We start from the raw sequence: 72089 nt of genomic DNA on the forward strand, positions 1-72089 counted from the left end.
GTGCAAACAGCATATGGACTGAAGCTGGTGTGGAGGCTCGGGGTGGACAAACACCTTACTAACACATTGTAAAGATCCATTACTGTGACGGCTGAGATGGATTGTGTGTTTTATGTGGCACTTACACAGCTGGTGGAGGAAGACAAATGCACTGTGAGTACACACACATACATAAAGTACATAAAGGAGAGAGACTACTTTGTTTTTATCTGATGTTGAATCGTCTCCGATCCAAAAAGGTGCAGGTATTGCAGTGTGCTTTTATGCTTCAGACCTCTCATCACCAGCAAAAAGTTGGAAAAGGAAGTTATTGACGTGTGAACTAGACCCATCTGAGGCGTTTAAGTTTCTTTTTCTCTGTCTGCCACTGTTCCTTCATCTCTCCTGTAGTCTTTGATTGATTGGACGGCTGTGTGTTGTGGTGTGATTAGCCAGCTCTAATTAGGATCCATGCTTTCTTGTAAACACAGGGGATTAGCTGCAGACAAACACACCTATCAAACAATTAATAAACTAATCAGCTAAAGAACACTGCTACCTTTTGCTCCCATTAACGCTGCTTAGCAACTATCAACTAATTCTTTTTCAGTCCTTTCCTTTTTTGACACAGTTTAGTCTTTTTTTGAAAGCCAATTTTTTTTCCTTTTTTTCTTGTTCCAAAAAAAAAAACAAAAAAAAACAACAAAAAAAACAAAAAACAAATGCTCTCGCTTTTCTGCTCCCACTCAGCTTCCTTTAGTGAATTGGTCTCACGTGAAACCAAAGGTTGATTCCATTTGTCCATCTCTTTTTATTTATTTCATTTTATTCTAGTTTCTTTTTCAATTTGGTTATTCTGACATGCCATGATTCATTCACTGCTCAAAAAACATGAAGTGCACTATAGGCGCACAATGCAGACGGGGATGAGTTCGGATCAGAGGAACAACAACAAAAAGATTTTATTTGTGTAAAAGTGGTCGGCTGGAGTATTAGCAGTAAAATGTGCTTAGCTATGGAAATTAAAGTTTTATTCTGAAAAACATTAAAGAGTAAATAATTAATGCACTATGAAAGCACTTTAAAGTTCTAAACTGGTCCAACAGTGCTTCATATTTCCACATTGTGTAAAACTGTAGTTTCCTACATGAAAGTTATTACAGCAAACTCATCATTGAGTACCAAATATATGAAACTAGCATCCCTAACTACATTCCAAATTCATTTTGATGGTACACCGACATCGTGCCCAGATCACCTGTTCTTGCACTTTTTAACACTGGAATTACTTTACGGCACCACATCACACACGTTGTTAAAGGCTCAGACCCTTCAGCTAAAAGAAGAAGCAGGCGGCTCGGTACTTTCGGTGTGACTCAACACGGCAGAAATGGCAAACAGATGCAAGGAGGTCGTTTCAGAGGGAGTGAGGATGAGCTGAAGAGAAACCAGAGTAAATATCGAAGAGATAAAAGATGCTTTCTCTTTGTGATTAAGTCACACATTACATCGGACAAGATTGTTACAGAAACCTCTGGTTCCATGGTTTCACTATTGCCCTGTGTTTATCTTCGATGTCACTCTTAATAAACATCAAATTTGAGGAATATGTAATATTACTCTAAATGTCTGTAAAATGTCTTCTGACGCTTTCTTGCAGAATCAGCTGCAGCAACCTTTCCCCTATTCTGCACCTGTCATTCAGGGATGTGCTGATATCAACCTTTCTACGCTCACATTAACGTAGTGACAAGTATCTGATGAATATTGTGACATCACTTGTTAGCAGAGCACATTACAGACTGTCATACCTCTGTTGCGCTACACAAAGCGCAGTACTTTGTGCAACTTTGTAAAAACAACAAAACTGCAGGAAAATAAGCTCCAGGTTGTGGTTTTATATGTGAACTGTGATTGATCCTAAATGTTTTCACATCCAACAACATCAACAAATGCATGTTGAAACGTGTATTTATTGAAATCTTGGCTTGGACATTCTCAACCACCTTCAAAGCGATACAGTCCAGCTTCTACACCTCTACTGATCTTTACTTCAGTTCCTGTACTTCATATATGAAACCAAAATGCCAGCACACAGCAAATTGTGTGTTGAGATTGGCATGTCTGGGCTACTGTACCTTGACTGCTTCTTCTGTCGGTGTGGTGAATTGAGTCTGTGCTGCAGCTGTCAACTGCTGTAATGCAGCTGATAAGCGTGGCTCTTAAGAGCTAAAGCAGAGAGTGACAGCCAGAAATATAAGAATTATTAATATGACTGCTTATATGAGCTCTGATGGGAGGCATCTAACAAAACTGCAAGTACAGAGTTTGGATGTTGATTTTATATAACACAGTGACTCATTTCAGTGAGACTTGTCAAACGAGTCTGCATCATAGTTATGTAAAAGTTTAAGAAAACTATTTTTATTAAACATTTTACCTTCTCGGGTTAGTTACTATTTAACAGACGGTGGATTTGATTAACTGAGCTCACTGAGATTTTTTGTCAGGGTCGAAAAGTTGTGCTTCACCTAATGGAAAGCAACCGAGAACAATATTACTTGATTAAAAAACATGAACCTATGACTTGAATTTTTCATGCTTTCAGGCTCATTAAACCCTCTCTAAGCCGTTAGTATAATTAAACTAAAATGCAATTCCAGATAAATACAAAGACATTTTTTATTAGTTAGAAGCTCAAAGGATAAATTTGCAGTTTACAGATATTTTTGCCATTCTCACAATGACTGGATGCAGTTAGGCTTGTGAACAGGGGCCAGAACTGCAGGGGCCAATCGGATTCAGCATGTTTCTCAATGTACATAAAGTGCATTCAACCCCAAAATCTGCCCCCCAAAGAAACACACTACACACATATATTAACAACACATCTAAGCAATTCAGCAAACAGTACTTTTTCCTCATTCAAACTACACACAGCATCCCTGTAGCACCATTTATCAACCAGCCCCCACCCCAGGAGCATTCTCCTACAGAACTCGGAGACTAAACATATCCTCGCTCTAACCAGAGCTTTATAAATCTCCACCCTGCTTTCACATTCTTCTTCTTCCTCCTTCTCAGAAACAGCGCTTTTACCCATTCCAAGAAGAGAATGAACAATTCCCCTGTTTCTTCAGTGTGTCTTGTAAGAAACATTCTGAAATAATAGCGCAGCAAAAAGGAGAAAGACAGTAGTAGTGGGGGTTCTCAACCAATTTTGTGCATTTTAAGGTTTTGACAGGATTGACCTGCATGATGCACTGTCCGTACTTTACAAATCACTGCAGCACACAGTTCAGGTTGCTTCAGTCTTAGTCTATCGCAGATTTAATCGTGTCCCTAAAAGAGAAGCTACAGTATGTGCAGAACAGCAGAAAGCCCAACTCATCAAAACTTTTTTCATGTATAATATTGCAGCTTTTTCCAATTTGAATTTACATATTTATACTACTCCTACATTTACCTAAATAATCATAGTTCACATCAAATATTGAAATAACCATGATTTAAGTCATTTGACCTGACTTGAACCCCCCCAAAAAATGAGCCAAACTGAACTAAATGCAGAAATTGAAAATTTATTGTGGTAATTGTAGAAAACAGCATCGGCCACTTTTGCCTAATTAGTTCTGGTGAAGTTGGAAACTCAAATTCCTTGTATTAAACAGTCTCTTAAGGAATCTGCGGGCGGTGTTACAGACACCACAGACATGTTTTTATGCAGATTATAGATGATTACCTGTGATAAAGTCATAGTATTAAAAATAAAACCAAAAAAAGCCTCGGCTGTTAATCCCAAACAATGCAATGCAGCAGTTTGTCTCTTAACTGCTTTTGTTTAGTGGATTTCTGAGTGTTTGAGTTCAAAGCTGCAGCAGAAAAGAAGAAAAAAAAAACAGTAGCAAAGCTTCTGAGAATTCATCAGTGGGTTTACTTTCTGCACGGGCAGCGTGGAGAGAGAAGAAAACTAAAAATATACCTGTAATGTTCTTAAAGCAGCACAACACCCTCCTTCACATGTTCAGTCAGGACAGAGAGGCAGAAAAAAAGTTTGGCCATGAATTTCAAATGACTCCAACTCTTAAAAAAAGATTTTTTTTTTAATAAATTCACATTATAACATAAATAAAGATGCCTAATTAAAACAATGAGAAAAGAAAAACTTTATTGATCTCACGGGAGGAAATGTAGCAGTAAAAGGAAAAGACCAAAGAAGTGAGAAGGAAAATGGTGATTAGATGAAGCATCTACAAATACATTAAAGATAGAAAGCACCAAAAATATGAACATTTAGAAAACTAACGTTCCGGGTGTTTAATTATTAGTCCCATCAGGATTTCGGGCCTTTTTGTGAGTATTGGCCTAAAATGAGGCAGCTATTCTAAAATCCTTGAGATACGTACATGTTGCACGGATGCAAAGAATTCACAGAGAATTTGTTGAATTAATTTTGCAAATACAAGTCGTCAAACTGCAACCCAAAAAGAAAAGCTCTGAAGACATCCTGTGGTAACTGGACCCAAGGCTGTAAGTGGGTAGGTGGGGCCTCCGTAGATTGGACTCCCATAATGCACCGGGGTTCCATCTATTCTCCAAGTAAACAACAGACATACTCAGCTGTTGTTGTGAAGAAGTGTGATTAGTTAGATTTGGCCACCTTCTTCCATTGATCCATGGTTCAGTTCCGACACTTATGGGCCCATTTGAAAAGAAGCAAAAACATATTTTACAGTGTTTTTATGTTTTAAATGATTTTTTTCACACACACAGCAGGAATTGCGATCACTAGTTACAGTGTAGTGCAGTTACAGTTACAGTACTATGTCGCAGATTCAACTGATGGTAAGATCGATTTTAAAGAGTTTAGTCTGACTTTTTGTAAGATGATCAGGAAGTCTGTGTGCAGCGTGGTGTCTAAAGGCTGTTTTACCACATGTGTACTTTCAGCTTGAATGGACAGTTTTTAATAGTCAGATTTGATTTTTTTTAATTATTTAGAATTAGCTTTGAAGTTCTACTTTCTCTTTCTTTCCTTTTACAAAATCTGTTGAGTACATGCTGACTTTAAACCAAAAGGGGTCAGGTAAATTGTTTTTTCCATTCTTAAAAGAATACTAAGCAAAGGTGTTTTGTTCTGGGATGTATTTTCTGTTTTCCTTTGTGCTACAACTTTTATATAAAGCGTGACCCAGCTACAGTGAGTCTATAGAAATACATTTTTTCTGCACTCCAGCTGAGACCAGACAGCACAGAAGAGCTGTAATTCCACATGGACTTGTCCTTTGTTGAGCCTCTGTGTGATTATGTCTTTTAGCTCAAAGTGAATGAAGGTCTGCATCCAGCCAGAGAAGGATTTCATCCATTCCAACCTCTTTTTCTAAATGAACAAACAGTGCTCTCGTCTTCTGAGCTGCAGCCACATCCTGTACAGTCTCACAGCTATGTTTTCCATGGCAACAGTGTCCAACCGGGTACTCATGGGAAAGCAGCGAAAGCAGAAGAGAGGGGAAGGGAGGGGAAAAAAAGTAAGTTTCTCCTTGGAAGAGCAAACCTGGCTGAGACTTTGACTGGCATCACATGGGCAGAGCTGCTGACTGAGAACTTCAGCTTTCTCTACAGTGTGCTGCCCTGCAGCACACTGATGTTCCCATGACAACAGCATCCTCCAGTTCACCCAGGGTCTGCTCGCTTTGCCCCTCGCTAATTCACAAACGGTAATAATCAATACAGATGTTCCAACTCTGCCACCAGAGCTCAGAGGCTGAAAGAGCATTTTGTGAGATATTAATGCACTGCAGAAACACAAAATGCACAAAAATATAAGTGAGAAATGGTTTTATTTTTCCAGAGTGTACTATTGAAACCAACAGTCGGATTTGCACATATAGTGAGTCAATGTAGCTGCTAATTAAAGGAGCCATATTTTAGTTGTACTTTAACTCTTGTTATGTTGGGCATCTATATTGAGCACAGCCATTTTCAAAATGCGACCTGAACGTATGGACGCAAGCACATTCTGTGTGGACTGGAGCTAAAACGAGCTGTTTCAGACAGTGGGTCAGAGGAAAGGCTGCATAAAAGCTCGGTGCAAGAAAAAGAAGCGGTTTTGGGAGATTGTAACTCATCCCAGAATATTCTAACAATATAAACCCAGAATTTTAGGCCCATTGATGACTACACTGGATGTAATGTGATTACTTTTATGAGTTCCACCTGTGTCACAGACATGGAACAATTACAATTTTAGAGCTTTTATTATTAAACACCTCTCCACTGAGAAAAAGGTTTTCTCTGAATGTTAACTTGATTTAGATTTTTAGGCACCTTCAGCTGTGTCAGGTTGCATCATTTGAAAAAGGTACAAACTGACATAAAAGAGCTAAGCTTTGGTAGGTAGAATAGACATAATCATAATCATAATTGCTACAAATGTGTGCTAGCATTTATATTTACTACGTTTGATGCATACAGAATTTGACAAATAATGATAATAATAACCACAATAATATAACCACTATTCCAAAAAGATTGTGTAAAATGTCAATAAAAAACAGGATGCAATGATTTGCTGATCTCATCAATAAACTGAGATTTGTTCCTATTTGTATTAGCTCATTTTGACATTGATGGCAACACATCTCGAAAGAGAGAGAGGAAGAAGAGGAGAGACAACAAAAGGCTGGAAAAGTAATTGCTGCAAATCAAAAACAAATTAAGGAGCATTTGACAACTAATTAGGTTAATTGTCAATAGGTCAGTGACATGACTGGGTATAAAAGGAGCATTTCAGAGAGACAGAACCTCTCGAAAGTAAACATGGGCAGAGGTTCACCAATCTGTAATTGTGGAACAATTCTGTAATTGTAATTGAATCTGAATCTGTAATTGTGGAAAAATTACAGATTCAGATTACAGATCAGAAAAATGTTCTTTAAAATAAAATTGCTTAAAAGATCCAACTAGCTACAGTGAATAGTATCATCAGAAGATTAAGAGAATCAGGAGGAATCTCCTGATAAGGCATAAGGGACAAGGCTGAAGTTCCAAACTGGATGACTGGGATCTTCTGGCCCTCAGGAGGCTCTGCATTAAAACAGCTCATTTTGAATCTGAAGTGTTCCTGAGCCCATGCAGTGATGTCCAGTGGAGAATCAGGCCTAATATTTTTCATGAAATGGTAAAATGTGTCTGTTGTTTATGTTCTACTTGGAATAAAAATGTTGATGAGATTTGCAAATCATTGCATTCAGTTTTTATTTAGGTTTTACAAATCGTTCCAACTTTTTTGGAATTGGGGTTGTATGTTGATAATGCTGGACAGCTGCACAGAGATGAAGGACCTACTAGGGGGGTTTCCGTGTCTTGTCCAAGGACATTTTGGCATTTAAACAGGAGGAAGTGGGAATCCAACCACCAACTCAGAGGGCAGGTCAGATAAATGTGCTTCCCGACATCTGACGCTGATTAGAGAACATAGAAAGTAAAAGTTTGGTAGAAAAAATACAAAAAGAAGATTTCTGGATTTATTCTAAATGACATAATCTATCAGAAATCCATCCATTGTGTTTTCCCCCTATATTTTACTACAGTAACTCATTTATTAGTTTTAAATGACTTCGTAAATATACAGAAAAACGGGGAAGAGAGGAGAATTTAAAGAAAGTGGAAAAAAATGTGAACATATTTGAACCAAGTTGAAATTTGTTGGAAAGCTGAAGAATTAAGCAAATATAAAGTCGTGTAAAATGTTGAGTCTGTGAGATAATCTGCACCTTGAGCAGATTATCCACTTGAAGCTGAATGATTTGAGCCACTACAAACACGGAAGCCAATTATAGTCCAAGAAGCAAATGTGGAAATTTAAAAATAAATGTAAAAAAATAAAGAAGAGAGAGAAAATTAGACTGGTTTACTTGTTGAAATGAGTCACTGATGCTACATTCCCACTTCTCTAAGTTTGTGAAACTTGTCATGTAGCAAAATCAGGCCTGCTGTTTGGAATCCAATTAAAATTTAATTTCTTAACATGCAGTGATTAAAAATGAAAAATCCCACAGCAAAGATTTCACCCTACAGTGAAAGTAAACTGACTGGCAGACTGCAGGACTTTGTTTTGTATTTTTTTTACATACTTATGTCGACGCTTTCTGATGAATAAAATACACTTCCCACCGTGGAGCTGTTGAATTGCTGCATGTTTCTGGACCCGTACGCCCTCGTCATGGATGAAGCCGAGTGTGCAGTGTTACGTGCAGATGTTTGTTTTAGCTCAGTTCCTTCTTGCCTAATTGAAAGCCGCAGATGGAGGGATCGAGGACAGATGAAAATGAAAGCGTCTCAGAGCTGTCCAAATGGCGGCCACACAATTACCCTTCATTTTGTTGTTTGTGTTGGGCTCCAGTTTGATTAACACAGTAAAGAGAGTGACATGTGTGGTGCAGGGGAGTAGGCCCACAGAGCTCTCAGTGTGTGATGGATCAGTTCTACATGTGCTTCACACTGACGATTATTATTGGGCTGTTTTCAGGTAGAGGTTCAGGGAGGATGCTGGCAAACAATTTGATATTTTGTGTTCAGAACCCTGTTTGATTTCCTCAGTGGTTTCATCATTACTGCTCATCCCCAAAATATCATTACACACACACACAGATTTTTTTTTTTATTATTAGTGAGTCAGTTTAATGGCCCCAGCATGAACACAGACCACAGCGACACCTCTGTCTCTGTTCATAGAATGTGAAAGATGCTCATATCCATCTTTAGACACTGATGTAAATCATAGGTTGTTACTGAATTACTATGGATTAGGTTTGGTTTTCTATCACTCACCTTTGTCAGTGCAACAGTTGATAGAAAAGGATTATGGGAAACCTAAAAATCACGTTTCTATATAAGTAAACTGGAAATGCGGTTTTTGTAGTAAACGTAATTATTATGTTCCAGTACCACCAGCCACCAGCAGGTGGTCCTGGAGGGCGGTGGGTGCATAATGCACAGGACTGTCAATTTTCCTCTAATACATCAGCACTTCGATCTTCCTCAGACCCTAACCAGCTCCTGCACCTGCTTAGCCACAACCATAAAATGCTGTAACAACACCGTAGTCAAACAAACTGAACATTATACTGCAGGATCGAATATTACAGCAGAAACCAAAACGGGACATGTTGCTGCAAGATCGGATATTTAAAAATATGTTGTCTGGTAACGTTTCATTGATATGTTCACTATCAAAGTATTTTCAACTCACCATTTACGTTACATAGCAACATATTATGCTCCAGAATGATCACAAACAAACATACAACTTGTCAACAAATTTAGGAAACAGTTAGAGAAATCGTCCAATGTTATATGTCATTTCTGATTAGCTATAGCAAGACATGACAAAACTTTATCCATAAAATTGGGTGCAAATTTTTGCATCACCTTATGTTGAAAAAGCTAAAAGTTTGCATCATCCTACACACAATAACACGTACGATGAGCTACTAAAATGCTCCTTTGTCATCAGAGGTAACAAAATAAATAATAAGTGGATTTAATTTGAAACTTTGCACCCTCCTTGATAAATGAATAAAAAATATAACTTTAAATGTTTTCTGATGAAAAAACATTTGTACTAGCTAATTGTCTGACAATACTTATATTATATTATACTGTTTGCACGACAAAACATGAGCATTGTTCATGACATATTCACAGGGGCGGATCTAGAAATGTTTTTCTGGGGTGGCACATTTGGAAAATGATGGGAATTTTTAAAGATAATCAGATCACCTAAAATAAACTGTATTAATAATAATGTGTTTAGATGTTTGTGTAAGAATTGTCAGCAATGTAACTTGTGTATTTTATGTAACAAACCATAATAAACAGATGGGGAGGAGTAAAACTGGATTCTTTGCAATGATAACTTGCCTGGTTACAACTGTTACAAAAGTCCAATGTAAGAAATACAATAAAAAAACTTCAACGCATTTAATAATCAACTCTATTCATATTTACTTATTCAAATGATTGTGAATTATTTCAGTACATAACTGCATCTTCTCAGGCTGTGGAGCTGATTGACAAATCCTAAAGATCCTCTCCTGCCGAACATCATTAAGACATTTAAAATTACTCTGCTTCCAAAAACGAACCGTGTTTCATGAGGTTTTGTCCAACTGAATTAAAAAAAATAAACACAATGTCTTTTAATATGTAAATATGTTTATGTGCATTTCATTCTACTTTCAAACCCTGAAGAAAAATGTCCCTCACTTACTTCACTCTCTCAATCTCAATCATCAAGCTCTGCTGTTCCTCTTCTCGGTGCTTGAGCTGTTAATGTCCGTTAACAGGTTCCACTGAACCATGAAATGCCGTTAATGCTTCTAGCAGTTGTTCAGCCATCGTACCTTTGATGCCACTATTAGTACTCGCTATTACTAAGTCTGGACGGTTCAGCTTTGTGTTCAGCCAAATCACAGCATTAAACCACAATAAGGTAGTAATTTGGCCTTGATTAGTTTAAAGTTAAATCAAAAATGGCAATAAATGGGTAGAACTGTACTCAAATCCTTTTCTTGTCCATTGGTAATGTGTGTTCAAGTCAACTTTTTTAAGCTGATAAACCAAAAGACACCACTCTTTAACCTCCTTGAACATGGATTGACCCAGAGAGTGGAAATCTATAAAATACTTCAACTTTCGGTGACATTTTTGGATTATCATCCATGGGCTGTTGAAACAAAGTCAGTGCCCTGAATGTAAATTTAAACAAAAACTGCAAACGGCTGTAAATCTTTTTATAGCAGACTATGTGTGGATGCTTTGAAGCCAGTAGGATTTCTGCATCAGCATGACTGAGATGCTGCTGCTTTAATCTTCCACGTTCATTGTGTGTGTGTGTGTGTTTTTTTTTTTAATCCCAGCCCTGTTGTTTGCTACTGCATTAACCTATTTTGCTCACAAGAATCATCACAGCTCCACAGCTTATTTTTCACGCTGCTCCCTCTCTATCAATAAGTCAATCTCTGTAAAATGATCATTCAAATGCAGTATATATTTCACGTGCTCAAATAAAACCTATTTGCCGCTCGACACAGAGTTCTTATCTGAAGGGTTAAATTGGAGCATCGGTTCACTTGATGATCCGTTTTTGGCTGAGCAGACAGATGAATTATTTCCATTCTCCATTCTTTACAGTAGCTGCTTTTCTTCTGCTCGTTGGATGTTGCCTGCAGCTCAGAGGTTCTTGGCAGCATCTCTCCTGTGTGTTTGTTTTCAGTGCCGAGACCAGTGTGTCTGCCAAAGAAGTGGACTTCTTTAAAACAAAAAAGGGGAGAGGGGATGGGGGGAGGTCTTTAAACTCTTTATAGGCTGTGATGAGCTGATTAACACTCAGGGAATCTGAGATGTCACTTGTGATGATGACCTCTGCTCCGCGCCTGGCTTTTGTGACCCATTGTAAGACAGCCTGGAAAGTTTTTATAGCCAATAAAATCTACAGTCACCAGCCACATTTCCCAGAAAATCCCTGTCCCCAGATGTTGTTTACTAAAGAGTTCGCTAAACCTCTGACTTTTCCTTTGGCACAGTAATCAAAATTCTCTTTTTGCCACGTTTGGTTTTTTCATTCGAAAATCTTAAAATTAATTTCTACTTTTAAAATCTCCCACCAGTTTGCCACAGAAAAGATTAAGGACATTAACAAATGGCTGTACAAACTAATGCACATGCACACACCTAGAAAGATTCATTCTTTGTGGCATGAACGACTCTTTTCTCTCGCACACTCATCCAGTTTCTTGTGTAGAGAAACACATGACACTGCAATTCTGCATTCCTAAATACTCTAAAGTGGAGAGGATGCAAATCTCCCAGAATGCACAGGGGAAAGCTACTTTCATGTGAGGTCAGTAAACACAGTCTAGAGTGGAGGGAATTACAGTTATCTGTCAAATGCAGATCCTTTGATGGAGGGTCTAAGTGCTCCTCCGATCTGAACGGGAAGGAAGGAGACTTTTAAGCAGGAATGCAGATGAGAGCAGCTTAGCAGTCAAGTGCCACAAAGATAAAACGCAGCCTGCTCATTGGTCAGATTTGAGTAAATGGAGCCAGTCACCATTTGCCCTTCTCAGTCACACCGTGCGTCGGAGTTATGCCAACTCACACGTTTAGCTTTTAATGTGCACGTTTTGCACTAAAGTTGTCTTTTACTCTGTCTGTGTCCGGACAGACAAACAAACTTTCCTCGCCCTGCTTGAACCTCTGTCCTCGTGGCTTCGCAGATGCACAGCGTGATGTCCATTTCAGGAAGTCTGGCAACAGCTCTCGGTCACTTGAAGCACACGTATGGCCCTCAGAGAGAGTCACTGTGCGGATACCTGTGCAGTGGCTCCACTATGAGAGGCTCTTCAGTGTGTGTGTGTGTGTCTGCGGGGGAAAGTGAGTGCATAGCCGCACTCATGATGCTCATCATCGCAGCTGCCATTACTGTGTGTCAGCTCTAAATATCTTCATAAGTTCTGAATATAGCAGAGTTGTTGGCAGACTCACTTATCGTGTTCATGTACTGTATCTAATTCAACAGTTTTTGGCTCAAAGTCACAAAGGCTGCAGATATAGGTTTTTCTTTGCCTCTACTTGATTTAAGTGTGAGGTACCTAATTTTTTTTACTGCAGACATTGTACCGCAGGTTGTGCCCCCTTGTGGTTGCTTTGTGTTAGTTGCACATTTGTGATTCTTTTTCTCAGTCTGAAAAATTGGCTCTTCAAATAGACTGAGAACATTTTATGGTGCTTGTGTTTGCAGACCTGCCAAGAGTGCAACAAATGTAGAAACAGAATGTTATAAAATAAAAAATCAAAAATCAAGTGAGACTGAGGTTTACACAAAATTCAACTGAAGACAAAGATTTTAAGCTCAAACAACTACTATTACCCAGGTTGTTCAATAAACTCCCTTCAGGCGTTGCCACGGTGGAACCTCGGATTCCGTTCCTCACGCAAGCCTCCCATTTTTTTTTTTTGTCCAGGCTTGAGATCGGCACCGGGGTTGCCCTTGCTGGGTGGGCGGGGCCACACTTGGTGGGGTGGGATTTGAGCCAACGGCCGTCTGCATCCCAACCCAATGTTCTACCACTGAGCCACCAGGCCCCCGACTTGTTCAGTAAACTAAGATATCTACATTAAACAAATGGCTTATACAAGTAATACTTTAAAATAACATTTAAATATGTTTAATTTTAGACTTGATGTAGACTTTTCCACTAATGTTTTAAAGCATTTTACACAGCTGCCATTCTCCCAGTGACAGCTGGGATCAGCTTAATAAGGTTAAGCCAAACAAATGATTATTAAAGATGGCTCAATAGATGAATTGATTGATGCCTATACTGCAGCGTAGCCGGTCATCATCAAACATCATCATTCTTCATTCCTCGTATGCAGCAGTTTTTCACAGCAAGGAGACAAGATTTGATTTCCAAGAGGCTGAAAGCAGTGTTAGGATCATCTTATAAACCTACAATACAGGAAACGGAGTGTGTGAGTTTACCTACGTACCTTATGTCTGCAAAGAGATCAATTGATGTGGAAAGTTGGAAAGCAGGGTTTGATTCTAGATCATGCTTTTTATATCTGGACTACAGTGTATTTGTTAAGTTCAGTTGAGACCAAACTTGAAATCAGGCGTTTTCTGACGCATTTTACAGACCAAACATTCAGGTAACAAGCGTTTGATTTTCGACTTAGGGTTTACTGTCACATTCGCCAGTTGAAACAACAGCTGTCACTGTCCGCTGTAGCTAATTAACATTGATTTCATAAGAACTGAATGAACCTCTGCCAAAGCTCAATTAATCCGAATCGATGAAGTGTAGTTTTTAAAGTGAATATTTTAGCAAATGTGGAACTTGAGTGGACTGAGCACTGGATGTAGTGGCTTTCGAACTTTTAAAACCTGGGGGAGAGAAACAGAAATTATACCCATAGAAGCTATGAAAAGCTGTATCACATACGCTGTGAGGGATGACACATCTCATAGAAGTGGATATGGACACGATTGCAGGTAAATATTAATGGGGCTTTGCAAACAACCCAAACACAATCAAGCCCCTGAGGCAATTTTGCCATAGTGCCCAGTGCTGTAATACAGTATATTTGAAATGTTTAAAAATAAACCATGACATTTGAAAAGATAAAAAATGAAGTGCACAGCCACTTTCATGAGCATTTCTGTGAGATGTGTCTGGTACTGTCTTCGGTGTTGTGAGAGGAGAGTCCTGCATGCAGCAACAAACTACCACCTTCTTTCTGCCAAATATGAATTACAGAAACCGCATATGGTTTGTCACTTCACAGCTCACCACTGAGTCTAAAGGTTTATCTAAAGCTTTAAATACTGCATTTCAAAGAGGATGTGAGCTGGTCGTCACCACGTTTTCTCATGTCATCAATGTCAAACTCCAGCCAGTCACACACAGGACTGTGTGTACTTATGGTCCATACAGAGCTCAGGAAGAGAAACCTTGCTGTGGGCAGCTCCATCTGCTCAGAATGGTCCACAAAAGCTCTCAAATTACAGACATTAGTCACTCTGAATGAATTAAAACCTAAAATCAGAGCGTTTTAAAGCCTGAAATGCGTATGTAAAACTGTTAGTAATATTCCATTTTTCAGCAAATACACCAATTATTAGGTTTTGCGTTTTACCTTGTTTTGTCTATGAGTTTGCTCTGTGTGAATTGATTCTGTGTCGGTTTGTAGAACATGAACTGTGCGGCCATTTCAGCCAAGCCCCCCAGGATCCTGGACAGAAAGTCATATCAGGTCAGCACAGTGTTGGAGTAGTTAGTGCTGCTGTCTCACATCTAAAAGGTCTCTAGTTTGAATCCACTAGCTAATTTTGGCCTTTTGGTGTTAGGTTTGCATGTTCCCCTCGTGCTTCTGTGGCGAAAAATCTCTGGTTTCCTCCCACAGTCCAAAGACATGGTGTCAGAAGTGGGACGGTCTGGACCCAGAGGGATGAACAGTAGGTGTGAGCATCAGTAACAGCTGATTCCTGCTTTCGAGTTCAGAAGTACGGTGGCGAAATAACAAAGGAGAAACATGCGCAGACCAGAACAAGGTAAGAGAGCTCTATTAAACTCAGTACTTGGTCCGGTGGGTGACAAGATGTTGTCATTGTAGTTGAACCGTTGTGTTGATTGTCGATTAATGATGTACGCAATGAATCTGAGTCGCACGAGAAAAGACAGCACCAGAGAACAGGCTACTAGAGAATACTACTGGGTACTAGAAGAGAAGTAAATACTTGGCCTGGGCACATTTTACTAACTGAACTGTCACCATCATGTGTAGAAATTTTATAAAGACGGTTTTAATCAATTACCCAAATTGGAGTTTTACATTTATCACAATTAAAAGATAAATGTGAAGCAGAAACCGAGAGCACAAAGCGACGCCAAAAGAAATAAAGTGTTCCATGCTGACGGGAGATTGGTGATTAGAAGGCAGAACATGGATGGAGACAAAAGGCCTAAACAGACCATTATAGTATATAGACCAAAACACTGTCCTTCTGTCTTGTCTGAGATTCATAAGGTGAATCCAGGTCTGGACTCTGCTTCTCCACTCCCTCCCCCACCATAGCAGAGCCAAGCATCACAGCAGCAGTGAACGTGGAGAAGACCCAATCCAGTACTCCTCCATCTGAGAACAGGAACAGCAAAGTAGTGGTGGTACCAGAAGCTTAACTGCACTAAAAAGAAATGTCTGCAGTCACGATTAACTGAAGGGATTGTGGCAAAGTTCAAGAAAGGGGACGTTGCAAGAGAGGAAGACGTCAATGTGTCCCAGAAGCCCATTTACAATGTGATGAGAGGGGGCAAGGGGCAAGGGGCAAGGGGCTGCTCTGTAGATAAGGACTGACTGGGTGGGAGACTGGATCAGGTGACCGACACCGACAAACACAGGAACAGAATCCAGGTGGGACCTCTTAATTTTACAATGTACTGTGATTCTAAGTATAAGTATTTTTTTATTAAGTCGCTCAGCTCCACTAAAGTGCAGATACTTGTTGATAATACTCGTGTTAAACAGCTTACAGACTTTTCATGCGCTCACAGGGCACATGCAGAAACTTTTAGGCATCGTCAATCACTGGAAAGCACATGTACATATGGGCCAGAAGGACAAAATGAAAGACAGTGGTATGTATAAAATGGTAAATTGGACAAAGACAGCCTGTGTTGCCTTTGTCTAATTCTCCTCTACACCGGGAAAACTATTTACGGCTTTGCGCCCGAGTGTCCTTGGGCAAGACACTGAACCCCAAGTTGCTGGGTCAGGTGAGCACCTTGCGATGTCGGTCATCAGTGTGTGGGTGTGTGTGTCAATGGGTGAATGAGAAGCAACATTGTCAAGTGCTTTCGATAAAAGCCGTGTATAAGCACCTGTATGTATGTTCTGTCAGGCTGATTTGCATTGCGTCGTTCCATATTTGGTTTGTGTGAATAAAAAGGCCCCCGAAACCTGTAAAACCTTGTCAATCTGATTTGCCCACGCTGAGGGAAAACTGCTCTGCTGGGATTCAGTTTGACAGGAAAAAAAACCTGCTATTTATCACAGAGATTAAGTATAAGTGAGAATAAGCAATTAAAACATCTGGGTCAGGGCTTTCTGTGTGCTTACATTAAGACAAAGGAGAACCATTCAGAAGAAGAAGAAGAAGAAGAAGAAGAAGAAGAAGAAGAAGAAGAAGAAGAAGAAGAAGAAGAAGAAGAAGAAGAAGAAGAAGAAGAAGAAGAAGAAGAAGAAGAAGAAGAAGAAGAAGACCAGATTGTCTACGTTTCTACGGTAACACCGTTTGCCTCATGAAAAATGACTTCAGGTAAAAATGTTGAGTATTTTGCTGCCACGGAATCCAGCTGCGAAACCCCCATTTCCAGAAAAGTTGGGACATTTTGTAGAATATAAATATTTGCAACGTGTTTTTAAAAAAGTTAGGACACCAAAAGACAGGAAGTTTTGTGTAATGCTAAAGATAGAACAACTAGTAGAACAACACTACTGGTCTAACTAGCATTAGCATCATGATTATAAATGGGCTTATACAGAGCACCCCAGAGAAATTGCAAAGAAATTTGGAATTCCATCATCATCATCATCATTTCATAAAAAGAGTCAGAGGACAAATCTACTGCATGCACACAAAGGCCAAAAACTAATCATAAGTGGCTGGGATCTTCAGCCAGGACTAGACAGACAGGATTCTGTGGTGGAAATCACTTCATGGGGTCAGAAACACCTTTCAGATGGACTGAGTTGAGGTGGAAAGCTGTCGCACACAGACTTGGCAGGAACATCTGCCAAATATCATGTTTATTGGCCCCGGTTTTAACCGAGCTGAATGGCTGACTAAGTGTGTTTTCATGGAGAACCTCTTTTTGGGGACTGGTCCCAGTTGGGAATATTTGTGTTTGTTTTTTGTATATGACTAATCTAGTAATAATTGGCCAAGTTTTTTTGCTATAAAAAGTAATTATTTCAGGAGACATTGTGCTTAAATCAGTTTAAAATAAATTCCTGTTGGGAGATGATGAGCACAGAAACAGAATTGGATTCAAAACACAAAAAAACAATGGAAAACATGTTCCAAGCTCACAAATATTTGAAGTTTGGAGACAATAAGATTTGAAATTATGTGTTCAGGTATTTTCACAGTTGCATAGCCAGGTCCTTGCAGTCTAGGCACAATTAAGAAAAAAGGTGCACAAACCTCCATAGCAGGTTCATAGACCATCTCTGTCATCTGCTGTAAAATGGCCGTAGTGACACCTGCTGAATGAAGCATGAAAACATTATAATCTGATTTCATATATCCTCCTGCGCCGGGCAGTTGCACAATGTAGACTCCAGCAACATAAACTTAGCTTTTACTAACAACAGACGACAGGTGAAAAACTTCATATAAGCTGCAACACAATTGTTTACCACTTTGTAATTTGAGGTGTAGAACAGATGTGTTTTTGACTGGATCTTCACCTGAGCATTATCACAATCACAGACTTCTTAAGCTAAAGCAGCTTCTCCTGCCGTTGTGTCATGGATGTTACTGCGACAAGAAGCGCTGGCTCTGGTTTTGTGTGCTCAGTAGTTGTGAGACACAGCGTTTCCAGCAGCTGCTGTGTCCACGGTGGATTAGTTCACAATAAACAAGAAGGATCATAAATGACTAATTTGTCGTGTGACTGCTACTTATCCAAAAAAAACTTTAGCAGCCTTTGTTCTGATCCTGTGGTTTGGTTTGGGATGTGTTCGTTTACTGATGGAAAAGATACTACCAGCTTCTCTAACAAGACAGACGTCAGTGGTAGAAATCAATGTCCACCGAAGACTGAGAGCAGTGAGGAGCTGGATTGTTTCTGTCAGCTGCAGCGAGGAGCCAGACTGTGCCAGAGCAGGAAAACAGAGACATCGTGTCATTTCTGACTGTCATGGTAGAGTCACGTATAGACATGCTAATTTTATTCTCAGGATGCTTATGTTGCACTGGTATCACCAACAGTCACATTATATTCTGAAATAAAAACAGATGCAGTGGTGATGCATTTCATATTGTTAAGCTTTTTAATGCAGTTGAATAGAGGTTTACTTTTTTTTCCAGAAACAGATTAGGGCCTCCTATTGGCTATTTATTAGGCCTCTCCTAGTTACTGTTGGCAGGAGATGATGTGTAAAATGTAAATAAAAACAGAATGCAATAATTTCTTCTAGGTTGGACTACTGTAATTCCCTACTTTCAGGATGCCCCAGTAACTCCCCAAAGAGCCTGCAATTAATCCAAAATGCTGCAGCAAGAGTGCTGACTGGAACTAGCAAGAGAGATCATATTTCACCTTCACTAGCTTCTCTCCATTGGCTTCCAATTAAATCTAGAATAGAATTTAAAACCCTGCTTCTTACATATAAAGCTCTGAATGGTCAGGCTCCATCATATATAGAAGATTTCATAGCACCATATCATCCCAGTAGACCACTTCCATCTCAGAATGCAGGCCTACTTGAAGTTCCAAGACTTTCCAAAGCTAGAATGGGAGGCAGAGCCTTTAGCTATCAAGCTCCTCTCCTGGGGAACCAGCTCCCAGTTTAACCTGCCCGATGTTTTGTTGTTGCTCTTCTCTTTTCTCTCTCACCCCAACTGGTCAAGGCAGGTGGCCGTCCACCCTTAGCCTGGTTCTGCTGGAGGTTACTTCCTTTAAAGGGAGTTTTCCCCTCTCCACTGTTGCCTAGTGTTCGTTCAAGGGGGAATTGTTGGATTTTCCTCTCTACGTCTTTATAGTCTTGACTTTATTCTGTAAAGTGACTTTGCTGGAAATTGGCGCTGTATGAATAAAGTTGAATTTAATTTATTTGAACCCCAGTCTCCTGGTGAACAGTCCTGCTATCTTGCTGTTCTGTCCACCATCATGGCTACTCCCCCCCCCCTCATTGTTGTAGTGCCATTGAAATTGAACTTCCCCAATTCATAAAAAGCACAAAATAGAGTAACAATAAAAATAAATTAAATTCAATTACGTAACAAGACCTTTTCGAATGTCACCCAAAATAGTATTTTTTACTAGTTTGTGTTTACCTGATGCCACAACCCATTATCACAATTGGCGCAAGGCGAATCCAAGAGAGGAGACTGTGAGAGGGACTGAACTAATAAACACATTTATTGGTTAAAAAAAAATAAAACAGAAATTACTCCTAACAGGAGGGTACAAAAGGAAAACATGACTAGGAGACCTCAGACCAAAAGTGGCCAGAAAACAGAGTCCAATGCACAGGAGTTAGGATTGCTAGGATCAGCTAACTCATGAGTTCAGGACATTGGCTGGCAGATAGATACTGAGGATCTGGCAGGGAACTGTGGGGAAGGCTGGACTTAAATAGTGAGAGGAACAGGTGCAAACAATGAGGGATAATGAACGGTAAATCTACAGAACGGTACTAGGAGCAGGAAGTGGGGGAAAAGGGGCTACAAAATAAAAGTCCAAAGGGAGGAAGTGGAGTGTCGGATCATGACACCCATTCTCCCAAAAATGACTTTCCTATGTCACTCACCGGATGGGTCGTGTTCGGTAAAGCGTTCTGTGGCACCTTATTAACACAAACCGAGATAGTTTTGTTAGGGCGTACAAAATGTGTGCGAGTAGGTTTAGGTCAGAAAAGCTCTTTGGTTAATGTTACATAAAGACTGTGGTTTGGTTTAACAGTAAATGTTATGCTGGACTACATTGTTCACCGAACCTTGACCAAGTCCAATCAATCATGAAACCATATAAAAGCTTCAAGATTAGGTCCATTAGGTACATCCTCACATAAAGTGCACCTCCTTACAGGGTCTCAGGGATATCTCCTTAGCTGATCCGGTGCTTGTTCAGCTATACAGATTTTAAAATTATGGACTGACAGAGGAAAACACCCCAAACCAGCAGCTTGTACGACTCCTTCATTCTTGGCTGTGTTTTCTGCTTCGACTCATGCCCACTTCTTTCCTCCTCTGTTTTAATGCATGCAGCTCTTCAATGAAGCATTGTTTTTGTAGCACAGATTTGCTTCTTTTTTTCAGTTCATCTATAGTTATTAAATATTTTTCCAACCCATTCTTGAATTTTTTTAACAAGCTGACACTCAGAGCTTTCCAGTCAGAGAGAAACAGATGCCAGCCTCCCACAAGCTGAGATCTGGTAAACAAACCAACCTGACACCAGCGACAAAAAACTTCTCATTAAACAATGCAACTTTATCAGCCGCCCACGGCTAATATGAAAATATTCAGAACTGTGATGAGAGGGGATGGGGTGAAGAACAACGAGGTACTGGGGTGAGCCAACCAAACGGGAGAAAACAATAGACACAAAGCTGTGGACAGTCCACTTAAAGTTAAATAGGATTTACCTGCAGTTTACAGCTTAGGACTAATGCACACGTGTTTGTATTTGAAGCACAAGAGGAGTCAAAGTTCAGGCGCTAATATATCTGGGACCTGAGAACAGGTTTGTTGTTGTTGTTTGGACACTGCTGAACACACAATCTGGGCTTCAAGAGGGTCTTTGTGAGTATTTTTAGCATTCTGTGCCGCAAAGTGGGCACATAAGAGTCATGTAATAAACCAGCTATATTTCCAGTTCAAGTCACCTAAGTAATAAAAAAGAAATCAAAATGGTCTGGAGAATTATTTTTCCCGTACAACACAATATAATTGCAACTAGATGACATTTTAATTAGGATAATGTGACGACTGAGAGTCAGGGTTGTAAAAAAAAAAAAGCATTATTCTCGATATTTGTTAAGTCTTGACTCAGTTTTTCCAAACTTGTCTATTCTCTGGACAGTTTGGTCTCTTGACTTTTCAGAAATTTGATTTAACACAAGCAATCATGATTTGTAGTTTTTTTCCATGTTTTATTGGTTTAATGATGGACATTTGCAGTACAGGTGTATTCATTTTCCAATTTACTGCTTCAGACCTCAGTTTTGTTTTGTCTTTTATCTAAACGCTATTGGGTGGTGAGCAAAACACAGGTGACCTACACTCTGCACACCGTGAGTTTTGGGTACGGATAAGGTAGAAAAGTGCTATATGGGGTCGTTCATATAACCTTTCACATTGTAGCTTTCTAAACACAATGCAACAGATTTCTGGATTTCTCCGTTTTTACATTATGGAAGAAGAACCTACCTAAAGACTGAGAATTCATGTCAGATCTGCTGGAATGGATGACATTCAATTTCACAGGGGGTCATAACCTTATGCATCATCGGTGTATTACTGTGAGTAATATTAACAAGTGCCATTGTTAAGTATTTCTGCTTTACTTGAGTATTTCCATGTTTTTTCTACTTATGCTATAACTTCAACACATTTCACTGAAAAATATTGTATTTTTACTCCCTTTATTCATTTGCTTTTTTCACATCAGATTAATTGAACACAATACAGTATAATCTTTATTGATCCACAGTGTACAATTCATACTTTAAACAGGCGTATTTGTAGTAATTGGGATAATAATATTAGCAAACAGTGGTGCCAGTGGCAACATTGAAGGGATGACACGATAAAAGATATTATTTCATCAGAAATATATTCATAGTTTTGAAATGAGCGTTTCTGTGCAAGGAATACTTGTGTACTTCTACTTAAGTAAAACTGGACTTTTACTTGCATATTAAAAAATAATTTGAACAATTCTTTAACCAGTGGTTCCTGACAGTTTGGCTTCCATACACTTTGAATTCATCCTTAGGTCTGAACAGTGGTAAGAAGTAAAACTTTACATAAGTCATAATGAAGGTTACAAGTCACCACTTATTTGACACATAACATTTTAGAAAGATGTTGTACGGTAATAAAATGCCGCCGTTCTTTCAAGGTGATGACCTGCCTGAGGTTTTGGCAGAGCAGAGCACTTCCAGCAACACTTTCTCTGTGCAGCACTTGCATGTGAACTTAGCCTTTGTTAGCAGCTAGCAAAGTTAGTCATTTCCTTCTTCCGAGAGATAGTTTCCACATTCAGTATTAAACTCTGAACATGCATTCATTTTACCCTAATCTTCATTTTCCAGTCTTCCATTTGTTTTGCAGAATTTAAATTATCTCAGAATTTGGCCAAAATCTGAAGACAGATGGAATTTAGGCGAGAAGAAAAATGAAAGAGATAAAAAGATTAGGAATGAAGGAGCTGTTCCAGCTATTGTTCTAAAGTTATTATTAAAGTTTTACAGAAACAATGAATTACTGAGAGTTGAAGACGTTCCACCTGTTTATTATTTCATTTTATTTTTGTGAATTAATACCACATGCCAAGCATCGCCATTTAGATCCCAGCCGCCCCTGGCAGCCATGTTTTACCCGTCCCAGCATTAGGTTCATGCTCAAACAAAAGTGAAACGAATCGTATTGTTGTGAATCGAACAGGCGAGGACACAGCATCTGCTGACAGATCTGCCCTCACGGCTTTGTGGCCTAGAAAGCTTTATCCAGCACTGAGAGCTGATGCTGGACACCCATATGGTCCAAGCTTTATCTGCTTCCACACTTGCCTCTGTGCTAATAATCCTCCTGCACTTAACACCGTGAGCTTATGGATTACACGAGGGAGGCCGGACCCTTCCAGGACTCAGAGGGTTTAAAGTTCAAGTTCTGCCATCCTTTTCTTGAGCACTGTGTCACTCAGGCTTATGGTACATTACATGATGTGCTGCAAGGCTTTTAAAAAGGTAGATACAGTGCTGTCGCAACTTATCTGCTCCGACAAATTAATTGTATGTTATACTCTCAGGATGTACAGGGAACGTATTGATCCTGTGACAAGTGAAAGCCATTAGTGAAGTTCTGCATTTCAAAGGCCCCAGATGAAAAGTGGTGAAATTGGACGACATGTGTAGTCTCAGTGTTGGACCGGGCTGATTAAAGGCTGCGTCTCCTCAGACAGAGCCAAGAATCAAAAGAACAGAGAGCTTATTGTCTCCCGGCAGAACTGTCGGCTGCTGGAGGTTACTACGGGATGGATGAAAGTGGCGTGATTGAAAAGAAAAATGAAATATCTAATGGGTACCTTGGTAACAACACGGCAGGCTGGCAGTTAGTGAATCATCAAATGTAAAGCGAGCAGGTTTTCGCAAAAAGGGAGCTAACAGTGTCCCAGTGGTAGATTATTTTGATACCTTAGCAGCAAGAGTGAGGATTTTCAGTGTGTAACACTTTAAGCTCAGCAGCTGCTGGCCAGATTGACAAAAATGGCTACAAATATCAAAATCATGAATATTGTATCAAATATGGATTTTTGTTTTACAGTTTATGCAATAATTGTCAGAGGAAATATTAAAATCTAATAAGCAGATTAACACATTTTGGTTTAATGCACAAATATACAACCTCCAGAGGATTCACCATTTCAATTCTAGACTTTTCTCACTTCATATTTGTAGTTTGCATTTAGTAATTTGATCGTTTTATCCAAACTGACTTAAAAGTTAGGAAACATAACAGGTTCAGTTAGGGTTCCAACTTAGGGTTCAGTGTTCTGCCATGACAGCTACTGTCCTGAACAGTCAACCGAAAAATGAAGATTCTATACAACTAAACTGCAAACGCTACATTTTTGTAGCAAATATAAAAAAAAGGAAAAAGGTCAGGGCAAAAATGTAAGACATACCTTTTATTCTTATTGTATTAATAATAATAATAATAATAATAATAATAAAAAAGACGTCTGAACACAAGACTGGGGGAGGACAGGACAGTTGTGCCAACTCTAAGAAATGAAGAAAACCAAACAGGGCCAATCTGCCCATCAGCACGAGACAGTCAAAACAAAACAGCTTCCATTTGAAAAGTACAAAGAGGCATCAACTCCTTAACCTAATGTCTTTAATAAAATCTCCCCTATGTGTTGCACATGTGTAGGGTACCACCACTTACCTACATCCAGCCTCCCACCACATTATAATTAAAGAATACAGCCTGAATCATGGCAGCATTCAGGCAAGAACCTCACAACAACAAAAGAAGGCCTCAGATAATGGAGCAGCCCCCTTTTATAAGGGAGACTAGCAGCAGATTGGTTCAGGAGCCAGTTAGGTTCAAACATGCCAATCAGTGAAGCCGCTCCACCTGGAAAGAAGACAAGAGAGAAAAAAACACGACAGACAGAAAAGCCACAGTTCCACCCACCCTGGCACGTAACAGTAGGAAATAGTTTTTTCTTTCATCGGATTCTGAAATGCATCAGGTTACTGTGTAAACATGGACGTCTTAAGGGGTGAAAAAGGTACTTCAGTAAGTTGACAGTGGTCACAATAACGTCATCAGCAGGTGCTCGTCAATAGTTGTGGTTTTCATCCGTCTGGTCACTCACAAGCAGGAACAGGTTCACAGGTTGCCTGTATAAGCTCAGACCCTGCAGGCTTCTCATGTGCAGCCATGGAATTATGGTTCCTCTAGAATCCAATAGTCACAATGAAATAAAAACTTCCCCCATTTTCTGATTTGGCTATAAACCTCCCATCATCTCCCCCTATTTCCCCAAACATCCCATCACTTCCACCTACACAGCATAACCCCCATTATCCCACCTCGTCTTCCATGCCGTGACCTTCCCATACCTTCCGCTCGCTCCCACCTCCCATCACATCCTCCCACTCCTATCCTTCACCTCCACCCATCACCTCCTTCCTGTGATCTTTCCCAGCTCCAGTTTTAATGCCCCACCTCGCTTCTACTTGAGACCTCACTGCACCATCACAGTGTGCTATCACCTTCTACCTCCTCTTGATACTGCTGTCCCTCCATCGCCTCCCGAGCTTTTAATCACCGCACCACATCTTCTTAACTCCAACTGCTGATCTAATGTTTTCTAAACAACTCTGCTTTCCACCACCCTCCCACTTCCAATCCTCTTATTCCAACTACTCCTCCCACGTCCTATCACTGTCACTTTTCCATTTTAAAATCCATCTGTTACAGTAAATTCTGACATGTTTACAGTTTGGATTAGTTTGATGCTCAGTAAATAGTTTTGTAATTAATGGAGCGCCTCTTTGTGTAATGGCCATTGTTTCTATCTGACAGATTTACATCCACACATGCAGCAGGTGTCCTACCACTGTACTGTATTTACAGTATTCAGATGTTATTTCCTCCAACCTCAGTGCTGCAGCATTTTAAACACACTGGTGCTATATGTGGAGGTGAGACGTGTCAGCTGCGGGCGGAGCAGTGGGCGGGTTTTATTGAGACAGAGGAGGCATGAATCCATCTGCCAGATAGACCTCGAACGTCTCTTTTAATAGCTCCATCATCAGACGCTGCCAGCAGCTCTAATTGGCAGAACGTGGGAGTTGATGGCGTTAAAATGGCTGCTGTGCTGTTCACCTCCATGACTGCAGCCTGTCAGTTACATGGGAGGCTAAGTGAACATGGACAAGAGAGGCAGAAAGAGTGGGAGGGAGAGAGAGAGAGAAGCGCTGGGTTGACGAGGTACAGAGTTGGACACGGAGAGAGCTTTATTTTCCATGTTTATTGGACTTACATTTTTTTCCATTATTGGTTTTGAGCATAGCTGGGAATTACAATATAATACACAACTGCCAATGCACCAGTGCACTGGTACCAATTAAGGCAGCAATTAATTATTGTATTTGTTGATCATTACTTAATAGGTTTACTGTATAGGTCTAATGCAGATTCCCCATCCCAGGCTCCCCCAGCGTGCGAAGGGATTATGAAACAGTTCAGCCACGATCTAAAACATAGAAAGATCATATTTCTAGTTCAATAACTAAGGAGCTGAATCCTCAGATTTGGACAAGCTGTTACCAACTGAGATCTTGGTTTCTTCATAAATTATGATTATATCAATAATTATTGATTGATTGATTGATCACTGAGTTTTATTTTAGCAGCACTGGATGGCAACACAGCAACGTGACACTCATTCACGTCTGAAATGTAGCTGACAGTAGATGGTAAGACGTTAACAGTTGATTTGTACGACCGGTTTCTGTTCGACAGCTGACTGCAGAATAACTCTGCTCAGATTTCCCATTTCTGGAATATAATATATGCATAATCCAAAGCAATTTCATTAATAAAAGAATCAAATAAACATTTTTTTTTCATGTTTTACTGATCACAACTCTCATATTGAGGAAATGATAGTCTCACAGTTGTGGCTTTTTTTTTTACAGCGCTGACTGATTTTCTTTCTTTACCAAAAACATAAAAGTCATAGTTACCACAGTGCTACAAATGTATATTGATATAATGATGCATCGAAACAAACAGCTGTACATGAGCTCTGCCTGAAAATACAGTAAACTAATTAAAATGTTGATTTAAATAAGAATATTTGTGATCAAAGAACAAACTTAACGAGACAACGATGTGAAATTTCCTCAGCCTCATTCTGTCAACGCCAAGTTCCAAGCCTGCATGCTGATTTCCATATTGTTCTGACATGAATTTAAACTAAACATAAAGTACATTCAATGTGATGTACACAACATAATAATTTTAATGCACATACCGAAGTGGTGTTTATGCAGATTGGACTGTTTATGCCTCCTGGAGCCCTGTGTTGTGTTTTTCTTGTTTCGATGTGTCTTCGAGCCCTTGAATTCCATTGTCACTTTAGTTACTAGTTACTTCAGTGCTGAAGTTTTTCTCCCATTTTTAGCAGCACATTGTGCAATGATGTTAAGCCTCCTGTTAAACACTTTGGTGCAGTTTTCACAACATTTGCTAGAGCAAAAAAAAAAGTAGAAATAAAAAACACAATTGCCTCAGGTGATGTCAGCAAGCAGTATTAGCTATACAGTAACTGCTAAACATAATATGACGTGTGAGCAGTGATGTAAAGTACCTGTATTCTTTTCTCCGCTTCGAGTTGATGGAGTCAACCTGTGCAGACAGTATTTTTTGCTATTGAATGTTCAGTTTCCATTACATTCCCAAGATATTCTTGCTCCACGGAGGATGGACCTATTTAATTTTATAGACCGCTGACCTTCACTGCTGAGAAGAAATCCGACAAGCAGGTCTGTAGCTAGTGGTGGCGAGGAACTGACACTGACACAACGAGCACTCAGCCAGCCACATCCTGTTTGTAAATCGGATGAGAGGCAGCCGGAAACCTGCAAAGTATCTGATTCCTCCAGCTGCGCAGATGAGATATGATGGTATTTGTTTTATGGTTTTCACAGGGGTTTTATGGTCACGTTTAGCCACTTTCATGTGGACAATGGTTTATGGTGGAACACTTTGTGGTTTACTTTTTATTTTAAAAAAATTAAACGGGCAGTTTTGAATTCAACCTTGATTTCCCTATAGTTTTCCCTCTAACTCCAGTCTCATAATGCATAATTTTATTTAAACTGTACTAACATCATAAGCCATTTAAAGAACACATGGAAGAAGACACATGACACTAAATATTCTTACATGTCCTTCAATTATGAGTCTGAAACTATACTGTTGTGTAAAGTAAATAGTGCAATATTTCTTTCACAAATAAAATGTAGAAAGTCACACTATAGCAAATGTACCTAATACACACATGCAATATTAAAAATATATCAGAATGAACTACCGACTCCAAAGCATAAATAGAGGTGCATTGCATTATATATCACTGACACATTGTTGAAAGCATATCACACATATACAAATATGTCGTGTTTTACTGCTGCAAAACAACTGTTCACAGAAGTAGGGCTTTAATTACAAAAGCCTTATAATAAATGTTGCCTGTTTGAAAAAACTGCAAAATTGTTGCACATCTAAAAAAAGATCAAAAATGGGGGGAAAAAAAGGTTCAAACTGTCTCATGCTAATGTGGAGGATGCATACAGTTCTACCCCCTCTGGGAATGCTACCTGTGACCACGATGTCAGTGAGGACATGGTCAGAGGACATTTATGTGGTACTGCAGGGTTGTTTTGAGGCAATGGACTGAAATGCACTCTGTGAGCCACATGGAGATGACGTCAATTTTCTAAAGCAAGAACCGTCCAGTGCTATTTGGGTAACACTGGACGTTTCCTTTAGAGGGGGCAATAAAGAGGAGCTGAGAGCTATTCAGTAGGACTTAAAGGTGAAGATCTGTGAAGCTAAAGGCTGCTACAGAAGGAAGCTGGAGTGGAAACTCCAGAAGAACAACATGAGGGAGGTCTGGAGTGGTATGAGGACCATCAAAGGTTTCAGAGCAGCTGGCAGAGGAGTTGAGGGAAGTGTGGCTAGGGCCAATGAGTTGGACTTGTTCTTTAACAGGTTTGATACCCTAGCCCCTGTCTCTGATGATTCCCCTTACTCCTGTCTACCGCCCAACCTGCCCTTTTCACACCTCTCCTTGTGAGAAGACAGCTGAGCAAACTCCCCACCAGCAAGGCTGCTGGCCCAGATGGGGACCATGGATGGTAGAAACTCTCAGAGCTCAGTGAAAAAAAAAAAAGCTAAATAATCACATTGATATAATAATGGATGACATAGAGGCAGAAAAATAGACACAAAATGACCACAAACAGTTGCATGCAACAACCAGCCACGAGAGACTAAAAAGATCAGAATCAGATTTATTGGCCAAGTACACAAACACATACAATGAATGTGACATGTTCAATGAGTTACAATGCTTAAAGTATGAAAATGACAAAAGACATATGAGGAAAAGAAGAAAAACAACTACGGACGACAAAAGAATTGACCTACAGAAAGCAGACCAAGGTGCAGTGTGTGGGGCTGTTCCAACACAATTACAGAAGCCCTGGAGAGTGGGCAGGGGGGCACCAGCGATTCTTTCTGCAGTTCTTCCCGTCCGCTGCAGTCTGTTTGGTGGCTGCTCACAGGAGTGCAGAACTGGATCAACCGTTCCTGTGACAGGTCAAACTTCCACAGCTGTTGTAGGAAGTAAATGCGCTGCTGAGCCTTTGAGGACAGAGTCAATGTTGTCCTTCTACCTCAAGTCATGCGAGATTGTGGACCCCAACATTTTTAAGGATTTCACAAATGACACAGGCCTGGACTATACAACTCCCATCTCTACAGTCTGGAGCATGTTCAGTTTCAGGTTTTTCTGACTCCACCACAGCACCTGCCGATCAACTTTGGGTCAATATGCAGTCTCCTCATCATCTCAGATGAGGCCGATAACAGTTTGTGTTGTCTGCAAACTTTAGGACCCTGACAGTCGAGTTGCTTGGGGTCCAATTTTTTTTGTAGAGCAGAGGGGAGAAGACACATCCCTGAGGACCCCCGGTACTGGTTTTCTGTGTGCTGGATGTAACTTTTCCCATCCTGTGTTCTGTTGGTGAGGAAGCTGGTGATCCACTGACAAATGGATGGTGGATACAGGGAGCTGCAAAAGTTTGGACGACAGGATTTATGTTTTACACACATCAGAAAATACTAAAAAGAACCAAAAACCACTACAAAAACCAGTAGATAACAATTTAAAAAATATAACAAAAGCAAAATTAAATAACATTTAGGAAATGACTAAGAAAGCTACAAACCTCCCACCCAAAAAAAAGAGACAACTGCTTTCAGTGTCTTGCCCAAGGAAGTGGGAATCAAACCGCCACCACCCACCTGCCTCAACCAAGCTGTTTGGCTTTGCCTGGTTGCTCAGCACGATGTATCAAACATCTCCATCAGCTCCTGTAATCGAGCACGACATCATCCATCCTGATCATAGCTGTCGACCAATCAGAGGAAGCAGAGAGCACTGGCGGAGCAGGTGAGTGGATGCAGTTCATGTCGGGACACTCTGTCACTTTGACAAACATGTGTTCCAATTAGAAAAGCCATTAATTTTAATTTCAGCTGCAATCTTGCCTCACATCTCTGCCTGCTGCTGCACATCGGCTGACTTTGTTCATTTTGTGGTTGGCCGAGTTTGAGTAATAGGGGTCTTGCATGCAATCTACAAGACTTTTTCATAAGTGTGTGTGTGTGTGTGTGTGTGTGTGTTAAAATACTTCACTGCTCAGGAGCTGTTGAGCTTCCAGCTGAGCAGTATGTCAGAAGAGTCGGGATGTAAAAGCAGGAAGAGCTTGAGCTGTAAGAAGCCTCCTGCTCGTTCTGCCTTAATAACTTTAATGTTCATCATTTTAGCTTCAACCTTTGCTACACACGACCATTAGTAGCTTTTAACGGCTGCTAAACACTGTTTAACATTAGTGATGGGGCTCAGATAGTCTGAATAATAACTGTAAAGTGGTAATATTTTGAATAATTACCTGACAATAAAGCTAAAATTAAACACACTTAGCACATTGTGGTTTTCAAATGCAGCCTCCTCATGATTTAAGAGCTCCTATTATGGCCCTTTATGACTTGTTTTAATAACTATTGAGTGTGTTTTGAACATATTCGTGACATTTTATTCACCAAAAATGTTTGTTTTGGTGAATAAAATGGCGAATATTGACGCCGCAGGTGCACTTTGGTGTCAACACTGGACGCTTCAGAACCGTCACCTTTTGACGCTACAGGAACGACGTTATATGGGGAAAAAAAAATAAAAAATTTAAAGGAGGGTTAGAGATAACAAAGGCTACGTTAAGAAACAACTACGGTTAGTGTCAGGCACAAAAACTTCAGGGCAAAGTGAAAGTTCCGAGCAGACGGGCACCTTCAGCATCAGCATGTAACGCAGAAGGTCTTGACAAAGCGGCACTTGGGTAGTGGAGTCACACTGGGCTGCATTCTAAGAAAAGGTGGTTCCAAAGTTTGGTGTAATTCAATTTAATTAGTGTGGCCAGAACATTAGAACCACCTGGTTCTTCAACCTAAAAATGTTTCCTTTCCTTTACCATCTACAACACGAAGGTCACGAAGGACTAGTTGATATATACAGTATATACTTCAGTGGCTTGTAAAGTGAAATCCAAATCACATTTCATTTCAAACTTTATATGTGTCATTATCACAATTGTCAATGTATAAAGATTTTACCACTTATTTTAAAATATCCTTTAATTTTTCACTTCATTTTTTGTGTATTTTATTTACCGTTTGTCCTTTAGTTTGTCTTATTTAGTTATTGTTGTATTTGACTTTTTGAGCACACACTAAAACACATTTCCTGTATAAATTCAAGTAACACTAGTTCACAGTGTGGAATTGCTACTTTTTTTTAAGTTAACTCCAGCACAAACACCCACAAACGTTGAATTTAGCAGAATTTCGCACTTTGAAACATTTAAGCCGGTCAACCAGTTATCATGCATTTGTGTTATTGATATTAACATAATGTAATTTTTGACTAGTCTCTGACTCCAACACTACAGTAAAGAAAAAACACAAATATACTTTTACTGCCAATAGAGATGAACAAATCTGGGTATTTTACCAACTTGGAACCGGAGCCAACTGGAACCAGCTACTGGTTATTATAGAAACTTTGGTCATTAGACTCCATCGCTGTGAAGCATCTTCATTAAGCACAGGTTCATAAGATGCTCTTAGTGGACTAATCTCAGTTAAATCTCCTCGGTCATCCTGGAGATCAATGGGCGGTGATTTATCATAATCTTCGGGAGCTCAAGTTTTTCATAAGGCAACATTCATTTGATTAAAATGTTTGGGACCACAGATTCTTGGCTTTGAGACACAAGACAGGAAATGAGGGGAGAGAGCGGGGAGAAGGAGATATGGGAGATCATATTGTCGCATGTTACATTTTTCTCCCAAATGAGTTTTTTTCCCCCCTAAATTCAGTTCTTCCAGTCACCGAATGGTAGAATGAGCAAACTCAAACTGCCGTACGAAGCTTTTGTCCGTGTTTTCACGTTTAACCTCCACAGATTTCTTTTTATGAAAAGCCTGGTGTGTGTGGGTCTTGTTTTGCTGGTACAATCACTGTCTTTCATCTCTGGCCAGACACTGATTTACCTCAGGAACATGAAGGAGAAAAAAAAAAAAAAAAAACTAAACCTGTGCCTTGACAATGCAACAATCATCAGTGAGGGAAACATATCACCCAGCAATCAAAATCTGTGAGCACAGTGAGTTCAGCTGAGCAGTAATAATAATCCTGAGCTGCAGACGATCCTAATTACTGAGTACTGAGCGTCTGGCTACAGCCGAGGTCAGAGGCCGAGCGCAGCATATTACAGTCATTGTTCTCCCAATGATCCTGCCGCCCTCCTGAGGATCTCCAAACTAAGTGAACAACTTCCAGTCAGAAACTTGCGAGTGGACTTTTGTCTCCCTAGAGTTGGAGTTAATGGGAAAAGGAAACTGAACTTTTCGCCAAAGTTTAACTATTTAACTTGGAGTTGCTCGCTGCTGTCTGCGTTCCACACCACGGAGCCTTTTCTTTCCTCTTTCATTTTGTTTTTCTTCAGAGGTTTGGATCCCCCAGCTGCCTCGTCGTACCTCGCCACCCCCTGAGAGCAATCCGGGCCTCGGCCTTATCTTTAGAAGGCACATTTCCCCGAGGGAAATCTGCCTGCCTCCACCTTGGGCTCTGCACTTAAGTGATGAACAAGTGAAACATGGCCGCTCTTTTTCTGCTTGCTGCTAATCAGCGAGGCAGAGCGCCGCCGCTGCTGCTACCATCTGGCCTCACTGCACTACCTGCATCAGTGGCATGACTCCTACCTCCCTCTCATCCTTCTTCTTGTCTTCTTCTCACTTCAAGCCTTCGTCTGGGCACGAAAAAAGAACAACTTTAAAGTACCATTAAAAGTGTTAATGAAAAAATGCTCCTGCAAGTGCTGATTGTGAAGAAGTGTAGAGTTTAGTTTTGCTCCAGGGTAAAAACCTTGTATCTCTGTACTTTTTTAACAGGAGTTAAAGAAAGACAGAAAATGAAATGACATGGAAATTAACCTTATTTTGTAATTATAGTAATTCTGTCCCTGAGACAAGAAAAAAGCCTTTGTGTGATGGCTAATAATAGCAGATGAGTTTAAATTACTAGTCATTTTAAAATTCCCTCATCCCGTTTCACTCACTTCAGAATTATATTAAAGGGAGTCTTCACTGACTCTGAACTTGCTTCTTATGGTTCTAGTTTGGATGGTACATGTACACGAATGCTATTAAACATCCCATCGAGTTCCTTATATCTACTTTTAGCTGAAAAATCACCTCCAGATGACATCATCTGAACTCCTAATGATGAAAAACACCTCCATGTGATGTCATCTGGAAGTGTTTTGCAGCTAGAAGCAGAGAAATATTTTAATAAAGGGGAGTTGAAAACCATTAAGGTACATAAACTAAAGCCATAGAAAGCAAGTTGAAAATTGGTGGAGTCGCCCTTTAAGTTCCAGTGCCACAAAATATATTTCTTAGTCAAAATGTTCTCAGTTTGTCTGGGTTGTCACAGTTCAGCCTTTTGGAACGCAACAAGAAGAGTGCAGAGGTCACAGTGGTTGCTGCTCAAAGGACCCATCTGAAGCTGAGCATGTCGCTAAAGAACAGATCCTGTGTCAGCTGAAACAAATCCATGCGATTGGTCTGCAGGTCACTTAATCCTTTTTGCTTTCATTTGCTGGTTCTATGGAATCTGGAATTACTCCTGAGAGACTTTTATTACAAGAGGATTGAATGTTTGAAAAATTGTTTATATTAAATATTGTAAGTATATGTATATATATATATATATATATATATATATATATATATAAAACTTCAGTCATTTACCAAATTACCAAAGTAATTGTATTTTCAACCCCCCGCACACACACACACACACACACACACACACACACACACACACACACACACACACACACACACACACACACACACTCTAAAACCAGCAATAAATTGCCTCTATTCACTTTTAGTGTCTGCAGCCTGGATTAATTAAACCAGCTAAACTTACCAACCCCTCTAAAGGCACTTATGCACTTTATGCACTGTACAATTTTTGGGCACGTGATCAGCGAATGAGTAAAACATGCTGATGAAGTATGTTGATTGATGTCATGGACGACCTTGTACCCAGATTTTTCATACCTGTATTGCATTTTGGTTTCCATAAAAGTTATGAGATAGCTGAGAACATGTAACTTATGTAACTCCAATTTGCATATTTTCAAATTTGCACAGTAAATATATTTTATCAGCCAATTTTTTCACACCACTAACACACAAACGGCAGAAATCAGGTCCGTTTAGCAGTCTCCATTATACATAAATTCAAAGTAATTATTGTCCTGAAGAAATTAGAAACCAGCAGCACATGCAAAACCCTCTTACATCTATAAAAAAAATAAAAATAACAAAGACATAACAACAACATTCAATTAAAATTTAAATACAAGAAAATCAGCAAAGCAAGAAGCAACACAGCAAAAGAAAATACCTATACACCTTCATTTTTCCACCTTCGAGTTTGGACATTAATTTGAATTAGTTTGGAAGAAGTTATGAAAAGCCTGTGAGCCTGGAGCCTGTGAACTGATGAATCAAATCCTATAGGTAAACATACACATCTGTAATTTATTAAAAGTAAAAATGACGAGAAGATTGAGATCATAAAAAAGAGGAGCTAAGGGATTGTTGAGATGAGAGAAGAGGGAGCTAATCTAACCGATTTATTTTGCACATAGCCTTCAGAAAATTGTGTTTAAATGAGCCATGTCAGTCATGCTCTGGCTTGATGTTGGATAGATAGATATGATCATAGTGGTCTCTATTGTCATGATTGGCTGCAGACACTGGTGCATTTCTCTACTGAACAATTATCAGCAGAGGAGGTTTGTAGAATATTAGATATAATTCTACGTATTTCTGCAAAAAATGGACTAAAAGTTGCTGTCAGATGTGAAAAGATCCATAAACAACTTGATTTGTACTGAAAACTTCCTGTATTGACAATTAGAGCTCGGTAGATCCGTTTTGTGTTTGTTTCATTCGAGGATCGTTGAGAGTTTGGTCAGAAAAAGAAGCTGGTTTGACACCATAGGTCTTATCTGTGCATCAGTTGAGCCATAGAGGTCAGTCTGTTCCCTGATCTGGAGTCAGCTCTCCTCCTCAGCAGGATCGTAATCAGAGTCCAGAAGCAGTGGTGGTCTCCGGCTGCTGAATATGTAAAGCCTTATTGAAGCTACGCTCCAGCGATTTCTCTTAATTATTGGAATAATCAGATTGAAGGAAAAGAGAGGCTTCGCTTATTGGATTAGCTGAGACGATCCTCTAACACAAACCATCTCCTCTTCTCCATCTGCCTCGCTCTATTCAATTCACTTCGATTCAATCTGCTTTATTGCCACTAAAGTTTTCAAACAATATCCCTGACATAGGAAAGTGCAATAAAGATAATTATCAGCATTTTAAATATTAATATTAACAGGCACAATGACTGGGAAGAGAAAGTACACCAGGAAAAGAAATCTCTGTTACTGTTCAGCTCAGTTTAAATACCACTTTATTCATATGCACATTATAAAGCTGTACACTTATTCCACTTATAACCTATTATTCATATATTTACAAAAACCCAAAACACACAAAGAAGAAATGCTGTAGTTCACAAGGACGTAAACACCTGCACAGGTGTTACCAGCTCCTTAGACCTCGGTCATAAGCTCGGCCACAACAACTGAAATCATCAAACACACTTTTTTCAAAATCACTACAACACACTCTGGTTCTTCACACGATTATTCATTTCACTTCCTCTTTTTACAGAATATTCTGAGTTATCACAGTCGCCAGTACATCTTGGCTTTATGCATCATTCCTGCTATTTTTTTCTTTAAATTGTACATATCTTTAATATCAAAACTATAGGAACAGTTATGTTCCTATGCAACTAAACTGAAATCATGATGACATTTTTTTTTACATTTAGAAATTCAACCACATCATGTCCCTATGAACATAATGAGAATATGTTGACATGTAACATAAATGGTGAGTTTCAAACACGTTGATATTGAACACATAAATTAGATGTTACCAGGCAGGTTAGGACCCCATGCTGCAGGTTTTCAGCTGAAAATAGGCTTTTGGAATACTTCAGGTCTAACCACTAACCGCTTCTGCTACTCGCTGCAGTCGGTATCTTTTTCTGCAGTCATGTTCCACTCAGCTCAGCACCGACTGTCTCTCGAATCCTGGCATCTGTGGCCTGAAAGTGGCTTTGGTCACCATGCAACGGTTTTGCGTCGTCACTGCAGGGTTTCCCCACTCAGTTCCTTTGCTTGTTACCTACTTAAAACAGCAGGTGGATTTAATGTAGCTTCTTCTTCTTCTGACTCGTACAACATGATGCTTCAATCGATTATACAGCAGCTCACACCTACTTTTGAATCTGACAGCTGATATTAAGTTTACTAATCGGGTCATAAAAACAACCATGGCGCATGACAGAACAACACTTGAGCCAAGTCAGTTTTTGATCTGCGAAAAGCCTTAGTTTTTGTTAAAGTCATAATTGATGCATGCGTCTCCTGTGCTTAAGCTTTCGTTATTCAAAAAAATATATATAATATGCTTTATCAAATTTAAATACGTTTTTTTGACCAGTAGCAAACAGGACAGAAAATCTAATTTCTGCAGCTGAGGATTCTGGCTGATAGCAGTGAGCATGTCATCGGCTCTTTGGATTGTGCTACAACATCTGTCAATCAAAACTCTAATGATAGGAAATTTACCATTAATAAATCTGCTTTAAGTAAACTAATGTGATTGTGATGAGGTCGGAAACATTTCCATTTGTTGTAATAGTATAATTTCAGGTCGAAGGAACCACTGCTCCAGGCACCTAAAAGACCCCAAACCTTGCACCACAAACTCATGTGGAACAGGTGAATTTTACAAACTGACAAATTATTTATGAAGGCGCATAACAGCAGCACGTACCGTATTACCAAACACTGACATGTTTAAAGATCAGGTCACTTTGTTATTTTGACAGTGCAAGATAAAGTATGCAGATTTCTTTCTGCACTCCAGATACACTGTCTGTGTGTGTATGTGTGTGTGTGTGCGTGGAGTTTCAGGGTCGAGGCTCGGGGCCGAGGGGACACCAGGGGGCATTAAGGTGGATCGATATCTGGCAGGCGGACGGAGACGGCCATAATCTCCATGAGCCATGTAGGAAAGTACATTACTGCCACTACAAAGCCTATTAACAAAACCGCAGGTCATGCATTATTGAACGGATGTTGGTTTTATTCGACCCGTTCAAAGAGATGAAGAAAAAAAGGACGTACATAAATTATTCAGATGCTCCAGCTCCCCTGCTTGAAATATTATTTTTGTTATCGGTGCTTAATTGGATGGTAGTGTGGGCGGCATTGTGGTGGTCAGGGGGGACCAGTGGGGTGGGGTGGGGTGGGGTAGGGTGGGGTGGGGAGGGCGGGACACTCAGATCACATCCAAGTGACTTAAAGGGGAATATCGATCGGCAATACGGATCTTCGGAGAGGGACCCAGAGGGAAATCCATCTGTAAACAATAGCTCAGCGCGGCGAGGAGCTTCACCTCTGAATCACAGATGAGCCGTCATCACCTCGGGCTTAACTCTGCACATCTGCACTGTTACAAGAAGACGTGTGTGTGTGTGTGTGTGTGTGTGTGTGTGTGTGTGTGTGTGTGTGTGTGTGTGTGTTCAGCATCACATACAGTCATAAAAGGACAAAAACCTACTGCAGCCCCATCACACATGTTGTACAGCTGATCCTGGATGAGAGGATTAGAGCGTTTAGATCCAGTTCCTTTTCATGTTTCTGTTGTACACAAGGTTTGACAGGTCAACACATCGGATTCTGAAACAAAGCTACTTAAAACCAGAGTCTGGATTCACTAAATCTGTACTTTTAATCACTTTCTCTCCATTAGTGCAACAGGGTGACCTCATAAAGTGATTCTATAGCTGCTGCTCATTTTGTCCGTTAAAGCAATTAGGGGAACAGCGGCTTATTTGGGGGACACTGTTGTGGACAGGGATTTCCACAAAAGCCAAATGGTTTAATCTACTTGGGTAATGAGACATTGCATAAGTCTTTACAGTTTTCCTATACACAAGTGTAAAAGATCACCAAAAGTGGTAAGTTGTAATCTTTTTTTTAATATGTGCAATGGACATAAGGATGAATAAAATTAGTACCAGCCTGTTGTCATTTGACGTCAAAATATGCCGCTGTGTCCAGTCCGTTTGTGTTGCGTGCTGATGCTTAAGGTACCGGCTTGCATCGGTGATCGGCACACAGTGCAGTACAATGGAAAACCAGACACTCTGATATTTGACGATAAAGCAATGAGATAGATTATAGTGAAAGGTGAAAAGCTCTGATGGGAAGGTGGACGACCTATAACGAGACAAAGGGTGGGGATTTACTCTAGTGCGAGACGTTGTCATTATCTGATGCTGTGGGATGAGAATGTGTTGAGTCACCATACCAACCGTAGCAACAACCAAACAAAAGTAAAAGTCATCCTTTCAATAGGTTCTGCTGTTATTGATATATAATTCAGTTGAATTCAAAAGGCCAAAACCAGGAGAATTTCATCCCCCTATTCTGTCCAGCTTTCTGTCCTTTATGGTTGATATCATGATATATATAGGACTAAAAGGATGAAGCAATTATCAAACCAGGTGACGTGTCCATGATGCTGGGTTAGTGGTCACATCCTTTCCCAGGTGAAATGATAATTATCACGGCCAACACCTTCCTCAACGTCTCAAATGTGTCAGATCAGGCCTGTTTGCTTCGACCTGTGAAAAGTTGTTTTATGTGTGTCCTGGTCTGTATCATACTCGATCTTTCAGAAGTGAAAACCTAAAATCAGAAAAAAGTGACAGAGTGGGTTTTGGAGCTTCAGAACCAAAAGAAGCAGTTAAAACACTTTGGGATGCTCACATCAGTTCAGATCACTTTGCCTCCGTCCTCAGTGCTGCAGGAAATGGTAGAGACTAACGTTACTGTATTAATATATTTGGCATTAAAATGTAAAATATTTTCTAGACACTTCTAATACAGCTGGAGGCCAGTAGGTTTGGTTTATCCTGTTGGGAGCCTGAATGTCTGCTGTACAATTTCCTGGTGGTGAGTCTGTCTGATAATGGAATCGCGGGCAAAGCTGACGATTTATTCTCAAGGTGGCACCAGAAAAAGCAATGAAATGAAAATTCACATTAGGTTTCATTGCGTTCCCACTGGTAGCGCTCGGTCATCCCACCGTGGACCAAGCTAACGGACATACCGACTAATTCCATCCTCCACAAATTTAAACCATGGCTGTCGGCTGTGTCAGTCAAAGACGACACCGAGTTGAACTTAAGTTTAAACGGCTGAATAATAAATCCGACCACTTTCCTTTATGCAATAGCATTCTATCCTCAGGAAAGTTGGCAAGAAAGTCGAGAAAATATATCAACTTCTAGGTGAATGCAATAAAGTTCTTAAGTTCTTAAACTTGTGGTAAAAAATTCGACTTCAGAATAACATTCTGTGTTTTTTTTGTGAGGGCAGCCTTGAATCGTATTTGGAGCAGCTGGCTGCCTCCACCCAGCCAGCGTTCACAGATTTTCTCCTCCTGACGGGATCACGGAGGTCGAGCGTTGCCGACTATAAACAGCTGTGTTTTGGGTTTGGTCTCCTGACTGATCCCAGACGGGTCCAGGAACGAGCTTCTCCTCCGGCCGCCCCCGCCGCCGCCGATCTCATCCCATAATGCTTCATTACTAGAGCATCCACTTTGACCCCAGCAGCCATTGAGCGGACAGGCAGAACCGAGGCCAGGAAGGTCCAGAAACATGCACACGACACACAGACACCAACTCCTGTCTGACTGAGATAATAAGCTGATGCTTTAGTGAAGCGGAGGAGCAGCGTTTCGTCTGCGTCAGCTCAGGTCAGCAGCTTGTGTTTACATCAGCAGCTCTGTGTCAACTCAGCAAACAGCAGGAGAGATTCACCCGATGAGTCCGACTCTGCTTCACACAGCAGGTCTGATGTTATATAATGTTGGCAGATATAATGCTCTTGTTAGATCTCATCAGATAAACAGTAAAACAGGCAGCGCCGCAGCTGAAATACGGTCGTTCACTAAAGTATTTATGATGCAGAAGATGAAATTTGACCCAGAAGTTACAGTTTTAAAATACTTTTTTGTATCACTATGCTTCATTTGATTTGATGTATTTTAACATTTACTTACACTTATGCTTAAAAGTACTAATATTTAGTTTTGTACATAATAGACACTTATTTATTATTTTCTACATAGCAGTACTACAAATTCAACTTAAAGCTACAGTATGTTACTTTTGAAACACATTTTCAGATAACATGCTCTGGAACCTGTGCTGATGTGGAGAGGTGCCCTGGCAGCAGAGCAGATGTTCACGTGCCTCGTTGATATTTGACGCCCTCTGTGGATTTCAGTCTCATGGCCGATGTTGATCATTGAAGCTTTAAGTCTGTACATTAACACATCGAATGCTCCAGCAAACAACTGCACGTCCAAGCTATAACCGAACAACGGGGACTGACAGATGATGTTTTCACTCCGTTTCTTTCCTCTTTCCATCATTTTGATAGAGGCTGATCTTTGTTTCATGTGTGTACAGAACTTTGTTCGAGAACTCTGCTGATCGTTTTCTTTTTTTTTCTTCTTGAACTGCAAAGTGGCCTTTCTGTTTTGGAGGTTTACTAAGGGCTTTGTCTGTTGTGCTGACTCTTCGGAGGTTGTACTCATGAAGTCTTCTCTTGATCGTCCAAACACGCCTACATCCTGGAGAGCCTCCTTGACTTGCTGCGCAGGCATGAAAGGTGTTTTCTTTCCCATGCAAATGATATTCTGCTCATCATAAGACGTGGCCCTTTTGGTTTACCAGCTCATTTACCAGCTGCCTTTCAAATTTGGATTCCTTCTTTTTTTATTTGCCTTACTTTTTGTCGTCTTTACTCGATACACGTCTACAACCCTGTTTCCAAAAAGCTTTGGATGTGTATAAAATGTACACAAAAATCCAAAGCAAGGATTTGCAAATCTTTCAATGAACTGCAAATACAACACATTAATATATGTATTTATTTTGCTCATTATAAATTAGACGCCTTATAAAGAACACGTTTCAGCTGGGAACTGAGGAGACCTATTACTTTACTTCTTGTTTAATGTAGAATTTCAGCTGCTCAACAGTCAGTCCTGGTCTCGGACTCTTTCTCTACTTTGGTGCAGCTGTGCATCAGGAGGTAGAGGTTCTCCTCCGGCAGAGGTGGGAAGCAGCAAAGTACAAATACTTAGTCTACGTAAGCACAAATTGTTCTCCCACCGTCCAAAGACATACATGCTGGGTTAATTGGTGACTCTAAATTTACATTGATGTAAATGTGAGTGTGTGTCAGACAGACTGGAGACCTGTCCAGGGTGAACCCAACCTCTTGTCCTATGACAGCTAGGAGAGGCCCCCTGGCACCCGGTGACCCTGAACAGGATAGTTGGGCTTGTTACTTTACTTTTAGTGCATTTGAGGTGAATTTGCATCATTGGACAGCTTATTCTAATCTCAGGAATTTGATAGACCAGTGTTATTCTAACATTAGCTTAGGTGTCCTCACTAGCTGCAGTTGGCTCCTTATATATTTGCTTAAAATGTATTTGAAAATGTTGGATCCGCTCAACTGACAGCGTCAGGCTGCTCCCAAGTGGGTGTGTTGTCAGTGTGTCCATAGAAGAGATACTGTAATGCTGGTTGTCCTTACGTATGAAAACTGATTTACACGTTGAAAGAAAGTTAATTCCCATCATTTATTATTTTCAAATAATATTACTGACAAACAGCTTTTTCACTTTTACTTAAGTAAAAACGAATCTGTTAAAGCAGAGGTACGAAATGTTTACTCAAGTAAATAATGCGGAAACTTAAGCCACCTCTGTGTCCACCAGCCACAGGGTCAGCAGTTCGATTTCCTGTTTTAACCCAAACGGCTCGTCCCGTGAGTTCAGGGTCACCACAGCCAATCATTTTTGTCCGCCTGTTGATTTGTCACCGTTTTTATGGCGGATGTCCTTCCTGTCACAACCCTCCACAATCTGTGCATCTGGGGATGGGGATGGGCTTTTTGGGGCTATTCCGCAAACCTCCACTCAACCAACAGAGCTACTGCAGACCCTCTGAAACCCAAACTGTATTATGTCATATTTATGCAGAAATCTAAAATAAAAAAGCTTTGCAGAATTCTGTTATAGTAATGTGCAGAGCTAATGTAGTAGTCAGTATCATGAAGGGAATCTAAATTAGTAAAGAGTAGTAAGGTATAAATTAGATTTCGAAGATGCTTTTTCAGCAGCGCTTTTGTGCTACTTTCCTAGATTCCCACACTGGAGGACCTGCAGGATTAGAGGTATTTATGTAATTATATAGATTTTTATATTTTGTTTGCCCTAAATGTGGATGGAGAGTCATCCATCTGTCCTGTATTGTTTTGTCATGCTTCTTGGCTGCTGTGTTTGATGTATGAATCTGCACTCTGTATAACCAAATTATATAACAAATACATATTTAACAGTTGGATTCAGTCCAGTCCATTCAGTCCCCCCTCCCCTTTGTTATGTATTTATGACCTACTTTGTACCTCATCTAGCCTGCTCTCCGTTCACCTAATGTAAATTTGGTCAAGCACCAAAATAAAATGTAATTTTTGACCCTTGTTTTTCAACTCCCGGCAGCGCGAGCAGAAAGCAAAGTTTATCTTCAGGACCTTGACAGTCGAAATCAGATTTCATACATATGCTTTACATCGCAAAGACACTGCATGTCAGCTGTCTGGTATGTATGCCACACACTTTAAAGCTTGTATGAGTTTGTTGCTGTCGACCTGGCAGTCCAGCACAGACGCTCGTGTTGCCCGTCATTAAAAAAAAAGCTTCATACGAAGCATCAGTGAACCTGAGAGGCAGGTGGAGGCAAACAGGAGGAGTGTGATTCATTAGCTGCCGCCGCCGCGCTGCCTTCAGCCTATAATTAGCCAAAGCATCACTGACTCAAAGTTTACAAGCTGCACCCAACAGCATAAATATTCATATGCATCTCTGAGAAATCAATAGGGCAGAACAAAACTTTATAATATTAAAGTATTACAATATTAATGTGTGGGCGAGAACACTTTAGACAAACTAAACACTCCACCTCCCTCCTCTACCCACCATCCTGCATGCTGGGAGATCAGATTTCATGACTTTTGCCATTCGATGGGAACTTGTCTTTGCTTTGGGGACCAGATAAGCCCGGATGATCCGCAACAATAAATAAATCTGTGAACAGGCTGGAGAGCCCAAAAGCTCCCTCCCTCCCTCCTTCCCTCTCTCATCTTTGCAATTTGCCATGGCTGATAAAATTTTAATGAGGAATAAGCATAATGGGAGCCTCAGAGAGATTATAGTGAACTGAGAGTGAGACATGTAGAATGGATAGATCAGAGATGCTGTGCAGTTCCCCTGAGAGGAGGTGGGATACACAGACAGCTGAACCGAGTTTTAGTAGTTTATTTTTTTGGACACTTGTGCTGCACACACCCTGCGCGGGGGTCCGTAACCCCACTGTTTCATTTTTCACTGCCCGAAACATTTCTCCAGTTTTTTTGCCATAAGGTGTCTGAATGTGGGACACTCCAACTCTCTCTAAGTACAGACATCTTGATTCCCACATACGGTTGTAGGGAATGTGTTACTACATCAGGCCTCTGTTTGCCTGACTGAAGAACAAACCCAGAGATGTGGTTGCAAACCAGTTATCGATTCAGTATACATCAGCAGATCTTGCATTGAGGAAGGTTCGCACACTCGCTTGGTGTGCGTTAAACGGAATAAATGCCGGGGCTTGTGGAACACGCAGTTCAAAGTAAAAAGCTTCTTACCGGGGTCATTCAGGGGCAGGAAGTCAAGAGCAGACGAGTCAGCAAGGAACATGGAAGTAAAGGAGTAAAAGTAGGCAACACGAGCTGAAGAGGCTGAAGAGCAAAGAGTAGTCGAGTACAAAGACAATCTGGCAAATGGCTACAGGCACGATATACTGTATATCAGAGGGAAAACTGTAACACATGACTGAATCAGCACCTTTCCTTCGTAATGTTTGGAAATTAAATTTTTTGGAAAATTGAATGCTTTTAGTGTGAAGGAGCCCCGGCAGTCAATAGCTCTTTTACTCTGAATACTGTAAACAGAAGACAGATTTTTTCGCTTCACCCCTACACTGTTTATGCAATTTAGATTTCAGATTTTTAGAACCCAGTAACCTGTGAAATGTGAAATGGACAAGAAAAAATGTCCAGATCTGTCACATGTACATTGACCCACACTGGCCTTGTTGCAATTGATCCTATGTAAATGTCACCTGCTGTAAGGCTGGATGTCCAATCTGACATCCAGGGAGCTCAGCTGATGCAGAAAGCAGAAACAAACAGGTGAGAGACTGGTTTTTTTATTGGACCTTTTACTGGACCAGGAAATTGTACAGCAGACATTCAGGCTCCCAACAGGATAAACCAAACCTACTGGCCTCCAGCCTTTTGCCAATAGGTCTGATCTCACACTACATCTTTTGTCATGATGAGTAAAAGATTCAGCTCAAGTGTAAAATCACCTTTTATTAAAGAGATTCCTCAGATGACCTGTCACACACCTTTGTAACATGCACATGTTGGTTATAATAACAAATTTTCATTTTCTAATGATAAAGATAAAGTTTAGAGCATTTTTCTTCCCACATGCCCAATTTGGTTTTCACATTCATACTAATTTGCTCTAATGTATTAATTCTTCTCGAATTTCAAACTGTACTATAGAGTCCAGCTGTAATGAAGAACAGTCAGCCCCTCTAGGAATTCTCCAGGACTTTTTTTACCGAGTGAAAAATGTAGAATTTGCATAGTAGTTTCAATTTTTTATAGAATTCATTACAAATCAAAGGCAACTTGTTAAAGTTATTAATCTCGCAGTTTTGAGTGCTCTAACACACACACACAGACACACACACACACACACACTGAGTTTGTCATGCAAACAGACAATCATGCCTTTGTCGCTCTGAGTTGTACTATTGTGGTAATGTTACCTCCCGGTTTATGCGATGTAACTCACACTAGGTCTTTTAGGCAACAAATATTGCTGCAACAGCCTGTCGTGGTGATTTGTCTAATGTTGCAAAGTTTCAGCCATTCTGCATGTAACAGTTTAGTCTTTAGCAGCAGCTTTTGCAGACCCTCCTGCTTTTAAAATGGAGATTCTTAATCTGGGCTGGACCCCGCCTCAAACGTGGATGTAGCTGTCCCCTATTCACCCGTCGGCTCTTGTTCTTTCACAAAGCCACAAACATGCCTCCTCTTTCCCAGTCAACATCTCATTCTCTCTCTCCTTCCCAGGCGGTCTGCCATACCCGAAAGCAGCAGTAGCTTCCTCTGAAGTCTTCTCCAGGCTGCAGACACAGCCTCTCCATAGATTCTAATTTATGTCAACAATAAACAAATCTTATCCAATTAATCTTGATCCTTGTTTGTGAACATTGTGTTACCAAGTGTTACCAAACTCTCAGGCAATTAGGGACAGAAAAGTTGAGTTGATCTGACAAAATTGCAAAGTCGTGCAGAATTAACAGGGATTGGTTGAATTTGCATTAATTGATCCGATCACAAAAGCTCTACTTCCTGGAGGATCTGAGCACTTCTACAATACCAGCAGATGGAGATGGTCCAAACGCAAGGTTCAGAATTAAGATTGGACGGTGATAGTTTTATTTCAGTTCATACCAACCCTCCCACCCAGACGGATGCATGCAGAGAACATACTTCACACAGAAAGGCAGCAGCTGGCTGGTAGATTCAGACCTGGAACCTTACACCACCACTGCACCACCATGGTGTCCACCACGGTGTCCACCATGGTGTCCAAACGTGTCTATTTTACATGATTTCAAAACACTAGGTTTATTTGTGTCTTTATGAGCTGCTGCCCCCCTTTATGACATCATAAAGGGTTAGAATTCTGACTGGACTGTTTAAACAAACTTTCTTTTTTGGACTGTGGGAGGAAACCGACAGTAACTTTACAAACTGTGCTTCCATGGCTCAGTTCACAAAATACACATTTTTAATGCATGTAGAATGATGCATGCAGATGGTTGGCAAACTGTTTATTTGAAAGACGACATGCAGAAATATTTCACATTCACTTTTGTCATTTTCGAGAGCATCACTAGAGTACAACATCAGAGACTGACTGACAGCTGATCCCACGGTGCCATCATCATCAGAAACTCACAGCGCTTCAGATGACAGACGTCTCATTTCTCTAAAAACGTGTTTCCTCAAATTCTCTGCAAGGAGAGGCAATTCGTGTCCCTGCGAGGATGCTACTGCACTGACTGGCCTTTTTACTATCCTGGTTGTCTTATAGAAAGAGGTTTTGTATAAAAGTATTTATCTGTGTATTTATCTGTGCCAAACTCAGGGGGAGGTCAGGGGGCCCTGATCCAAAGCTGTGAGGTTACCGTTCATATTTCTAGGAGTTAAAAGCTACAAAATGACCAAAAGAAGATGCACAACAACCGCAAATATTTATAAAATAACTTCGAAATGAGGAATGATGATCTAAAACTATCCAAACGAGTTGCGAAATGACCCAAACGAACACAAAACATCTACAAATAGACATGAAACAATCAAAAACATGCTCAAACCATACAAATGAATTTACTGCAATCGAATGCAAACGATCAAAACTTGCAAAAACATATCTAAAACCACAAACAGAGCGCTTTCTCTGTCTGTGGCCAGGGGCCCTCTATGATTCTCATACCCTCAAGCAAAGCCAGGACCTATACCACAAGTGGCCAAAGGCATGAAACTTTGTGTAGAATCTATGTGTACATGTACACACAAAGATATAAATATGCATAGGAGTTCTTCTGAGCAGGTTTCTAAAGCCATGCGTTTTATAAATCTGGCTCATTGTGGAATACGGCACATATGCACAGGCCTCATTTCCACACCCACAGCTCTGGTCCCTGGAATCGGAACAGATTATACAAAAACACAAGAGGGAAACTCAATGATACCACCGATTCGGTGGGAGAACAGACAATGCACACAGTGCTAAGAGGGGGAGGGGGGGCGGACAGGTATGGGAATTATAGACAGACACAGTATGTAAACTGGCTTAATTTGTGATCTTTAAGACTGTGCACGCGGTTTGTGTTACCATGAGGCTACTTAAAGATGCCCGTTGGCCTTTTGCAGATCCCTGTTTTGGCAACTAGAAGAGAGAGAAAAGCCGCGTCCACATCCACCTTGGAGACGTCACCCTCGCTCACTTTCACCTTCATCTTCCGCGGCATCACCCGTGGCAACTTGCAACGCTGGAAAACACAGAAACAGGCGTGACTTCTGTGACGCCCATTAACACATAACCCGCATGTGTCAGACGCAGCCGAGTCAGTTGTGTTTCAGCGTTCAGATAAAAGCTCTGATTGATTGGTCTGCTACAACGTGGCGCAAGACAGAAAACACTCGCAATCCTTCTGCAACAATTACCCGTCCCTCCACGCTGGCTGTCAGTGTGCTAATTCATCTGTCATCATCCCACTTCTCCCAGTAGAATCAGGCTGACAGCGAGCCCAGTATCAGTCACACAGCATTACACTCCTGTTGGCTTTCATTAGCTCCACTTGGTCTTTCACCATGAAGGATGCTGGATTCCATTTTACCCTTAAAACTAATGTTTCTGCTTGTTCTGCTGGAGCCCTGCTTCACATTCACACTCGCTGCTCCGCAGAGAACTGTGTAATAGAAAATTGGATTTCACCAGTTCAGCCTTGTCAGATCAACCAGTGTCTCTGTTGCGTAATCAAGCATTGTTTAAATTCTGGAGCTCCAGACCTCAATGGCAGCCTGCTAATGGCAGCAAGCATGTCTCTGTTTCCTCATCCAGCAGACTCATAGCAGCATCCCATTGGGCTCATGTTTGTGTCCAACTAATAAATTCAAGTCCAATACTCACTGTACTTTTAGTTTTTGTTTCCACCCACTCCTGAGAATAAGATCTGGCTCTTTAGCTGCTAAATGATCCACAAACTAGAAATGGGAGGCAGAGCCTTTAACTATCAAGCTCATCTACTGTTGCACCAACTCCCAGCTCAGATTAAGGACGGAGACACTCTCTCAATTTAAAACTTTCAGTTTTAATAAAGCTTATTATTAGAGCTGGCTCAGATGAGTCAACCAGCTCTTAGTTATGTTTCTGTAGACATAGAACTTCTCCTCTCTGTTCATCTGTGCACAACAAAATCTGACAGTGACCAGCCAATTCTCATCTGCTTATTTTTAACAGCCATACAAATTCAATAATGAATTCTGCAAACTGTCAAATGTAAAAGATTGCAAAAAGCAGCCGATTCATGTTGACGAATGACTCGTTCACACCTTCAGGTGCAGAATGTCAGATTTTCAGATCACTATTTTGTCATTTTCAACTGGACACATCTATGGAATATCCTATACTAATTACCTTCATCTCACCCAGGTGTTAACCTGAATACAGCATTTCAAATCACGTTGGATGAAAAGAAACAACGAAAAACATATAAAGCGGAACATTACCGGAAACACGAAATGCAGCAAATGTAAAAGAACAAAAATAGAGAAAACACATGCAACGGCTCTAGGATGCTGTGACCCAATTTGGATAATCTGTGATAATTTCCATGTTCAGACTTTATTTCTGAAGAAAATGACATGTTGAGCTCACAGTCTCTTGAGCAGTTAGTGGTCATCCACCTGTGCTTCCATTGGAGCAAAAGTCTTTTTGAATCCATTGGAAGTGGACTGTTTCCATTATTTTGCCCACCCTCTGGATTTTAGTAGCCTCTGGGGAGAGTATTTCCAGAGAGTATGATGGGAGTTTTTGACAGCTTGTCTCCTCCCTCCTGCATGACTTAGCAGGGGCTATCGGAGCGTTGCGGTGCACGATTCCCTCTGTGGCAGCTGAAGAGCAGGAGGGTGAGGGTGGGGGGTGGGGTTGTCTCTGGGGGCAGAGGTCATCTCAAGGGGCCTAAGGCTCATCCTCAGAATCTTTCCAAGAAGTGCGCGCCCTGAACTTTTTGGACTGGGTCTGTTATTTCTACTGTGAGGCCTTGAGTGTTCTTCCAACTTTATATCCCATTTGACACATGGTACTATTACAATACAGGACACATGACTAGGCAGTAATGCAGAGTGTGGTACAAAGGATACAAACTCTTTGAAGTGTAGTGAACCTGGACTTTTTGAGGACTCGCGCTGTCCAACTATAATATGTAGTTAAAAGATTATACACAGTGTCACATACATCATGTAGCAAAAGAGGATGTAAATGTGTATCACCTCCATGGTAGTTATACTATAGTAATACCACAGTGCTGCTGCAGATGCTTCTTACCTGCTGCCAATCAGACTTCAGTTCAATTTCTTGTGTTGTTTACTTTTGATTTAATTTTATTCTGCTGCTGTGGCACCTGAATTCCCCCCTCAGGGAACAATAATGTTGTATCTATCTAAGCTTTACAAACTTAGTGGTGAAGACTTGTTTTGTCCTCTCTGGCATTGATGAAAGAAGTATTAAAAATCTGTACTTACGTAGAAGTACCAATCCAGCCCCACAGCGATATTCCGCTATAAGAAAAATCCTACATGACTAAACGTACAGGAGTATTATCAGTAAAACCCACTCGACTGTCAAACTAAACGTAGATCCTCTGAGGGATGAATGTATGTGAAATAACTTACATCATCGTTATATAAATAAATAATTGCAAGAGTGGCATTTGAATGTAGTAGCTGCTAAAGGTGTAGCAAGTTTTAACCTCTTAATATGTCAGTGGCTTGACATAAAAATGAAAATGTGAGATTCTTAGAGGAGAAACCAGCCATCGGTGGAAATGTTAGAAAGTCACAGACTAAAAGCTGAACTATAGGCCACCATTTTGTATTACGTCTTGGGAGAATAAAAAAAGAACAACAAAAAAAAAACAACTACAAGTGAAGTACAAGTACATAAAATATGCTTCAAACAATTTAAAGTACTTGGGTAAATGTACTTGGTTACTTTCGACCACTGCTCTCTGGTTTTGGTCTCTCTACGACGGTGCTGTCGGCTGAAATGAGTCTGAGCCTCAAAGTGGTCATCCCTCTGCTTTCCAGCAGTGTCCAGCTCCCCTGGTGGATCTTCGTCCCTGATCTAATAACTCTGCCGCTCACAGTAGAGAATAAAACTCTAATACCCGCAGCTGATAAAAAGACTCCTGAGTGAGACAAAGAGCCATTCTGCTGCAGGTGAACTGAAGCTTCGATTATAGATGGATGGAGACTGAAGTGTTCCTGATTCAACCTGCCGCACTTACTTTTCTTTCTGCTCTTTCACTGTAGAGAAGGTTTTTTTTTTTTTTTTATTATTTTCCTCAAGTCACCTTCTGTGGCTTGTTCCTGCAGCCAATCAGAAGGTTTCTTTCTGAACTCATGACTCCACTGTGCCTCCATAATATACAGTTATTATCAAATATCAAATGCAACATTAAGAACCACTATCACACAGCCTACAGTGGACATTTACCATAAGTGAAATAACTGCTGTGACATTAAAGGCTCAATGCAAATTATGTGTATATTTACATGAGTCTCCAGTGGGAAAACATGCAGATTATATAACAAAAAGTTCACCTTCCCTTTGTGATGTCATGAAGGGATTCATTTACTTTCTTCTCTAGCTCGGCCCAAGCACCATCCAGGTGCTCTGGTTTCCTCCCACAGTCCAAAGAAATGCATGTCAGGTTAATTGGTGACTCTAAATTTCCTGTAGGTGTGAATGTGAGTGTGAAGTGTCTCCCTGTGTTGGCCCAGAGACAGACAGGAGACCTTTGCAGAGTGGACCCACCTCTCTCTGGGACCAGCTCCAGCTCCCTGTGACCCTGAACATGATAAGTGGTGCCAGATAAAGGATGAATTTTCAGACATGCCAGGATGTATGATCTGAGTGGTGTTTGAGCTGGAAAATTAATAAACATATTTAGGAGATATTTGACACTAATGGACACTTGCTGGACAAGCTATTTGACAAAAGCAATATGGGTAAACAAAAAAAAAAACCACTGGTATAAACTGACTGGTGGAGCCTTGAGATAAATAAAATATAAAGCCACTAAATGTACATTAAATGTCCACAAACATGTAGAAATCTTATATAACATTTATACTAATTTATACATTTTTTAGAGACTGTGTGTCAGTTTTATAAGAACATTTGATTTATCTTAAAATCTGTCTCTAACCAACTACAACTCCAAATCACTTCTTCACACTAATTATCAGGCTTTCACGTAATAACTGTGATTGAGAGCATGGAGCTTAATGTGAAGAAAGTGTCAGCTCACTTGTGAAAAGAAACCATAATGCTGCTTTAAAAATGCCATGAATCAGTGTGGATCTTCATGCAAAGCTGGTGGAATGCAAGTGTCTGCAGTGTTGCGTTCCATCCAGTAGATAATGACAGTAGTGCTCAGGAGGAAATTAAATGTCAAGCTGCTGCCTCTGATTTCTGGTAAATGGAGTGCTAATTACATACAAAAGCTGGAAAATCCAGCCACTATCCTCATCTGTCACTTTCTCCTCTCAGTTTGACCCATGAAAATAAAAGAAGACATTCATCTACAAGGACCTCTTCTCTCCACTTCCTCTTCTTTCTGTCAGCAGAGTTACCTCACAGACTGAAAGTACTGTAGAAACTCACCTGACGAGTACAGTGTCCCCGCTCCGTCTGTCACTGCGTCGCCCTCGATGCTCATGATGGACAATTTACACCGGGAAGGAGTCAAGAAATTTGCACGTGTCTCTGAATTCTTACTTTTTATATCCCCATATAGACGCTAAAGCCAACAGTGACTTGCCTCTTCTCAGGTTTAATTTAGAGTCTGCAATCTGGATTATCTTATTTGTATTGTGACAGAGACCATAGGTGTTGACGAAAAACGATTCAAACAGGGACCTAAAGACGAATGATGTTGCTCCACTGACTTGCTCACTACAGGCATGTGCCATGTAGAATAATAGTTTAGGGTAAACGCAATTCATCAACAAAGCTCAAATAATAGGTAATTACAATAAGGTCAAGGAAAAATAAATGAATCTAATCATAGTTCACCCTTTGAATCTCTTGCTGTTGGATTATCGACCAGTTGCATGATGTCCACAATCTTTGTCACACTGCAGAATAATGTTTTAACCTACTACCAGCTAATTTGATAGTATTATTTATGATTAGAGGGTTTTCGTAGTAGGAGTGCAGAGCTTTTGAGAAGAGTTTTAGTGAATTTGCACCTTTGACAAACTTCATAACAGTGTTGACCTTTCAGAGTTGGAAATTCCAAATCAGAGGAACGTAACCGCTCCACATAAGAAACTTCGTCAAGAGACATGAGTCGGTGTTAAAAATGCCACCAAAAAAAAATATATATATATATATATATATATATATATATATATATATATATATATACAGTTACCAACCAAACCTATTCCCTGTGGCAACTGGTTCCTGGTACTTGCCCTGCAGGCTAAATCCGCAAGCTTCAAACATCAACTATTTTCAATGGAAATATTGCTGTGTCCTTTCTGGTCTGACTGGAAACTAAACAATATGAGCCCTAGTATACTTGTTGTTATAAGGCCATATATTCTTGCTGTGTCTCTGTAGAGATGACAGACAAGGCATTAGCACCGACCAATTACAGCTCTCTTGACATAATGAAACACCTTTATGGTTAGTCCATACGAGCAGTTTCCATTCATGAGGTGATTTTATTATGGCTGATTTGGTAGCTTAGTGCTAACGGCTGTACTCTAGTGGTTCTCTTTTGACACCGTTTTCTCTCTGGCTTGGGAAGTAGGGCTGTTGGTATCATGGCTCAACAAAACCGTCTCTGTTTCGACATCGTAGTATGAGCAGGAACATCATCCTCAATCTTCCTTTACTTGTTTTTACATTCCAGTTTTTGTGATGTGTCTCAGATGTTCCATCAGTTGTCACATCCAGCGCCCCAGTTCTGTGAGACCAGGCTGTTATCAGGCTCATATTTTGCAGCCTAAACCCAAAGTAAGGACAAAACTGGTTTTACAATCTTTAACGGATCCACACACTGTGATGCATAAAATGATTTCTACACGCTCAGTTTTGATCAGTCACGCTCTCCTCAGGTCACAGGGTGTGTAGACATGAAGGAAAGCCTCATATGTTACATTGATGGTGTCTAACTGTAATTTTACTATTGAACCTGATGACACTTGACGACTGAGGAATGACTGGAACTGCTCCCCAGAGGAAACTCTGAAAATTCCTTCAATATTAGGCCCATAATTCATAGCAGAGCCTGCACAACTGCACCAACACCAAGCTTTAAAACAGCCATAAAGCTGTAACTAACACACAGAGAGCTCCTCCATAATTGACAATAAAAACGATGAAAACAACTTGTGAATGGAGATGGCAGTCAGTGCTAATATCCCACATCCTCAAAAGTTGAGGCTGCTTGAGTTTTTAATGTACTGTAGAGAGCAGCGGCTGCTGTAATGAAATGTAATGAAGCTCTGTAATCAAAGGCAATTTCACAAACACACAGCAAGAGGGAAAGAGAGAGAGAGAGATGCAGCAAACACACAATGGGGACACTGCAAGTACAATATAACACAAAGACCCAGTATCAGGACTCTGGGAATGAGTAGTAGAATGGGTGGAAAAGAGTTAGTAGTTGTGGTAATTGCCACAATTATAGATCTTCCTAGTACTGAATTTCATGATGTTTCAATTTTTTAAGGAAAGAGAGTGAAAGTCAAAACATTTTGAATCTGGTCTGGCTTGAATCTTTTGACTTTACGACGATTATTCTACAATTTTTAAACTGTTTGAATGTTTCGTTTTGGATCAGGTTTGATAGAGAGCTGAAGTGATACGGAAACTTCCTGGTTGTATTTTAGAAATATATCTATAAATATTTTTTTTAAATCCAGTTGAGATTTGTAACTCATTTGAAAATGACATTAAAATCCACCCTTGAAACGCAGCCTTTTTCAGCAGTGTGTTTTTCACTTTCACTTTTTCACTTTCTTGATGTGCTAAGACAGCAAGTACTGTATTTACAGTACTACAGTCCAGGGTATTTCCTGTGAGCCCTGGGCATCTGCATGCTAATCGTGCTGTTGAGTCCACCAGCAAGTTAGACGGCAGAGATCACAGCTCCAAAGTTAAAGAGGGACTTTCCAAAAAATCCGGGATTTCATGGACGTGTTTTTATGATGCCCCCCTTTCATGGAAGATGCAGTTTTTCGGAGGCTAAAAACATGAAAAAGTGTTGAGTGATGAAGTAAAAGCTCCCTGTGTAGTTGGACTGAGTTACTGATGCTATGAATAGAACGATGGATGGCACGATGTGGTGATGTTGGCTCTTTGTTTTGAACTAGATATGGTTGTTTCAGATCAGATCTTTGTCTTTCTGTCATTGTCTGAATTTGTTCATCCATGTTTAATTTGGGCTGGTTTTATACGTCTATGTCAGAGCTCTGATGCAGTACTTCAATGGTAGCAGTAGAACTAATAGTAGGCCCTTAGATAGGCCAGATTGGCAATGTGCACCCCGCCTCTCTCCCATTGACAACTGGGATCAGCTCCAGCTGTAACCCTAAACAGGATGTGTGATAATGGATGGATGGATGCAGTAATAGCAGCTGTGGTAGTGTTGGATGTACTGAAGTATTTACATTCTAAATGTCATTCTTGGTTCTGTGGACCCACTGATCTTGCCTCTACCATTACCCTTATCCGATCCACATCAAGCACACTGCTGGAACAAACATCACTGCGTAGCTCAGGTAAGGCTGTACAAACACTGCAGCTAAACAATCTGTAGGGATGCTGCAGCTTCATGGTCTGAACATTTGCATAGTGTGGATGTGATGAGCACTAGTGAGGCTGGTCCTGCTGAGGATGTCCAGCCCCCAGAGAGACAACCATGCATCTCTTCACATTTTCAGTTAAATACTCCAGACGTTTGGATTACATGATTAATAAAAAACGATCCAACAACTCTGACATTTCTCTTGTATGTAGTGTGTGTGTGTGTGTGTGTGTGTGTGTGTGTGTGTGTGTGTGTGTGTGTGTGTGTGTGTGTGTGTGTATACACTGTGATGTTGATGAGAGATTCAGGTTTATAGTGGAGGAGCGTGATTTATTCTCCTTGATGTTAATGTCATGTTTCTGTGGCTGCAATGACCTGGCAGACACATAGACACACACACACACAGACACACACACACACACACACATTTGTGAGGCATTGCCTCCTTTATCTTAGTCTTAACCTAAACTAATTCTGACCCTAATATTAAAAACCACAACTTAATCCCCAAAAGGCCGTTTGACAAACTGAGGACATTTTGCATTTTCCAAAAATGTCCTCACGGTAAAAGTCCTCAAATAAGTCCTCACAAAGACAGAGGTAGACACAAGAGCACTCACACGCTCTTGTCAGATTAGTTAACTCAGAGGAAATCCTCCTGGGAAAGGTGGTGAGCCCACTGTCTCACAGACTCTCTCTCTCTCTCACACACACACACACACACACACACACACACGAATAGATATATTTACACACCTAAGTTTCCCTTTTTACCTTCATTGGAAGCTTTACTGGCACAGTGATATGGAAAGTCTCGTTATAGCATAAACACAGACATATATAAAAAGGTGTAATATAAATATACTGTACATTTAAAGTGGCTTGTACTGTACAGTAGTAATATCCCAATTATGTATTTTTAAATGCTGGATCCAATTTGATACTTAGAGTGCAGACGTGCACAGATGCCCAGTGTATACAAAGCTATACTCAATTGCACCATAATTCAACAAGCTAATCCAAAATTAAAGAACTATAAAGTAATTTAATTTAAATTATTGATGTTGTATGAATGAAAGTTTAAATAGGAGAATGTGAGCAGCTGGAGAGAGGATGAATAACTCTGTTGGATTTGTTGGAACTACAAAAACCAAACCAAACACAAATGCAGTGTCAACCTTCTTCCCTCACAAAGGATCTTTGGCTGAGTACAGAGAGCTCTCTAACATGTGACATCTAATGGATAACTGAATCTTAGACCCTCAAGTATGGTCCCAGTGTTTGTATAGATGCAGTGGTGGGTGGTTCACATACTTTCACACAGGAGACCAAAGTTTAAGTCCAGTGTGAAACAATTGTTGTTGCTGCTGTCACCTGACTTTCTGAAGTGTTCGCATTTTGTATGTGCACGTTAACAGTGTGTGGATGGAATCAAACCTAACGCTGGCTGAAAATGAGAAGCTGCCACTTGGATGTTTTCTGTTCTGCTTTTTGCTAATGTGAAAGGAAAAGTGATAAAAGATTTGATAATAGATGTGTAAGTGTCACAGCTTAATGGTACTAAATCCAATTTAGGTGTCAGAACTTGCACTTTTAATTTATGTCCAAATACATTCTCCCGTTCGCACAGTCCAGTTTTAAGAAAGGATCTGCATGTGATCAGTCAATTCAAGCCATCAGGCAAATTTAAATAGGCCTGAGTCTGCCAGTTGTTCGGGTCACTCTGTGGGCTTCTCCTCTGTTCAGTTTATAGCTACAAATGTAATCACTTCTCCACCATTGCCCATGTGAGCACACAAAGTGTCCAAGGAGCTGAAGAAAGAGGTAAAATCTCTTCAAGGATAGATGGTGTTGTACAGCTTGTAAAGCTCCTTGAGGCAAAATAATGATTTGTGATATCAAATAAAATTGACTTGGCTAAGAAAGGAAATGGTGGGGAATTAAAGGCGAGGTGGAGATGGAGCCGGAAAGGGTGTGGGTGGACTAGACATGGAGGGAGGCTGATGGACAGAATCTCAGGATCGATGTATGAAACATAATCATTTTAACAATGACTTTATTTTTCAGCGAAAGCCTTAGTTCAAAATAACATAGGGAAAAGAATTGAGTGTGTGTGATATTTAATGATGTATGATGAGTTTATATTTCATGCTGCGTTTATGATGCGTTCGCGTGCTTTATGCCTCTCTTGCTTTCTGCAGCCGCGTTCGTGTTGAAGATGAATTTCCCTGCAGGCCGTCGTAGCGCAGGTCCTCTCTCATCTAATCTGCTGCAGTGTGAAATGAGAGCTGATGGATTCACGATAAAACATGTGGGGATCAGGCCAACGGTCACATCGATGGCCCCTGACAGTAGAGATGCTGTGGGGATTAAGATGCAGTCGCCAGGGGGGGGTGGGGGGGGATGAAAACATATTCCTGCTGCAGTCTTAAGTGCTCTCAGACAGTGTGTGGTCGTGAATTAGTGTCACTTTCACCCAGTGTTCATCAACTTCCTGCATTAGCGTCTGGCGAAGTGACGCTTCACATTAGAGGCCCTCGTGGTTGCTGCTGCCCATCGGCCTCCTCCTGCTCTCGCTGAGACATCCGTATGGCGGACAAATTAAATCCACATTTGGTATTAGTGCAGCGGCGCTTGAGTCGGGCCACGGGGAAGGGGTTTGGCATGGTAATCCAAAGAAGAAGTCACGTTGAGTTTGCTGTTAATGGAATTATGGGGGGAATGATAAGAGGCTCGGTCCGAGAAGCGCTCTTATCGCTGCCATCCCCGGGAAAAAAAAACCTAATGGAAAACATGCTATTTTTTTCTTAATGACAGGCCAGTGTTAGTGCAGCGTGACAGTGAAACAACACGCGTTAAGAAGCCTCGTTAAAAGAGTCCGGCAGGACCGGGATGAAATACACTCCGGGCGGTAATCAATCTGCATTGTTTACAGCTGCTGTCTGTCTGATGAGGGGCTCCGCTGCACTCCCGCCAAGATTAGATGCTGTTTGGTCGGCATAAAGAATCAGTCAGGGGAAGCCCCAACCAGCAGCCAGCAAGTCGGCTGCTGCAATAATATATCAGAGCAGACAGCTACATGGGCTAATGTTACACTGAGAGTGGGGGGCGGGGGTCTGAAAATTGGAAAGGAGTCCAGTTTGCTCTGAAGATTACAGTTCACTTCCTCCTGTGATTTTTCAAATGATGCAAATGTTCAACAGGCTGAAAAAGCAACTCGGTCACTTCAGCTCCGTGTTTACCCTCATTTATTCACACAGCAGCGAGGAACAGGGCCTCTGTGGTTTACACTGGGTCTGTTACTGTTTGGGCCCTTCAGCACAGCCTGTGGTGACTGTGCTGAATGGCCATTTTTTTTAAAAAATGGTATTTTGATAGGGAGGCCTGTGTGTTTTTAGATAACTTAATCAACTGTCTCAGTGTGGTTGTGCCTCCGACGCAAGAAAGGGAAGAAAATTAAAGATGGATAAAGGAACAAGGATATCGGGAGGAAAGGAAATGTAAGCAGGAAAGTATTCAATGTAGAATGTAGAAGGAAATGGAGCATCAGAACGAGAGATGTAGAAAAGAAATACAGGGGAAGGAAACAGAAACAGGGAGACAAAGAAAGGAAAAAAGCAGCTAAGTGAGAGAAAGAATGGAACAAGAGGAAAATGGTTGGAAAACACAACGTAAGGTGATAGAGCAACGAGATATGAGGTGTGAGAATAAATAGGAAAGAAGAGTGGGGAAGGAAGAAAGGATAGGAAGGAAGGAACTTAATAGAGAACGAAACCAAGTAAAATGAAATGAGCTCTTTTAAAAGCTGCCCTCTTCGTTTGATTTTTATTATTTTAAATTATACCTCATTGTGACTTGACAATAGGATATTGTGTGTTAACAAAAGATGGCAATCAGATCCTCTTAAGAGCTCTCTTTATTTCACAGCGTGAGTTTATAGGTCAGAGAAACTAGTTTTACCACATTCTTCTTCCTTTAAGCATCTTGTGGTTGACAAGAACAAAATCTGTAATTATGAAACACCAGACAAGAGAGGACAAAAACTAGTTTAGAGCTGTTGTGTTCCCGAATTTCTGGATTCCAGGTGTATTGATGAAAACCATCATCACAGCAACGTGGAGAGAGATGGCAAGCACAGGAAATATGAGAGCCGGCTTTTTAAAATCTACTTCCTCCTTGTTCCTGTGGTGTGATGGAGAGCCGAAGGCGACAGAAGATGAGATGGATTACACACTCGGCTCTGATTGGACCGGCAGCCGCACCTTGAAAAACACAACCACTATGTCAATTGGGTGTTGACTTTTTAAGTGAGGAGGCGATCGATCGCCGGGAGTCGTGTTATTGATGAGACGGCAGCGGTGGCAGCGGGGGTGGGGAGGGGGTGATGAAGGCGGAGGAAAGCATCGTGTCACACCTCTGAGTAAATGAAAAAAACTGTAAGGAAGTGTTAAACTGTTTTCTGTTGTGTTGATCAGCCATGCAAAGGTGTATTTTTATACTTTGGTTTGAGCACGACTTTTCCTTTACTTGCAACATGTCACTGCTCAAACCAGACTGCAGACAGGAAATGTGTTTGATATAACTCCAATAATATTAGAAGACTGGGTTCGCACGGTGCAAATTCTCAATCGGGAATTTCAATTTCAATTAGCGACACATGTAAACTAAACCTGATAGTTATTGACGGAATGTACAAACAAAATTTCTTCTAACTTAAGCTAAAATAATGAGTTGAGGCAATGAATTTGTACGTGTTCACTCAACCCATTAAATTGCACTAAATAAAACACAAAACAAAACTTCCCATCATGCATTGCTTGAGAGCTGAAGCTCCTCAATTTTTAATTTATTTTTTTAGGTAATTTAAAGTAAATGTTCGTGGTGGAAACTTGCTGTGTCCTGAATACATAATAAATATACATAATAAATCATGTTATGGTTGTTTTATTTCACAATACTGAAAACTGTGTTCACCATGTCGGAGGTTAAATTCAGTGCCCGTACACTGTTACACTGGGAGCAGTCAACATGATGATTAAGTGCTGGGCAATGTGGTTCATGCTGGTTTATATTTGCTAACTAAAACTAACTCACCCAAACAAAGAAAAACGTTTATGCAACATGTTGTATTTAAACAAGATAAAGCGACTTATATTTTAGAGTTGACACAACAAGTTATGTTTTCAGAGTAAGTCTGAGAGCTGGTTTGGAGATCGTGAGATGGTGTTGTCAGGAAACCATATAAATAGACAGAGTAGAGCAGATAGGTGGAGCAGAATATGGACGTTTTGGGGCTCGAGTGAAATATAAGCTAAGGAAGGAAAATGTGAGCCGCACAAGAAGGGAAAGAAAGGGAGGAGATGGAACAGGTAAAGGTGAGTGGGTAAGAAAAGAATGAAATATGTAAAAGTGGTTTATTGAAGCCGACAAAAACCCAAAACCTGTTGTAACCAAATTAGTGAACGAACCAAATGAACATACCAGTAGTTTGAATCTTGCATAGCAGCGACACCACAGTGATGAAGCATCCTCGTCTTATTCTGGTTGAGTTAAAAGTGTAAAACAGACTTTTCAACACGTTTTGAATAAATTCATCTTACATCTCTTGTCTCGGGGTCTGCGTCTGCTCTCTGCTCCAGCCGGATCAACTAAACTGCACAGATGGGGTTTTTTCCGTCTCCCCGGAAACTGTGTTTAAGTAGTGACCTCCCCTTCCTATTAATGTTGCTTAGCAACCAGTCCACAATATAGTTCCCCCTTTACCTTGTAAGTCTGTATTTATTGGTCCCATTTTAGTTTAACATTGCGTCCTTCCAAGTTCAACCTCACAACGAGTGGTGGGAAGCCTGCCAGGATGCATAGAGTTATTTAATTATATACAGTAGAATTTATACAGTTATGCAGTGAAATACAGTAGAACTGTTGCAGAGTTAAAGTAATAAAAAAAAAGAAAAACAAGTCATAGGAAGGACAAAACGACAGGACGGGAACAACGGGCACAAAAGAATGAGCTTGGGAAGGACGTTTTCCGTTGCTGTGAACATAATACTCCTTAAATAAACTTATATTAAGAAAATTATTTATTTTTTTGCCACATGTACCGTGAGCCTCGTTTGCCGAGGAGTAAAGTAAAACTTGCTAACTATATACTATAATATGATAAAGCTTTGACTGTTGCAGCACCTACAAACCACAGAAGAACACATGCGCTGACAGAAACACAAGTGAACGTATGGATTTTAGTTTTTCTTCACACCCACTTGTGTTGCATGAGGTCACCATTAAAGACGCTTCGTTTTCCAGATGTTTCACAGAAAGTTAGGTATACAACTTGTCATTCTGCCACAGTACTTCTGATGAGAAAGTCTTTGTGTTCTTCCACACGAGGTCAGGTGTGTTTTCTCAAATATGGCTGCCCACACACTGAACACCAACTACAATATTTGATGAAACACGGATAAAAACAAAATGCTTTCATTTGAATTCCACCGTGACATATGTTCTTAATAGCTTTTAATGTCTGAAAACTAAGAAGGTCAATACCGACGCATTTCTCAGTCTGGACGTCCACCTACAACTACAATTTAATGCAGCATTTATTCCCATTTAATGTCCTTACTCAGCCAGCTCTCATTTTCTTATTAGTGATAATGTAAAGACCCCGCTGACCCAGCAACAACATCTGACACAAACCATCATTCAAAGTTATTCACTGCACACTGCAGAGTTAGAAAATGTTTAAGGCAGAAAACAAACTGGCTCTGGATTATTGTTGCCATGCAGTTGTCTGGAAAAGAAACTTCAGACTTTGCCTGTTGACTTTCCATGTGCTTTGTTGATTTGAATTTCACTGATCGTGTCCCCCGGAGGAGGGTATCACTTTGGATGTTCTGCAGCCTGTAAATGCAAGCTCTTCCTTACGTGCACCGCCAACAAGTCCTAACTGGATTCACACTCTTGGCACTAACTCAAGCACATTCTAAGTGAGCCTCCATCTCAGTAGCAAAGCAAAGGAGAGTGTTCGGTATAATCTCCAACACTATTTCTACTTTTTGAAGATGATGTATCTCTCTTTGCTACATTACACCACAACTTCCAGAGTGCAGCAGAGTCAGAAGTAACTGGGGATGTGGATCAGCACCTCCGCATAGGGCCTCTGTAGCCAAAGCGTCGGTAGCTTTAGTTTTTGCAGTGTGACCAATTCTAAGCTAAACTATTCTGCTTCATTCCAGTAGGTACCGTATAAAACATCGGTGAGGAGTGAGAGTGGTGCGAAAACTGTAACAAAGATTGATTTGTTTTTTGTCTGCAGGTCTACGTCTTTAGCTGGCCCTTCTCTCACACAGGTAACGAACATTTGCGCTAGTTGGCTGCTTCCTCTGCTGCCAGTTCTTTGATGGCTCTGTCGTAAGGTGCACTCCAGAACAGGGGATTCAATTGTTTGCGTTGTATGTTGCTGCCCCAGGTGATCACATTCAGGTCGCTGATCCTGGAGACTGAAGGCGAACTGAAGGGTTGGGTGGCAACCAAATGAAATCTGTGAATACAAAAATCATAAAACTGTTTTGTTAGGATGAGCTCATATTGAGAATGAGGACAGAATTGTAAGAAATGGCAGTGGGATGAACCAGTTGAAGAGGTTCATCATCTGTTCAGGACACTTCCTGGATTACTCCTTTTGAAGGTATTCCACACATACTTACGTAAATGGAAACACGATTAAGATTAAGAACACATTGTATGCATTGCCTGGTCCAGGAATACTGCAGATCCCAGTTCCACGTCACCTGCTTTGCACCAGTTTCCTGCTTTCTGTGTTTGACTCGGCGGTGTGGTGTTACCAGCTGTCAGGTCACCACAGTAGAGCAGCCACTAGGTGCAGCCCACTTTTCCTCAGATGGTCATTTGTTCAGTGAGATAAGGGACAAAAAGTTGATAAAAAGACATTAGCTACAATGAAACGTGCTGTTATTTAGTCTCGTTGTTGTGATGGTAAATGTCACACTCATGATAGAAAGGTGACAGGTTGTGATTTAGGTAAATGAAATGTAAAATGAATATCTTTAGTGATTACATGCCCAAAACGTACTGTATCTGTTGATAGGGAAGAAAACGCAGTGGCTCACCTACTGGGTTACACTCACAGCAATGTCAAGAACATGAAAGTTTTAAAAGGGATCAATTCCAGTTGGACCGTTTAAACAAGTCAGTTGGAATACTGACCAGGAAGCCAAGGTGCAAAACCCATCAGTCAATACAGCAAAGACAGGGGGCCGTTTCACCTGCCCACTGGGTCTTATCTCATTTTCCACTGAACTGCATTGAAAGGACAATCTTTGATGTGATGTGTTAAATAGCTGAACCCTCTTTGTGACCAATTAGGCTTCAAACAAAAGCGTTTGAGAGTCACATCCTGTATTTGTGGATTCGTCATTTAGAGAGCTGAGAGACAATACTGTCCATTAGCACGGGGAAAAATCAATACGCCAGAGATTAATGGGCTTTTTAATGGAGCACAATTATATTCCAACGTGTTTGGCTGTACCCTCCAGCTCTATTTAATTTCCTGTGCATAAGACCACATACTTATGAGTGTAATTATGTTCGGCAGAGGTCTTTTTTGGGGTGGCATTTCTCCAATGACACACGGTATCTGATTTTGGATAGATCAGGTTATCAGTGAATGTGAACAGTTTCTGTGCTGCCTGATAAACAATGGAGAATGAATTGAAGGATTTTGCTTGTGGTTAAATACAAAGCAGAGCTCTCATTAAAAACGCCAACGAAAAAAAACGCAGACTGTCACACAGAAGAGATGGAAGGAAAACCATAATGAAATAAAAGTCCACAGACAGCTTGGCGCACCGTGACTCCGGCTAATTAGCGGAATCGAGGAGAGGAAGTGCTGCAGTATGGAGATTCGGCCTGGACGTCCTGCTGCTGGAGAAGGCGGAGACGCAGATCAGGCGGGTCGCTCAAGGACGCACATTTCTACTCACAAGAGATTCTGCTAATGAGAAAGGATTTCTTGTACATTTGCGGTCTCATTGTGTTTGTATACAGAAAGTCAGATGTGACCAAGGGACTGACTCCATTTCCTCTAACTCTGTGCTTCTGTTCGGGAACTTTACTTAAGTAGTTTTAATCAAGGAAACGTTTGCTACTTTTCCGACACTAGTCTGTGGAGAGAAACGTTATGATACACGGCCATCAGTTCGTCTGCTAAGCTAAATGTACAGAATACAATGTTTCAGTTAGTGCTGCAAGATTATTCCGATGGAAATCACCATGTCAGCCTGTGTTTTTATATCCTAAAGGCTATGATTTATTTAAATACATTTTTTTTATAATCTGTGACCGCAATAAAAAGCCAGTGGAGCAAAATGGTTGCATAACGTGTCAGCCAGCATCGGTGCCGCTAGATTTAAAACCCTTGTAGCAACTAGCGACAAATCCTGCAACGTTTTGCGCAGAAAGAGATACTTTTCCTGAGGCAAGTCACTATAATCTGTGTAGGCCATGTAAAGAAGGGCAGGAGCAAATTTTCACCAGTGAGCAGCCAGGAACGATCTTAATGATGCTGTGAATGACTGTTCATTTATTCCCATTGTTTCTCAGAGTAAACAACTTCTCCTTTGTTAAATTTAGAGTTAGAGAAGTTTAGAGACTTCATTCGAGTTGTTGTATTCACTTAGTTTTTGTGTTGAGGAAAAAACTCACAGCTAGAAGGTTTTGCGGGTTCTCCTCCGGCCCTTCCGTGACCGTCCTATGTGGAGTTTGGATGTCCTCCCCGTGCTGGTGTGGGTTTCCTCCGGGTCCTCCGGTTTCCTCCCACGGTCCAGGAACATCCATGTGAGGTTAACTGGCGAATCTAAAATGTCCCGTAGGTGTGAAGGTGTGACTGTGAATGGTTGTCTGTCTTTGTGTCTCTGTGGCCCTGAGACAGACTGGCAAGCTGTCCAGGGTGTAAACCGCCTCAGATAATCGATGGATGTGCATTTCCCGCAGGAAACAAGCCAGTAGACTCATGACACCTTTGGTTTTCTATCACAGTCAGAGTTCTGTCCACAATAATCACAATGTGACAATTGTGCAGCCCGAGTTGTATTTTTTGTCTCATCATCCCCAGTAAAAACGCCAAATTCATTAGGAAAAGTTTCCCATCAACTCCTCAAAGAATCTGACAGAACACACGCCTGAACTGAACGTCACCCAACATGATTTAAATGAACAGCCACACTAATATAAGTGCTGCCTGTACTACATGTTCTACTAATGCATAAAAGTATAAACACACACACACAGTGTCATTTACTATATCATTTTGTTATAGCAGGACATTTGGCTCTCGATGGGTTAAAAGTGTGTGTATCATGTTTTCAGCTGTTTTATAAACTAGCAGTTCGCTGGCTTTTTATAACAACCAATTTTATTTCAGAAGACAATGGCACTGAAACAATTCATGGTTTACTAAGCACCAGAATCATATGATAACCACACTAATAATTCAGCAAAGCTATAGTTTATCATAAATGTTTTTCACAGTGTTAACTAAAGCAATGCATAAGTTGTATGGCAGACACAACAGGCAAAGCTAAAGGAGGTTTGGGATGTATTCAGTTTCAGTCCAAAAGTTACTTCCTGGTAAAACACTTTTAATGTTGTGGTTTAGCTGAGGCTCCAGGTCTTCTTCTGAAAGTTCTTCATAAGATGCAACATCTGCACTTAGACACAGGCAAAGGAAAAATTCTCATCTCTTGACTTCAATTTACCTACAGCCACACGGGAATATGTCGAAACATTATAATCCATCTCTGGAGGATGGGCAGGGCGAGCACACTGAGAGGAAAGTGGATCCACTTGAGTGTGACAATAAAAAGCGCGACAATCGTAACGAGTGCTGAAAGAAAAAGGTGCAGCTCATCTATTCCACTAGGAAACACACACACACACACAGCAAGGAAAGCATCCCACTTAGTTACGAGAGACACACAGAGACACCGTGTTGTTATCTGTGCCTCTGTGCTCCAGCAGAGGGCCAGTTATCTCAGAAATTAATGGCAGCAATAAGCAGCAGCAGTAAGACACAGGGTGATTAGCAAAAGCAATCAGGCTCTTTATTAGATTTATAGGAACAAAGATGCAATTTAGTCTGCAGCAAAAACCTACAGGAAGACTAATGGCTCATGTGTCCCCGAGCTTCAGTGACAAACAGACACAAAACTCCAAGGAGACGCTCGGCTCATGCAAAAATACGGAGGAGAAGATTTTTTTTCAGAAACTGGAAAAGGCAAAAGGCTGTTTCCAGAAGAAAATGAGTGTGAGAGCTGAGTCAGCGCAAGGCGACGAAACAGCAGGAACCGAGAGGGAAAGGACGACGGAGGACACGAAGATTGGAAAACAGCAAGACGGGAAAACTGAAGGAAGGAAGAGAAAATAGGAGAGAAAATGAGTGAGAAGATCATAAATGAAGAAAAAAACAGGAAGTGATAAAGGAAAAGGGAGGGGCATGAATTCAAATAACCAAAGATGGGAGTGGAACCAAAAGGGAAAAGGAAATGACGTCAATTAAAAGAAAAAAGACACAAACATTCATATGACTTTTAAGCTTCATGGTGCAACATCGAGCAATGTCTTATTTCATAAGACATCACTGTTCCCCCCTACATCCAGTCATTGTCTCAGCATAAACCGGTTGATGATATGCACAGACAGATTATGAGGCAAAGCCCCACCCCACCCCGTAGACACGTTCACTAGTCCATCCATGGTGAAAGTGATACTCATGGAAACCATCTGTCACTTTCAGATAGTTAATAGTTTTTTACCTGATTTTCTAATCGTCGTCCTTCTTGTTGATGGACTTTTCAATGAGTTCATTAATGAGCCATCAGACTGTGTGTGTGTGTGTGTGTGTGTGTGTGTGTGTGTGTGTGTGTGTGTGTGTGTGCGTTCTGACTTATTTTGCTCCACTAACGTTTGCTGTTTGATTTCCTCTCAGAGAGTCGGTGTCTGCAGAGGAGCTGCCGTCAGACGGTGTGAGGAGTGAATGTTCATTAAAGGCTCAGCAAAGAGCAGGAGAAGGCCCGTTGATACTCGCCTTAAATCAGCTGCTGTCTGCTTTATAAATTGCCGTCCTTCCTCTGCACATAATTGGCCAGTTTCAATTAGTGGCTGTCAGAGGAGACGCCTCAGCTGTTTTGTTTGGTTTTTTTTGACACAAAATACTACAGCAGGAGTTTTAATGATCAAAATATGTTACATTGGCATCACGCCATGGTAATGCTATTTGTCGGCTACTGTCACGTCCTCAAGAGAGCAATTATACAGGGCAGAGGTGTGTATGTATGTCTGTGAGCGAGGGACTGACTACATAAATCCATTCAGGCCACGATAAAAAAACTCTCTTTAAATCTGCAGTAATTTATGTTTTACCACAAGACTTAAAGCATGTGACTCGTGCACGTAATTGTTCTTGCAAATTAATTAACAAGCATCTACCATTCGGCTGACAAACTGCCTCAAACTGAATTGAACTTCGGTTTGCTTTCCCCATTGGTGCAGCTCGTTCGTGCAGGTCTAAACACATAAATCGCACTCAGGTGTGAACAAAAACAACTGCACAAAGACTTATGACTATTACTATTCCTCTTCAACCATTGCTGTGTCCATGTCTGTCCTAATGGCGAAGCACTTCACTGTGATTCCGTGTTGTCTTGACAGGTGGCTCTGAAAATGATTATCTAGTTTCGCCATGCAACCAAATGTTCATGTAACCGTCCCTAACCACTGTGACAGAAAAACTAACGTGTGTGTAAGAGTTTAATTGAATCATTATTAGCTGCAACTCTAACAGGTGGAAAAGAGGAGCTTAGATGGGCTGAGGGTGGAGGCAGACAAGGTGCTAAATCTTTGTGGTGCAACAACAGTCACGCTTAAATTACATTTAATTAAAAATAGTGGCTAAAGCTTTATTTTACAGGCTGATGAGTTCCTCATTATAAAGAGAGACTCTTAGGGCAAGTTTGCTTGTTAAACGCTTTGGTACAGAGCAACTGGCTTTGGAATTCAACAGCTGTCAACACAACTACTAACACTTCTCTCCAGGACTAGTTTCCCCATGCACAAGGTAATGACTACGCTTACTACTCCTTTATACTTTGTTTTTTTGTTTTTTTAACTTGAAACATGGTTAGAAAGCCTCTGTGTGAAGGAGTCTTTTAATCATCGAAGAGCTTTGGCGTCTTGCTCATGAGCACGTCAGTACTTCACATCTTCTGATGGACACTGGCGGCAGAAGGTGTTCAGCCCTTATCTGCTACATGACGGCCAACTGTTCGGGCTCAAACTCTCAGCATCCAAAGCACTGTCTCCTCTTTTGTGTTTTCATTTTGGGGCTGAAAGGAAGTTGTTGAAAGGCTCAGCTCCTCGCTCTAATCCCTGATAACGGGTTTGTTTCCGTCCTCCGTCCTGAGTTTGTCTTCGTCTCTTTCTCCTGGCGCACATTAGCTGTGTGCATCATTTGTTAGCGGCTGACTTAAATTCTATCTCTCCGTCCCAGGTGGCTTTGATCCGCCACACACACGTTTCCTCATCTACTCTCCTCTCTTCTCGCTCTTATTTATGTTTTGTCTCTTTTTTTCCCCCCAACACCTCATGTTGAAAGTTGCCAAACTCCTGTCCTGCACAGCTTTAAAGGAGAAGACAAGGTGACAGGCAGCCGGGCATGAAAAGAGGAAATCAAAGCCAGTCCCTCCCACCGCTATCCACCGTCATAATTCACTGCGAAAGAGCAGCGTTGTCCAGAATCACATTAAGCAGAAAAGCAGGAGAGACTTCTCTGCTGACGTGAAGGAGAAGCAGCTTCAAGTCCAACCTCAGCAGCAAACTAAAACCAACGATTATTGACCGTGTGGGGTTTGAGTGGAGATGTTTCTTTCAGAAAAGGAAAATAAAAAAGATCAAATACGAATTTTCTTTGTAACAAAAATAAAATCATGACCTACTTCTATTCCTTTTTTCAAAAAAAGGAATAGGTGTAAGGTAGAGGAGAGAAAAAAGAGAGCTTGGACATATGATGAGATTACAGGCCTCGGAGTACAAACAGGTATAATCCCACCTACCCCTCATTACCCCCCAGTCACAGACACAGATCAACTACAAATGAAGCTTCACGTTATTTTTTTTGTGTTGATTTATTTGTGCTTATTTTCCTCTTTCTGGTTATTCCATGTCTCTTTTTGGTCAATTTTTAGCTTCTGTTACTCATCGTTTTGCTACTTTTGGGCCCTTTTCATCTGCATTTAGTAGTATTTCACCTGTTTTGGGTCAGTTTTCCCTAATTTTAGGTGTTTTTGTTCAGCTTTTACTTATTTACCCGACTTTTTGAAGGTCTCTATAGGCCTGTGCCCTGAAGGCCCCTTTGGTAAAAGCAACAATGTGAAAAAATGAAGATTCTTTTGTACAAGAATGAAATCAGAAATGAGGTGGGCTGTGATTGTTGATCTCACTGAGGACGTTTCACTTCTCTGCCGTTTGTTTTTATGGAGCTTTTCTAGGACAGACTCAAATTTATAAAAAAAAATATGTTCAGATTTCAAATGAATTTTAGAAAATCTGAAAATCTGTAAAGTCTGAGACCTAAACCTTCATCTCATAAGTTATGAAAGTTTAGGATTTTTTACTTTGTGGAAAAAAAGAAGTAGATTCTGATCTGAAAGCTGAACAGACTCAGGTATGACGCGCTCACACGTGCACGCTCACACGTGCACGCTCACACGTGCTCGCTCACGCAAAGTGTTTGTGCAGGGAGATTGCAGAATGTCTTAATCTCTCCTGGATAAACAGCATTAGTTAAATGATTTGAACAGTAAATATGACGAGCACAGTGACAGAGATTTAAACGGCCGACTCCATTTTGTGTTTTCTCCCTTCACCTGTCTGAGCTCATGCAAAGACTTAGTGAACTTTTTCTGATATTTATGCTTATTATAAGACTGTTTTTGACTGATATGGGATTATTTTAACTGACTGGTGGATGGTCATTAGTTTTAGCTAAGCTCAGGGCTCATATGTGTTCACTTAAAGGAACTTGTTCCACATTTGGACAGGGGATAGAAATTAAACTCATTTTGTTCTGAATGGCATTTTAGAAAAAGAGTCATGTCTCACAATTAAATATGGGAAAATGATGTGACCTTTTTTGCCACCTAGTGCCATTCATTTTAATATTTGCTAAAATCAATCTAAGCTGCTGTAGTGATTCCTTCTGTCCATACTGGTTTTTGACAGAGCTCTTCTTAAATTGAAAGTGAAGGTGGCCAAACTCCACATTCCTCTTTCTGTGCAAGATTTAAATGTGTATCAAAATGAGATGAGGCTTAAGTAGTCGGAGTTGATTAAATCAAGAGAATATTCTCTAAATATCTTGTTTGTTTTCCCCGTGGCAATAAGTTGCTGTTAAATTCTAGTGAAAAAAAATACAAAATAAATAAATAAATAAATAAAAACTAAAATGGCTGAAACGCTGAGTAAATAGTGATTCAGTGTTCATGTGGACACCACACTGTTATTTAAAGACACGTGTAAAAATATGTGAACTTTTATTATAAACATAAAATAAAATAATGCCTGAGATGTTCTAAATTTAAGGAGAGAGAACTAAGAGAAAAACCAACAAAATTGTTCAAATTTAACAATCCTTCTGAGCAGTAATCATAGATGTAGAACAGAGAGTCTAGAGCAGATTCTTAATAAGGACCCAGTGCAATCAATATTCTCCACACAACAGCTAATCAATGTACTAAATGTCAAAATAATCAATAGTCCATATTCTCCATTGAGCTAATAAGGGAACTATTATGGAACAAAGCAATAATCAATAGTATCTCAATAGGCTCTAACTAAACAAGTCCTTAAAGCTGAATTATTTGTGTTAAAAGGTGTCTCTTTGCTAATAATGTATTACAAAGTAAAAAACTTTTGGAAGGTCAAACTAGCATCCGGAGCTTCGGTATCTCTTGGTGTTGTTCTTCCTGGAAACAGACTCTAACAGTGTCCGTCCTTGGATCAGTGTCTAAGCAGCTCATCAACATGTTAGTTGTAAAGCAAAGCAATGTCGCCACAATATGACAAACATGTGACAGTGGGGAGAAGTCAGAACAAACCACATGTGTACAGTTAATTTTGAAAGATTTAAAAAAAAAAAGTTTTGTCACAACTGCTGTCCATGGTGCTGAATCTGGAGTGACCCAATGGTTTGTTTTAACTGATGAGCCTGTTCTGCTTTGTAAAGTGAGTGGTTTTGTCACTGCAGCCCATTAACTGTCTTCTTTCATTCGCTGTGATGGTTTCAATGACTTTGTATTTCTCACTTAAACAGCAATAAAAAGCAACAATGTGTGTGGATTTGGATAATAATCATGGAGTAAGAGCGACTTGAGGTCGTTGGACTTCCTGCTAGTGTTTAGCACTTAACTTCTACCATCAACAGATCTGGAGCCATGAAGGACCTTTCTAACATAAGTTTAACTGTTTCATGTGAGAAAGTCTTCGCTAATTTCCACCTCTGATGTATTTGCATGTGTGGATCGTCTGTGACATCATTCAAGTTACACACTGCAGGTGTGTCATCAGAATGCTCATAGGTACTTGTTTGCAATTTTGCTTGTTTTGAAA

This window comes from Channa argus, chromosome 10, assembly GCF_033026475.1.
Source record: "Channa argus isolate prfri chromosome 10, Channa argus male v1.0, whole genome shotgun sequence".
In the NCBI taxonomy this organism is placed as follows: domain Eukaryota; kingdom Metazoa; phylum Chordata; class Actinopteri; order Anabantiformes; family Channidae; genus Channa; species Channa argus.